This window comes from Perognathus longimembris, chromosome 28 (genome assembly GCF_023159225.1).
Source record: "Perognathus longimembris pacificus isolate PPM17 chromosome 28, ASM2315922v1, whole genome shotgun sequence".
NCBI classification, from domain to species: Eukaryota; Metazoa; Chordata; class Mammalia; order Rodentia; family Heteromyidae; genus Perognathus; species Perognathus longimembris.
Window position 1 is genome coordinate 11,853,970 of NC_063188.1, and position 72,089 is coordinate 11,926,058.

The 72,089-nt window shown below is 40.8% G+C and overlaps 1 protein-coding gene across 1 annotated transcript; it reads left to right on the plus strand.

The window, feature by feature from the left end:
* The first annotated feature begins 15,588 nt into the window (after positions 1 to 15,588).
* On the plus strand, positions 15,589 to 17,127 carry Gpr101 (G protein-coupled receptor 101). The gene has a single exon (XM_048336922.1). It carries the CDS (start codon positions 15,589 to 15,591, stop codon positions 17,125 to 17,127), a length of 1,539 nt encoding a protein of 512 aa, XP_048192879.1.
* The last annotated feature ends 54,962 nt before the right edge of the window (positions 17,128 to 72,089 follow it).

Consider the following 72,089-nt stretch of genomic DNA (forward strand, 5'->3'; position numbering starts at 1 on the left):
TCAAAACTGGGTCAAATTCAGTCACAGTAAGGATAGACTTGACCACCTCTTAGTAACCACTGCCCAGATCTTTCAAATATGAACATTTCTCTTACATTCCCACGTGGCCAAGAAAAGCAAACAAGCTCTTCTACAGAAACACACGGCATCTTCATCCAGAAATTAGATACCAGGATGAAATACTTCTTAAAAACGTTCTCTCTACTCTACCACGTACCCTTTTGTTAGCTACATCCTTCTTAGATCATTAGCTTTCTGTGTCTATTACACTCACAAGTCCTTCACTCTCAAATAGTCACTTTGTCTCTGAACAAACTTCCCTCCAAGATTGACCACTTGTCTTATTCTCCCCTTGACAGTTTTTCTTTTTTTTTCCAATTTTTATTATGAAACTGATGTACAGAGAGGTTACAGTTTCATACGTTAGGCATTGGATACATTTCTTGTACTGTTTGTTACCTTGTCCCTCATACCCCCCTCCCCCCCTCCCCCTTAACCTTTCCCCCCCCCCTGAGGTGTTCAGTTCACTTACACCAAACAGTTTTGCAAGTATTGCTTTTGTAGTTGTTTGTCTTTTTTTACCCTGTGTCACTCAATTTTGGTATTCCCTTTCAATTTCCTAGTTCTAATACCAGTATACACGGTTTCCAATATACTCAGATAAGATTACAGAGATAGTGTATGTACAACCACAGGAAGGTGATACAAGAACATCATCAATAATAGAAGCTACAGATACACATGGGACGTTGAAAGTAGTTACAACTGTGATATAACAATTGCCCTTGAGGGGCTGGGGATATGGCCTAGTGGCAAGAGTGCTTGCCTCGTATACATGAAGACCTGGGTTCAATTCCCCAGCACCACATATACAGAACATGGCCAAAAGTGGCGCTGTGGCTCAAGTGGTAGAGTGCTAGCCTTGAGCAAAAGGAAGCCAGGGCAGTGCTCAGACCCTGAGTGCAAGCCCCAGGACTGGCCAAAAAAAAAAAAAAAAACAATTGCCCTTGACAGTTTTTCATAGATTATAATAGAAAACAATGGAGTTCCTTCCCCACTGGCCAACCAGAGTCATTTCAGACCCATCAGCAACCCTTGCCCTGAGGAAAATACTTTGACATAAGGTGGTGTGAGAAATGTCCCACTCAACACTCATTCCCTCTCCTTTGTATTGATAGTAAGGCTTAGTACAGCTTCTCAGATATAGAATTACTATCCAGAAACAAGTAAGGCTCTATATCAATCTGGTAATTTATTGATAACACACATTATCCATACTGGTCCATAAAGTCAGAGCATAACAAGCTACAAGGGAAAATATGGAGCTCCGTGTAGACTAGAAGCTAAAGCTGTCTTCCAGAGAAGAGTGGCTAACTAGGGTCCCTAGACTCCAGATTCCATGGGTTGCCTTTTTAGATCTATGAAGCCCTTGCCTGGAAGTGAGTTTAGATTTCTGGTGTTCATTTGTGTGTACACATGCATCCATATACACAATTCTCCACACACAGGGTAGTAAGCTTTTCTCAGGAAAGCACCGTGCACTTCCTTCTAGTAAAAAGACCTCTAAACAATATGAACATTAGCTTGGAAAGAACATGAGAGGAATTCAATAATGACACAAGTCTCTAGACAGTCTTTTAAATCTTATTGAAAAATCCATGGTATACTAAGACAATACCAGAGACTGAGAAAAAATATCATTGAGTAACTAAACAGGTGAATGAAAGACATGTACAGTAGGAAATATCTTTTTCTCCAAATGAAACAATGATTCAAGCAAAAGGAACAGACATTCCCCCAAAGGGGAAAGGGAGTGGCAAACTAAAACTCAATGGAGGGGCTGGGGATATGGCCTAGTGGCAAGAGTGCCTGCCTCATATACATGAGGCCCTGGTTTCGATTCCCCAGCACCACATATACAGAAAACGGCCAGAAGTGGCGCTGTGGCTCAAGAGGTAGAGTGCTAGCCTTGAGCAAAAAGAAGCCAGGGACAGTGCTCAGGCCCTGAGTCCAAGCCCCAGGACTGGCCAAAAAAAAAAAAAAAGTCACAAAACTCAATGGAGGCCAAGATAACTGGAGATCTAGGCAATGCATACATGGCTAAACAGAAGACACTCATGAGGTATAGTTTAGGGGAAATTCCAAAGGATACAGACTGTCCTTACCAAGAAGCCCTAGAGCAAAGTCTGGAAGCATTGCCAATATGAATTCTATTCAGAAGGTAGGGTTCTAAAGTCACTGGTTGAAAAACGTTTTCATAACAAAGATTAGTTCAATGACCACTTTACACAACTATTTACACATGAGTCATGGTTAGTCAATAATTGTAAATCAGTAAAAGCACACAAAAAAGGAATATGAGAACAGAAATTCTTGGGATACTGCCTAAGTACTATGGGATCAGGGGTCCCTGATTATATTCTCAGACACATGAAACCATCTCCACAATCAACTGTAGAGTATTATCATGGCTACCAAGACAAATTCTATAACTTTGGTTAACAGTTTTCTGTCTATCTATACCTTCTATTCCCTGGTAACCACTCATCTACTTTCTATGTCTATGAATTTGTTTATTCTGGACATTTTATATACATACAAAATATAATATGCATAGGGACAGAAAACAGAAGGATAAATCTGACCTTCTCTAGCGAGAGCAATTTAGACACTATGGGTTCCTCCTTAAAAACTACGAGAGGGATTCGTCTTTTTTACTTACTCAAAATTAATGCAGAAAGAGAGTCAGCCTAGTAAAACTTTCACGTTTCCAGGCAACACCCAACCCTTCTTGATAGTAACATGTTAAGCTCTTTAGATTAAACTGCAGGAAGATGCTGAGAGGCTGTATGAGTGGGCTGAAAAGTAGCAGGTGAGCTTCAGTGTAGGCAAGTGTAGCATAATGCTCTGAGAAAAAGAATCCCATTAACCACTCAAAATAACACACTGAGCAATCAAGCTTCCTTTGTACGAATCCTTGAGACTCTTGCACCCTACATGAAAGGGTCACTTCTGCTATTAGATCAATTGACTAGAACACAGAAGTCCCCTTTGAGAAATGAGGATATAGACGCAAAGGAACAGAGCCAGGACTAGAACCCAGACTAGATTTCTTTATCCAAGATAGTAGCATGTGTCAAGTGTTAGCCTTTAAGCACCAGTTGAAACAGTGGAGTATCATGGAAGAAGACTAAGTTATACATTCAAATCTCAGCTCCATTTCCAGCTAGGCACAGTTGAACAACGATCTTAAATTTTGCAGATATCAGCTGTCTCAACTATAAGATGACAATCATGGCACACACTATGCAAGGCTGTTATGAGGACAGAATTTTTTTAAGTATTCAACTCAATGATCCAAATAGACATTTCTCCAAGGAAGATGCATCATTGGTAATCAGCATGTGTTTGACACCTTAGTCAGGAGGAAATGCAATTCAAAACCACAATGAGATATCACTTCACATCTCTCTGAGATGGTTATAATAAAAAATGAAAGTGACAAGTGATGGTGAGAAGGTGAGCAGAAAAGACCTCTCACGCATGGTAGGTAGACATGTAAAATGGTGCAGCTGTTATGGAAAACAGTTTGACGCATTATCAGTATGTTTAGCAAAATAATTATATGACCCATAGTTCCACTATTAAGCATATGCTCAAAAGAATTGGAGACAGATATTAAAATCAAAAACAGTACTATTTGTTCAAAACAGTACTATTGAAAGCAGTCAAAAGTTAAAAACCAGGGGCTGGGGATATGGCCTAGTGGCAAGAGTGCTTGCCTCGTATACATGAGGCCCTGGGTTCGATTCCCCAGCACCACATATACAGAAAATGGCCAGAAGTGGCGCTGTGGCTCAAGTGGCAGAGTGCTAGCCTTGAGCAAAAAGAAGCCAGGAACAGTGCTCAGATCCTGAGTCCAAGGCCCAGGACTGGCCAAAAAAAAAAAAAAAGTTAGAAACCACCCAAATGTCCATCAGCTGATGAACTGATCAGCCAAAGGAGATATCACTATGCAATGAAATATTTAGTGTTATAAGCAGATGAAGGGACTGATAGATGTGACATAAGTGAATGTTGAAAACATTCCACTTAGCAAAAGTAGTCGATCACAAAAGACCAGATATTATGGGAGTTCATTACTGTGAAATCTTCAAAATGGGCCACTTCATAGAGAGAGAATGTAGACAAATGGTTTCCAGGAGCTGGAAGGTATGAGCAAATAGAAAACTGCAAAGTAAAGGGTATAGGATTTCCTTGAAGCCATGGAAATATTCCAACGTTGACTTTTGGTGATAGTTGCACATGTTTGTGAAAATACGGGTATCAGTTGCGTTATGTCCTTCAAATGACTGATCGTATGGTATATGAATTATATCCTGATAAAAATTTGACTAAAACAAAGTGTAGTGCAGAGAATGATGCAGCTAAATGCTTAGTATCTGGTTCTTATAGGGAAAAAACGTCCTGATTCATACTGCTTGCTGATTTCCACAGTAAAAATATTCTCATAGCTCTTTTCAAGAAAGCAATTTGTTTTCAGTGAAGGCAAGGTTTGGAAGAGATGTATAATAGCTAACTGCTGTAGAATATTAGCACTGCACAAATACCATGAGCCTAAATATCAACAAGATCACAGAGAGTAGCCAAAGATGAAAAAAATAGAATATGATGTGTTTGACTATTTGTCCCATTGTTTTGAATATAATTTGTTTAACTACAATTTGATACAATTTGATTTTAATGATGGTTTGTTTAAAAAGAAAGAAAGAAAGAAAACTGAAAATTTAACAACCAGCTCTCATAAACCAGTACAGACTGTTTCCAGGCACTGTACTATTGTCCCAGAATGATCCTGAAGACATTTGCACACACATCTTCTGCAAAAGTCCCACCATTTACACTTCCTCTGAACAGAATTTAAAATCTTATAAAGCCATTACAGTTCAGCCTAAACAGGCTACTTCCTCCTCTAGTGCTGATATCTGAGCCTGGTAGAAATATTTTCCTAACTGTAAGAACAAAATTTTATTTCCTGTGGACTCCCTTTGGAGGCATTTGAGTACCATCTCTCCAGCCAACAAACAACACTACCAGCTCAAACAATACACCTGGGCACATTTGAGGAATGGCCTTGTCTGGATTAAGCCACAGGCCTCCGAGGCTCTCTTCTAATCTTAACCATCATCAATCTCAGTGTTTGTACTGTTGCATGAAGTCCAATTTCAAATGTCTTAATGCAGTGACAAACAAAATAAAATTTTTGTGTAAAAATTCTACTATCCTTATAGTTTCACACGAAAATATGAGAAGTTTGAAGAGTTTGATACTCTGAATACCCATTATTGATGCTATGCCAGTTCTGCCCACACAGATCTTACACTCTAGGAAGACCAAAGAATAGGCTGGTTCTACAGAGAATAGGCTGTTCTAATGCTCCTGGTACCTAATACTGAATCTAGGTCTAGCAGTGTCTAGCAGGTCAGACACTTCAGTCTCTGGACACATAGACCCAAAGAAATTAACCCTGGTTTTAGGATGAAGGTGTTTAAGACTCTCCTTCCATCCAAGAGTTGACAGTGAGACAAGTAGCTATGGTGAGTAGTTACACAGAAACAGATTGTGCACATTGTTATGCCTTTTCACATCTATTCAATAAGAAATATTAATAATAGCTACATCATAAAATTGTGACAATTATATGAAACAAAGTATATATAATCCCTTGAACTTCAGTGATACAAAATATTTTTTAAATCCATGATACTGAATCAAAATAGCGTAACATTCAGGATCCAGCTTTAAAGTCAGAGTGAGTCATAAAGTCAAAATCCAAACTTTTATACTCCTGTGTGACTTTAAGTAAGCCACAACTTCTTTCTGAGCCTTTGAGTCCCTGTCTAAGAACAAGGCTAATCATAGCATCTACCTCACAACAGTCGTGAAATGAACTGGAAGAGGGGAAGTGTTACATCAAACTAGGAGATGTTAAACTGCTCTAAGAAAGATAGACTCCCATTTTGCAAGTATTTTGGAAGCGCTCAGATAACATTACCATCACAGAGGAAAGATGGAGCAAGGATGCTGAATACCACATTCTATACATGGAATGATGAGAAACAAGATAGCGGTGCTATGGGGCCCACTGGTCCCCATGAGATTAAAAAATGTAACCCAGTTCTAATACTACATAAAATACCCTAGACATTCAAACCATTGGATCTGAGACAACTTTATTTTAATATAATAAATGTGCATTAAAGTGTAATATCTAAATAGTATAGTTTGATGAGTTTTAACCTAGGCACATCCCTTTCATCGTAATCAAGGTAACAAATATTTGCATCACCTCCAACTGATTCTTCAGGACCTTTTATAATTAATCCTCCTTCCCTCTCTCTTATCAGTTAGCCCAATACAACTACAAATGTGCTTCATGTAACTTTCAGGGAGCTTCCGTTTCCAGAATTTTACACATGGAATCACCCCAAAGATTGATTTCAGTCTTTCTATGTCTCCCCTTAACATACCTATACTTTACTTCTACTTTTGTTCTTCTACTTTCTTTCATCCAACACAATAATTTTGACATTCAAATAGTGTTGTATATATTAATATACATTTTGGCCAAATAATATTCCAATATATGGATCTACCATTCACTTGTTGATGTAGGTTAAGGTTGTTTTCAGTGTTGTGTTGTGGTTTTGTGTTGAGACAGGCTCTTGCTATGTAGGCCAGAGTGGCCTCAAACTTAATGGTCTTCCTGTTTCTGTTCATGAGTGCTAGGATTACAAGCTTGTATCACTGTACTTCCAGTTTTTAAACTATACAAAAAAATATCTTATAGAGTCTCATCTATACTTTTGCTTGGGGAAATGGAAAGGACAGTCCATGTGGTGGGCAAATATTTACTGTCATTTAATCAAACAAATTTCAATATGGTTGTACAGTTTTCCACTCCAAAAGTGGTACCTGCGAGTTATAGTTTGTACAAATACTCACCAAACATATGGCAAGGACTTAAGGATAAACTATAAACATGGAACGTCTTGTGGTTTTCTCCACAAGGCATTTCTTTTTATTTTATTTTTATTATCCTTCGTTGTAAAAGGGGGTTTCAATACAACAAATCAGTTTGTAAATGCAAGGCATCCTGATCTTTGTCATGCCTTCCACATGGCTTTCTACTTGAATTTTCTTTAGATTTTTGGACCTGGGAGTTTATAGCTTTTATTATATTTGGAAATGTTTCAGCCATTGTTTTTTTCCAATAATATTTTGGTATCCATTTCTCCTTCTAGGACTCCAATTGTACATATATTGGGCTACTTGAACTTATCCTCACATCTCATGTATTTCTTTTTTGCTGTTTTGTTTTGGATAGTTTCAATTGCTATTCTCCAAGTTCACTCATCTTTTCTTCTATATAACCTAGCAAAATATGCTAGATGACTAGCATATTTTTATAGCAAACTTTTTTTATTTCTAGAAGTAAGATTTTGGTCCATGTGTCCCCTAAATATGTTCATACACTATTTATACTTTAATGATACTGTAATCTCTTTGTCAACCAATTGTAGCGTATGTGTTTCTTCCTACTTGAGGATATGTAGGTTTCAGTCTTCTATTCTGTAGGCTACAAGGCATTTTTGGACCTGGTGACTTTTATCTTGGTGAGTGTTGGATAGTATTTTCAGTATTGCTGAACTGGAAACATACTGACCCTTTCAACGCTTGACTTAAGCTTTGCTAGTTGGACAAGAGCAAATTTTATACTAAGGCTAATGTCCCTAATACTGAGGCAATCCCCTTCTGAGTATTCAGTCTTATGCCCTGAACATTATGAGGGATTTTTTTCTTTCTGACCTTTGGATAACTGAGCTACTCCCCGCCCTGAATGACCTCTAAATATTCTCCTACATTCTTCTTTCAAGTGGTTCTTTCCCCAACCTTGCATAGGTTTTTAACATGCATGTGCTGCTCAGTATTCACCCGAAGATTTGAGGAGACTATTATACAGATTTCCAGTGCTTTTTTTATGTGAAACTCCCCTCCAATAACTTTCCCTTAAATTCTCAAATCTGTATCTCCAATTTTGGAAGTCTTCCAGTTCCTCCTGGCTTTCTCCTCCACACAAAGTCATAGAAACTCTCTGGGTGGTAAACTGGAACAATCTCATGTATTTCCTTTTCCTTAAATATCATTAGCCAGTACTGTATGATCTCCAAATGTTTGAAAATTAGCATTTCACATAATTTGTCTGCTTTTTGAGCTGTTTAGGGGAGAAGGGGAAATCTAGTTTCTGTCACTTTTTCATGGCTAGAAACAGTCTATCTCTCTCACATTAATTTTTGGATTTTTAACAGTACCAGTAGGAATTCAAGGTCACAGCCTGTCAGAGTCCTTAGAGATTGCATACCATCTTCTTCCCTCCAGGTTCACTTGGAGGTTTTCTCCCTCCAGGTTCACTTGGTGGATTACAGAATCAAGATCAGAAAAAAAAGATGATCCCTAGTCATACAGCGACTAAGGCCACAGAATTAAGACAAAAATCAAGCTTTCAGCTTATTTTAGTTAATTTAATTTTCTACTCATTTTCTTTTCTAAGACAATGTATTTGGGGAAATATAGTTTTAAAACCTGAAGTTTGGGGCTGGGAATATGGCCTAGTGGCAAGAGTACTTGCCTCCTACATATGAAGCTCTCGGTTCGATTCCCCAGCACCACATATATGGAAAACGGCCAGAAGGGGCGCTGTGGCTCAGGTGGCAGAGTGCTAGCCTTGAGCGGGAAGAAGCCAGGGATGGTGGTCAGGCCCTGAGTCCAAGGCCCAGGACTGGCCAAAAAACAAAAAAAAAAACAAAAAAAAACTGAAGTTTGTATACCACCCAATCCTACAGAATGGGCACTATCAGCTTATACCCAAATGATAGCTGATTTTGACTAAGTTTTTCATAACACAGATCCTAGAGGTTGCTCTAAAGTGAATACTACTAGAGTAATTCATAACAAGGAAAATTTTAAAACTCTCACACAGGCAGGTACTCCAGAACAAAACCAAATATTTTCCCCGTTAACAAATATAACTTAGAATTTAGGTTGGCTGATTTAGTCATTTCCCCATGTATTGGAACCATGTTTCCTACAAAAAGAAGCCATTACTATTGCAGCTACAGTTATCATTCCACACATCTAGCCTTTTCTGATCTCTTTTTTGTTTGTTTGTTTGTTTGCCAGTCCCAGGCCTTGGACTCAGGGCCTGAGCACTGTCCAAGGCTTCTTTTTGTTCAAAGCTAGTGCTCTACCACTTGAGCCACAGTGCCACTTCTGGCTTTTTCTGTTTATATGATGTTGAGGAATCAAACCCAGGGCTTCATACATGCTAGGCAAGCCCTCTACCACTAAGCCACATTCCCAACCCCTCTGATATCTTTTCACATGGACTCAAAACTCTAAATAAGCTCCAAGAGCCTTTCTCTTGCTTCTAGGCACCTAAAATAGTCTATAAATGATCCCTGTTCAAAGTCAGAGTAAGTTTTAACTATTGGCGCCAATACTTACTTCCTATGTGACCTTGAATAAGTTACTTAGCCAGTCTATATGAACTTATATTGATTCTAAAGCACTTTTTTATATTTAACACCTTTGAAACCAAGATATATCTTCTTGTTTCTTTGCTTGCTTTGGGGTGGGGGGGGGGGGCAGAGCTAAGGATTCCAGGGCTTTACACATGCAAGGCAAGTACTCTACCACTGAGCTTCATCTCCAGCCCTGAGATGTACCTTGACAGCAGTGGAGTGATAGGTAAAATGTAAGGACTTTTTATCTGAGTCATGGCTTAGATGCAAAGTCTACAATTGTATCTTAACTTTCTGTTTCCTCAAGGACTAAATAGGACCCGAGAAGGCATTATTCAAACTAAAACTTATCTGGGCCCAGGGTGTTCCAGGCTGTCTCTTCTGGTTGTTACATCAACTGAGGCTGCTGGTCTGATAAGGTAAACATGTCTAGCTTACTGAACTAGTTAAACAAATGAGTCTAGCACACCGCTGAACAGTGTTGTGTTTGAGTTCAAGCCCTAGAGCTCTTTATTCTTAGTGGCTTATTGCCCTCCAGTTCTGGCCCATTAATGCCACTAGTCCAATTTTACTTCTGCTGCTACTAAATTTTGAAGCTAGAGAAATGGGCTCTATAGCTTCTTCAGCCATCCATCCTCTCAAACTATTTTATTTCACCCCTCAGAATTCCCCCGGAATCTAATGAAGCTTTCCAGTTGAAGGGTTCTTCTAAGCCAACAAAATCAGTGCTGTCAGGGCAAGAAATCAAATCCACTTTCCCCAATGCCCCCAGTTGGGGAGCTCATACTTATGTAACTTTGAAATTCAAGGACACTAATTCCACTCAAGTCTAGGGGAAAGAGAGGAAAGGAGACAACAGAAAATGAAGCACCCTCAAATATTTCCCAGTAGGGAAACATGGCTTACGTTTTTTTTCTAGTCCTGGTGCTTGAACTCAGGGCCTGAGCACTGTCCCTGGATTCTTTTTGATCAAGGCTAACACGCAGGCTTTTTCTATATATGTGGTGCTGAGAATCGAACCCAGGGCTTCATGTATGCTAGGCCAGCACTCTACCACTAGGGCATATTCCCAGGCCCAGCGTCATCTCCTTTCTTACCTTCTGCTGCACACAAGTCAGGATGGCTTTCTTTCCAGCGGCCGTAGCACCCAGGAATCCAGCTGGATGAGCTGGTCCTTGTGAGGTACATTTGACACAGGTGCAATGGTTCTCCCACTACCTGTTCCCTGCTGGAGTCCAGCAGTTCAGGGTATTTTCAGAACTTGAATAAAAAGGAGGAAAGGTTAGAAACAACTGGACATTGTCTCTGGTCCTCTCCTAACAGTCTGAATGCCTCCCAAATAATCAAGTCTGACGCAACTGTTACTTGACAGTGTGTGCCACCCAGGATTCTGCAGCATGGCCAGTGTGAGGCTTGGAATTAATAACTGTGAGTGATTATCATGGAAACTGTCTCTAGGAAAAATGAAGAGGCTTTTTTTTTTTTTACCATTCAACCTTGGGAAGATAAAATCAGGCCTAGCAGGGGAAAAAAGACAAATGATCTAAGAGCAAATGTAGGACTTTCTGAAATCCAAAGGGCATCCTAGGGCCTGATTATATACTTGCCTCATCTCCCCGACCCAGAGGCAGCAAATGTGAAAGGAGAAATATCTCCATCTACTCCCTCAAGTGAGCACAGCTGTGGTCATCCTATACTACGTTCATGACACACTCCTGTCCCTCCACCCCTGTCCTTCCCTCCTGCTTCTAGGAGACCCTGGAGAACCAGAAACTAACTTAAAAGCCATGAATGATCAGGAATAACCAAATACATGTCATTGCTCAGGTTGAGTGAAAGGAAACACGAGCGTTTATCTAAATGTGTTAACTATATTTGTGTGTTTAAAATTATTCATAATAGAGCTGGGAATATGGCCTAGTGGCAAGAGTGCTTGCCTCGTAAACATGAAGCCCTGGGTTTGATTCCCCAACACCATATCTATAGAAGACGGCCAGAAGTGGCACTGTGGCTCAAGTGACACAGTGCTAGCCATGAACAAAAAGAAGCCAGGGACAGTGCTCAGGCCCTGAGTCCAAGGCTCAGGACTGGCCAAAAAAAATTATTCATAATCATATATCTAAAACCAAACAATTACTCAACAAACATAAAAAGGTCTAGGACAGACCTATCAGAGGATCACAATAGCTCAACAGCTATGTACATATGATTATATAAGATGAGGCTAAGCAAAATGAACTCCAAGAGATGGAAACAGGAGGATTTTATTGTTGTCATTATGTTTAATGTACTAGGTGAATTTCCTTTGGCATACTGCATGTGGTCACTGTATATGATTTTGGTACACTGGATATTGTATATATGCCTACCTGATTTAGGGAAGGGAAAGAAAAACGAGGGAGTATGTAATAAATATGACAAGAAATGTATTGACTAGCTTATTATGTAACAGTGCCCCCTCTGTACATCAGCTTGTCAATAAAATTTAATAAAAAATAAAATTAGTCTAATAATACAGCTGTTCAACCGTCCTCCAGGGATCTTCAGATAAAGCCCAAAGTCCCAAGTTTGGTACTTAAGGCTTTTCTGCATGCCCCTGTGGCCCCCTACCCCACGCTGTATTTGTCTTCGCAACCTAGGTATGCTGCTGTCTCCTGCAGCCCTATGTTTGTCTGTGCACTTCCATAATATGGGACACAGCATCCTTCCTTCCCCCTTCTCTTTCTCGTGCGTAGAAAATGCTTTCTTATCTCGGGGGAATCCAGTGTAAATGATCCCTGATGTGAGACACCTTCCTTGAGGAGGCGGGACTGGGGGAGAATGCTTCATGCTGTGCTGCCACCTCAGGTCTGAAACGCTCTAAACACCCAATATGTATTTGAGAACGCCAGAACGCCTTAGTTGATAGAACAGGTGCAATCGCAATATTCACTTGAACTTGGGCAAGTTGTGCTCCTGTTGCTATAAAATGAAGCTAATAGCAGTACTTATCTTACAAAGTTTGGGTAATGATTCCACTGCGTCTTCTATAAAAACAGCTTGTGTGTGAGAGATAGGGGGCGGGGTGAGAGAGACAGACGGAAGAGAGAGAGAGAGAGAGAGAGAGAGAGAGAGAGAGAGAGAGAGATTCAGACTTACAAACTTCAATTAAACATAACAACATGGCTAGCAGCTTGTCTTACATGAAATGTTCCCAGATCCTGCCGTTCAGGTCTTCCTAGGTGCTAGCGAAATTCATTTAAAAAATCCTTGACTTGGGCTGGGAATGTGGTAGAGTGCTTGCCTAGCATGCATGAAGCCCTGGGTTCGATTTCCTCAGCACCACATACACAGAAAAAGCCAGAAGTGGCTGTGTGATTCCAGGGAAAAAGAAGCCAGGGACAGTGCTCAGGTCCTAAGTCCAAGCCCCAGGACTGGCAAGTAAATAAATAAATAAAGAATCCTAGATTCTTGTCCTGAGCTCAAGCGCAGCTCATACTTGGGGGGGGGGGGGGGGGTTAGAGGTCACAGCCCAATCCTGGACCCTGTGTTTGGAAGAACTGTGTACCTGTGCTGCTCGCACCTAGGTCAGCATGTAGAGCTGGCATGTGTGTGTGTGTGTGTGTGTGCGTGCATACGTGTGTGCACTATCATCAGCTCTGCTGACATCCCCAGTTTGTGAGTTTGGGGAGCCTGTGGTGGGACATAGAGTGAGAGGATCTATGCGGGCTCCATTGAAGCGCACCCTCAGTGACACACTCACACACACACACACACACATCCGTCAGCCCCGCTCCTCTGGGCTGTGTGGCCTCGTGCGTCACGGGCGCGGGCGGGGACCGCGGGGGGGGGGGGGCGCCGCAAGGTGAGGGCTCCGCGCTGCCTTAAGACGCCGCGCGCCCCCGCGGCCGCTCACAGCTCGGAGCGCGGCGCGCAGGCCGGACGTGCGGGGAGCGACTCCGGCTCCCGCTCCCGCCGCGCCCGCCGCAGCTCCCGGCACCCCAAAAGCGAGCCCCGACAGAGCCACCGGCACGACGCGGCCAGCAGCAACAGGTAAGCAGTCCGGCGATGCTCCCGGCGCCGCGGCTCCCCGCGCCAGGCCGGTCCGTGAGCTCCGGAGCCCCAAGGTCCCCTCGGCAGCGCCCCCGGCCCCCTCGGCTTGGCCCCTGTCACTTTCTTTAGTGTGTGCGCCCCCATCCCTTGTCCCCCCCACCCGCGTCTTGTTGTCGAGCTCTCTCGATCTCTCCCATTACCTTTTGCACTCTTTCCTGCCGTCCCTCTCTTACTTGCTCCTTCGCACTCTTCCTCCCGGACTCACTTGCCCTGCGTGTCTCCCCTTCTCTCGGCCCCCCTCTCTCTCTCTCTGTCCCCCTCTCTTTCCCCTCTCTCTCGATTGCTCTAACTACCAGTCCGTGCACCCCTACCTACATTCTCCGCAGCCCCCCCCCACCACGGCCCCCAGCGCCTTAGACTCTGGGGGAGGCTGGGGAAAGGCAGGAGGATGGGGAATTGGGGGTGCAAGGATGAGGGGAGCACGATCAGCATCCTGCCGGCATTTTCCCCAGCCGCCACAGCGCTGCTGGCAAAAAAAAAAAAAAAAAAGACAAGCACAACCTAGGCGTTTATCCCGCAAAGCCGGCCACGGCCGCCATCGGTTTCCATGGCAAAGTAAAGGTGGCAGAGCCAGGGATGCAGAGACAGAGGTGTAAAGAATCCGAGATCCCGGTGGCGGAAAGGCGATGTGACACACCGTCGGAGAAGGTTGGAGAGAGTAAAAAAAAATGCACACACACGCGCGTGCACACACACACACACACTTCAAAACAGGGGAAAAGAGTTGAGTGGCGTCCTGGGGTGGTGACCGTGAGCAATGGAGAAATGAGTGAGTACACACACAGCGCTGGAGAGTCCCACATGGACACAGGGGAGCCCCGCAGGGCACCTCCAGGGAGACAGACGAAGGGCTGACAGGGCCATGCGTGCCACTCTGGGTGTGCACACACATGGAGGGCGAGGGGAGATTGGCAGAGACAACACCCAAGAGCATCCATCCCACGAAGAGGAGCACAGGCGAGACGCGGCCCTCGCATGGAGATTGAAGCCAGGGCACAGGACACTTGGAGAGACATGGAGGTGGGAGACACACATAGGGCCAGCCGTGTAGGACAGGTGTGTTCGGAGCGCACACCCCACGGGATGGAGTGACACTGAGACTAGCTAGGCGGGAAGGAGAATGCTCACTAGCACATAATACACCCTAACACAGAGACAGCGATGAGACTCGATCGCGGGGTCGGGGAGACGTGGGAACAAGGTGCTCTGCACAGCCCCAGCTCCAGAGAAAAAAGTTTCCTGGTGAAAAAGACTCACAGAAACTGTGACACAAAGATGCGAGGCGAGGGAGGGAGACGCGGGAAGGAATGGGACAGCGACACACACGAACACAACTATGTACAAAGTCGTGAGAAACTGGACAGTGACACAAACAAGCACGGAAGACTATCAGAGACACACAGATCCTGCGAGAGACACCCGCCAAGGGCGCGAGCGACAGCGCGGAGCCCCACACCATTCCACCATGGTAAACAGTGGAGAGAGCGCGCGGGCGCGCACGCGCATGCGCCAGCTCCCAAACTCCAAACAGCTAGAAGCCAAGTGACACGCGCTAGACCACCCCGGCCCGCACTAGCAATAGAAACTGGTGGCAGGACATCAGAGGACGCCCCCTCCTCCCAGGACAGGACACACACTCCAAGACTTAGAGAAAGAGCCAGAAAAACTGCCCTGATTGCCGCTGCGATCGCGCCCTGGTGGGGGAGTGCGGGCGGGGACGGGGGGGGGGGGGGGTGCGGGGGGCGGGGATCGGTGGGAAGGGCTTCTGCTCTGCTCTCACCTAGGGACTAACGACCTCCCCCCACGTGTGTCTTTCGTTCCCAGTACACACCCCGTGTGCACGTGGGGGGCCCCTTCCCCTGACCAGTGGCGGTCGCGCGGAGCCTGCACGGACTCACAGTCCCTCGCCGTCGTCATGACCTCCATCTGCCCCAACGCCACGCGCGAGAGCAACAGCAGCCAGCCGTGCGTGCCCCTCTCCAAGATGCCCATCAGCCTGGCTCACGGTATCATTCGCGCGAGCGTGCTGCTTGTCTTTCTAGCTATCTCCTTCGTGGGCAACATAGTGCTGGGGCTGGTGTTGCAGCGCAAGCCACAGTTGCTGCAGGTGACCAACCGCTTCATCTTTAACCTCCTCGTCACCGACCTGCTGCAGATCTCTCTCGTGGCCCCCTGGGTGGTGGCCACATCGATGCCTCTCTTCTGGCCCCTCAATAGCCACTTCTGCACAGCCCTGGTTAGCCTGACCCACCTGTTTGCCTTTGCCAGTGTCAACACCATTGTGGTGGTGTCCATAGATCGCTACCTGTCCATCATTCACCCTCTCTCTTACCCATCCAAGATGACCCACCGCCGGGGTTACATGCTGCTCTATGGCACCTGGATCGTGGCCCTCTTGCAGAGCACACCCCCACTCTATGGCTGGGGCCAGGTTACCTTTGATGAGCGCAATGCCCTCTGCTCCATGATCTGGGGATCCAGCCCCAGCTACACCATTGTCAGCGTGGTATCCTTTCTCGTCGTGCCCCTGATTGTCATGATTGCCTGCTACTCGGTGGTGTTTGGTGCAGCCCGGCGGCAGCATGCCTTGCTGTACAACGTTAAGAGCCCCAGGCTGGGCGCGCGGGTCAAGGACAGTGTGAAGAATGAGAATGAAAGGGGAGGAGAGAAGAAGGATGAGTTCCAGGATGAGAATGAGCTCTGTGGCCAGGGGGCAGGGGAAGGCAACGCGAAGGGGGGCAGCAGCGTGGAGGTGGAAATGGGTGCTGCGGAAGTGAAGGTGGAGAGCATGAAGAGCAAAGTAGAAAGCATGGAAATCAGTGAGGGGACAGTGGAGGGCAAGGACAGCCAGGAAGTGAGTGACGGAAGCGTGGATGGTGGGGAAGGAGCACTGGAAGTGGAGAGCTGCATGAAGGCAGACAAGGGCCCGGTGGAGGTTCATCACTGCAGCATTGACTTGGGGGACATTGACATGGATTTTGATGAGGCGGAGGTCCGTTTCAATGCAGACGATGTCGAAGCCGTGCACATGCCGGAGAGCCTGCCAGCCAGTCGCCGAAACAGCAACAGCGACCTTCCTCTGCCCAGGTGCTACGAGTGCAAAGCTGCCAGAGTGATCTTTCTCATCATTTTCTCCTACGTGCTATCTCTGGGGCCCTACTGCTTTCTAGCGGTCCTGGCCGTGTGGGTGGATATCCAGACCACAGTACCCCAGTGGGTGATTACCGTAATAATCTGGCTCTTTTTCCTGCAGTGCTGCATCCACCCCTATATCTATGGCTACATGCACAAGACCATCAAGAAGGAAATCCAGGATATGCTGACGGGGTTCTTCTGCAAGAACAATCCCCCCAAAGAAGATAGCCACCCTGAACTCCCTGGAAGTGAAGCTGGTACCGAGCGGGGTACTGAAGGAAAGATTGTCCCCTCCCGTGATTCTGCTACTTCCCCTTAAAGTTAATTCGATGCCAACCTTGACCTGTCCACAAGACACAAGAGCAGCTTCTTTTTTCAGTGCATCACCCGCAAGCTCATTAATGCCAATCCATATCATTGCAGGCAAAGGTGTTGCACATACATCTTTTCCCACAAGGTAGATAAATCCATGGAAGAAGCAAGAACTGCCTTCTTATGACATGTGTCCCCTCAAAGCCAGGACTTGAGGATTCTGACTGAAATTGCTTCCCCCCACCCCCCCCCACCCCCCCCCACACAATTATTAGGCTCTAAATTTCTTAAGGTAACAAGGGCTATCCATTTCGGACTTGTACTTGGTATTCTGCCTGTCTCCTCAGAGCTACAAAATAGCACTGAGGAAAACGGAAAGTGGTATCTGTGGACTTAAGGACTATTAACCCCTCAAGTCAGGAGCTCACGGCCCAGGCCTACAGTTTACCTTAAACAGAAAGAAAAGCAATGGACTAAATCATTTAGGAAGGCGAAGAAGCAGAACTTTATGAACTGATCACCGTCTGAGCCAAGATCTACACTGAAGAACCCCACGATCTGGTGCCAAAGACTGTTATGAAAATTAAGACAATATACCGTTCTACCATGCGGTTAGAATACTAACATCATTTGTAGATTCTCTACAGGGATGCAGACAAGTGGGACGGCAAGGAGGAAGCTAGTCTACAGGAAGAAATGAAATAATAGCACACATCCATGGGTTGGGTGGGATTGAATGGTTGGGTTTACAATCCTCAGTTTATGTATGGGCTGGTACTGACTTCGCTTGGTGCAAATGGAAAATTGTCAGTAGACACTAAGATATTTCTGTCTCCTATTTAAATAATACGGAGACAGAAATCATGCCATTAGTTTACAATGTCTCCCCTTGCGACTGAATTAGGATGCTCATAAGAATCTTCTAGATCTTGTATATTGGTTTGTTTTGTGTCAAATAAGCCTTTTGGTCAAATAGTATTTCCAGGCAAAAGAAAAAGAAACTCAAGTAGGAGTGGCCAATATTCTACAAAAATTCACACTGCTGATTAAGAGATTTTTCGAATCTCTAACTCTAAAATCACTTAGGGCAAAGATATGCCTGTGTTTGTCAGAGAGCACAGGCATGTCTGAAGACAAAGTAACAAAGAACCCCTAAATTGCTAAGCCTGTACTTTTGATCCTTCTGAAAACCAAATGAAAGCAACCTGACAGCCACTTGACTACACAGAAACCCACTGTTCACATGAGTTGAGGGAGGAGAAAAGGTATTTGGTGGAAGAAATATTGATCAGATAGTTGTGTTAAACAATGACCATATTCAGAGTTTAGCACCATTGTTCTACAATTGCTATGTCTTTATTAGAACTCCACTTTTCTATATTCAAACTCAAACATTTCTATAAATGCCCAGCTCATTTATACTTTCTTTTATCTCTTCCTCCTCACAGATTCCAACATGAGCTTCTCAAGGGGGAGAGGTAAACAGCTGTGGAAAGGTCTGCATGGAAACCTGGGAATTATCATGCTTAGAATGTAGGGAAGTAAAGGGAGTAAAATCCCATAATGTTGAACCTGTTAAATCAATATGCCAGTGAAAACCTGATTAATTTCAACTCCATTAATTTGGAATTCATGGTATTTCAGACAAGGCATGTGGGGTGAAGTTCAACCTCACACTGTCATTTATTTTTTTACCAAAATTTATAAAGCCAATTAATAGTCATAAATGTATTATGCTGATTTATTGGCAGAGTCTCGTATTGATCTGTCCTTAAAGGATATGTGAGAGAAGAAATGGCTTATCAATCCTCTCGTAGAGGGTGGGGTATTGCCTTGCAGGTCTATAATGGTCAGAGAAACTCAAGGTGGCTATAGTCGGTTCTTGAAGAAGTGCTTATTTACTTGGAGAAGAAATGGGATTTCAAACAGTGTCTTCAACAATGTGTTGAAAGTGAACTTCTTGTTTTATTTTTAAAGCTCAACTCCTTCAAAGTGTATCAAAGAAAATTGCTTGTCAAAATTCCAAATCCGAATGGACGCAGCAGCTGTCCAAGTGTGGTAAGTCCATCTGACAACACGCTGAACATCCTCCAGGGTGCTAGACTCACCTGTTCCTTTTAAAGTTCCCCCTCTCCCTATTTCAGCCACTTTCCATCTTTTTGGCAAATTGGATTCTTCAGCAGTGAAGAGGATTTTTGAATTGGGCCATTGTGATTTGATGACATGTCCTCTTAACGTAACAAGAGGGCCTTTGGTTAGCTTGGAGATAGAAACGGCTTAAAATCGTGTGCTATTTTGAATAAAGCATTATCAAGTTAATGAGAGTCTACTGCACATACTGTTTTGTCATTTGCAAACCTTCCAAAGGCACACACACACACACACACACACACACACACACACACACACACAGAAAGTCATCATTAGCCTTATGTACAATAGCTTTCCCTAAATGTTTTTAAAGGATGTATTCCTTTGCCAAGGCTATTTCATATGTGCAGTAAAAAGTCCCATTAAATTATGGGGGCCAGACCAGACTTTGAAATGATGTGATTTTAAATTTAATGATTTAAAAATAATAGAGCATCTAGTTTGCCAATGAGTCGCAGGTGCTTTGACTAACACACCAATTTCAACAAGCTTGGGAAAGCAAGGAATAAGGAGTAAGCTCTGGGCTTCTGGGGCTTTGGTGACTTTTGTGATGTCAGGGTCTTTCTTTGCTAAGATACAACACACACCAGCTGCTGGCAAGTCCCTCACACTTCCAGCTCCCTGCCTCTCATCTGGGCTGCTGCCTTCACCTGTCTTACTCCCTTTCCCTTTGCTGTGCTGGCCCTTCAGGAATCCCCCGTGCCTGAATCTCTGGGTGCTCAGCCATTCCCTATTAACCCCTTCCAAATCCAGAGTTGACAGATTTCAGAGGAACCTGGGGACTCACGGAAGCAGCAAGCAGAGAAGTGAACCATAAGGGTGAGCATCAAAGGTATTTTCTGTCTCCTTCGCCAACTCCAATCCAATTTAGATAAGATGATATATCAACTTCAAATTCCACAGGTAAGAAAAGGTGCATTTTAGGAATTTAAAAAAAGTTAGCACCTCATTTCTTACCAAAAACAGAGTGAGAGAACTTGATACAACACATTTGGAGAGCACAACCAATCCTGTAGATACTGTCCAACAATTTCAGCAAAAAACCCAACACTTTTATCTCTAAAATTAGAAGGTGCCTAACGTTGCCTTATTTTATATATAATTAGCCAATTAAGCTAGGTAAAGTTACATCAGAAAAGATTTTCATACTACCTGAAGAATAATTTGCATGATTAAATGAAGCTTACTTTCTTAGACTTTGCCCAAAAGCTCTTAAAAGTGTCTGGAACATATCATGTGGAGAAAAAAAAACATTATGCATCACCTGGAAATTTGAACTAAGATGAAACCCTGAGGGGTTGTTGGAATGAAGCAGAAAGTAACAATTTAACCCAACAGACTGAATTTTCCTCTCAGAATTGCCCTCTTTCATATTTTGAAGAAACAAACAAACTCATATTGTCTTTTTTATCTTCATCTTTAATACAAACTTCACACGATGAGATGTTGCAAAGCAAAATGTCTTTTCCTTCGAATACAGACAAAGGATGAAAGAAACAGTTTACTGTTAGCCAGGTGCCAAGAGAAGGAGAGAAACTCTGGTCAGTCATGGCTTTTAACCATCTCCCTCCTTAAGACTCTCTTATTTTGTATGGTGGAGCAGTGCTTTGGGTCCCTCCAAGCTCCTTCAGACTTAGGGAAGAGGTGGCAGCATGATGAGCTAGAAACAGCTGGCCAGACTGAAATCCAAAAGAAGGGAACTATTTGCTACAAAATCTTTCCAATTACAATCCAGTATGCTTATGGCACTCTTTTGCTATAAGCAACAAAACCAGCTAGGGGAAGAAATAGGGAAACTAACATCCACTTAACCTGGCCACTGCCAGGTCACTGGCAAATTCACTCCTCTTTGGTAAGTAAAGTAAGAATCCTCAAGGTAAAGGAAGTTTGCCAATAGGAGTTAGAGATTTCCATCATTACCTCCCAAAGCCTCCATATCTCAGAGTATACACACCAAGGGGAAACCACAGTAACTTGTATTCTCACAGGTGGTTTATGTCTGAAATTAACTACTGTATTTCGTTCTGAAATATAGAAAACACAAGATTGGATTTAGTTCGGTGCTTCAAATTTGAGTGGAATACCCCTCCCCCCTTCATCTGTGTTACAATTTTAGTAGTACAAGTTTGGTATTTTTGTCTTGTTTCAGTGGTGTGTTCCCTTTTGTGATTTTTCTCCTAACTGTACGCTCTAAATGTATATAAAATGTGTTGATATGGTGCTAGATATTAGCTTGTGTTCGTACATTGTGTCATTTTAAAAATGGGTAGTATGTGTAAGTTTAGTTAGTAAACTGCATGCTGACTTCTATATTTGACCCACACCTTGGCCAGTTTGTGAAGTAGAACATAGTATTTGATTTTTTTCAACTTTACCTTTAAAGTGTATACTACCAGATATGTAAAACGGCTCCAAAATGGGTGGCAGGAAGTGGTGCCTTTCATTCCTTAAATCCCTAGTACAATATGAGATGGGCAAGAATTTATGGTGGTAGAAGTGGTCATTAATGTAAATTGATCATCTTGACTGAAGGCCTTGCAGGAAGTTCTCCGCAATGCACCTGACAATGGTATGCCTATTTTCTGGGAACTCGGTTTATTGAGTGCAAAAATGAAAGAGAATCCCTTCCCCACTGAAGAACAAGGACACCTGGACAGGCTGTGGGAGTCTTGTAAACAGGAGAAAAAGGATACTGTACCTTCAAGACTTCTCCAGGACCAGCACTGGACCCTGAAAAGTGACAAGGTATGCATCAGCTGGTGCATACTGTGATCATCCCGACCCTCCTAGAGCAGTACCAAAACCAGAAGAGGGCTGCTCTGGACTTTTCCCCCTTTGGTTGTTTATCTGAGACACAAGATGGAGCAGGACTTCTCTAGGGATCATAGCTAAAATGTCTAAGAGCTCAAATTGTAGATGGTATGTGCAACAGACAAAAAAAAACTGTATTGTATTTTGCGAACATAAATTATTACTAGAGGATATATATGTATCTTCATTAAATCGTTTCTAAAACTGCCTTTAATATCAAATTTTATGTGCTACATTGAGACTGAGAATAGGAGAATGCACTCAGTCACTAAAACAGTTCTCTTTAATACATGTTGAATTTAAAAGTTTCCTTTCCTTAAAAAAAAAAAGGATTTGTAATTTAAAAGTGCCTTCTCAAAGGATTGTCAAGTTACAGTCCTGGGGCCAAGTTCCCATTGGCACAACTTACCTTTAGGTGCACAAAGGGGATGGGCTTTGTGGTTCTCCCCTCAGCAAGAAGATAAATCCCCTGACACCCCGATCAAATTCATCAATGAATACTGCTACATTGGGCAAGTATCAAAGAGATTATGCCCAAGGCCAAGCTTTCATATATTGGATGGCTTTAATCAGACCATTTCTAAAACAGTTATAAGGATTTATTGCTGGACGAGAATAATGGACTCCTGCTTAGAGAATGCAGACAAGATGTTTGTGATTTAACTAAATATTATTAAATAATGTGTGTGTGTTTCTTAAATAGGTGCTGTTAATCTGTTCTTGGTATATTCTTCTTAAATATGCTTAATAAAGCCTAATTTTCTGTGTGTATGTGGCTCCTGTCTCAAGCTCCTTGAGAACACAGTGATGGAAAAAAGAAAAACATATGTTTTCATCCTTTCTTTCTTTTGAATAAATGGAGGAAGAAGGGGAAAAACAACCTGCCATACTACATAATACAATGAAACATATGGGCTCCTGGATTTCACATGCTAATATTCCAGTATTAGGAATATGCAATGGGATCAAGGGATGGTCACTGAAAGAGCTTCTAGGAAGAGGAACATTACCCTAGTCCTCTATGAACAAATGGGTTTCAACATGAGGGGAGGGGTGGACAAAGGGGAAACACGGAGCCAGATCCACAAGGATTTCAAACACCAAACTTTCATTCCAAAGGAAGGGAAGCTTGAGGGTAAGGAGGCCCTTGATTTTAGGAAGCAGCACTAGCCAGCAAACCAGTCAGTCCCACTGTGCTCTGTCCCCTCGTGTCCCTATTTTACTCCAGCCCGGGACACTTCCTCCACACTCACATCACCTAGCCTAGTTCCCCACGTGGACCCACCAGAAGTCATCAGGGTTTAGGAAACAGGAGAGCAAGTGCATGTTTAGTCAAGTCTCACTTTCATAAAGTGTAAGTCCTCTAATGCAGCCATTATACATGAAATCACAGGACACAAAGAAGATAGGCACATTTGGCTGAAACCTAAAAGCCCCTAGCTCTTCCAGTCCAAACACTTGACCTGCTACTAGCTCCTCTTCTGGTACTCTCAGCAGGCATAGTACAAGGAAGTGCATACCTCATGCTTCTGAAGTGGTTGTCATGGGCCCACACGAGGCGGCTTGGGGAGCTATTCAGCCCAATTTCAATCAAAGTAAAGTGCACCTCTCCACTTAAGTTCAAAATCAAGCTAATACTGAGTTATACACTCTTTCAAGATGGCCAGAGATGGTTGCCATGAGACTGGCATGCACCCAGCTTCACCTTAATCTATGAACACCAGAAAGTTCTGCTGCGGAAATACACTTGCCTTTCTAGCAAGCTCTTATTATCAATGCAAATAAATAGGATTAGAAACTCAGGTACCCAACATGGTGGGAAAAGAACTTCCTTAAGCTCAATATCCCATTCCTTAATTTGGAGTATTCAGAGGACTATAGAATGGGTCCACTAAGCCTCACAGGAGCAGTTTCTCAGTCCTAGGCTAAGAAGCTGAATGGGAGACAGAGGCCCTAAGCCCATTTGTCCCGGGCCACAGCCCTGACCTTTCCAATATAGATAAGTGCATACTACTCACTAATGACTTATTTTCTTCTTCAGTGAGACAAGTACTTAACTCCTACTAACCCTCTCATACTCTTGAAAATTTTAACTCTTCTATTCACCTCCCCTTCCCTTGAATGGCAATATGACCCCCTTGACTCCCACACACTGAAACAGGGACTCCTTGGTTGTAGGATGGCTTTGACAATGTTCATGAAGGGTATATGGTAGATATTTGTTCAAACATTTTTCTATTTGTGATCAATATTTATCAGTAATCAAAATGTATCATATGTATGTTTTGCATAATTTCTCCTTCAAAATTATAAGCTTGGAGAGTATTTGTAATGCACATTACTAACACTTTAAGCCGGGGCCATGGCTCAAGTGACACAGCTAGTACTGAGAAATAAAATCCAACATTTTGGGAGTTGTGACATCTGATTGTTATTCCAAGCTAATACTCCAAGAAAATTAATGCCAAGGATTTGTTAGCTACACACAACTTAGTAAAACATAAATATCCTCTGCCTCCAAAAGACAGAAAACAGAATTAGACCACCAACACCCCAGAAAATGTGCAGGTTTAGTTGATGTATGAGACAGCACAATCTGGTAAGCAAAGCATGGTAGCACATTTCTATATGTGCAGAGGCAGTAAAGACAATGACGTCAGTCTGGGCTACACAACAAGACACTGTCTCATTAAAAAAAAAAAAACCAGCAAGCTGGGCACTGGTATAAAATAGACATAATTATACAGTTTATCCTTACACATAAAATTCAGTAAGAAGTCAGGTGCCAGTGGCTCACACCTGTTATCGTAGCTACTCAGGAGGCTGAGATCTGAGGATCACAGTTTAAAACTAGCCTGGGCAGAAAAGTCCGTGAGACTCTTATCTCCAATTAATCACCAGGAAACAGGAAGTGCCGCTGTGGCTCACGTGGTAGAGCACTAGCCTTGAGCTAAAGAGCTCAGGGATAGCGCCCAGGCCCAGAGTTCAAGCCCCACAGCCACCACCACCACCAATAACAAAAATCATAGTAATACTTCTAAGAAGTTTTCTCAAAAATACAAAGTATGCCAGTTTTGAGGTGGGCTGCTGGTTCTCCAAATCACAAAACTTGTCTGTTATCAATTAAAGATCACCAGGCTCAGCCTTGATGGTGGCAGTATCTCTAATCTCAGCATTCAGGGGGTGGAGATAGGAGGATTACAAGTTCAAGGCCAGCGTGGGCTACCTAGCGAGACTGTCAAAAAAAGCAGACTCTCTTTCTGAGCAAACAGGATAGACAACAGGGCCAGCCACAGTCACCTATAAATAAGTGTGAAAATACATCTAATTGAATCATGCAGGTCTCTAACGGTGGGAAGGATAAAAATGAGTCCCTTAAGTTCTCTGCTTCAAAGAGGTCTGGTGCTGGTTACTGATACAACAAACTTCACATAACTTGGTTCAATTTAGAAAATGTACATATCCACTATCATTATGTGCAACCAAGACGGGAATGGTCTATCTACTTGCATACCAGAATATCCATTTTCTAAATCAAATCTTTGTTTTTATACTCTAAAACCATTGTATTTCTTAAAATGTATCCTAAAGAAATGACCCCACGGGTTGGGGATATGGCCTAGTGGTAGAGTGCTTGCCTCCTATACATGAAGCCCTGGGTTTGATTCCTCAGCACCACATATAGAGAAAAAGCCAGAAGTGGTGCTGTGGCTCAAGTGGCAGAGTGCTAGCCTTGAGCAAAAAGAAGACAGGGACAGTGCTCGGTGAGTTCAAGCTCCAGGACTGGCAAAAAAATGACCCCATAAAAGAAAAAAAAATACTTGGGCTGGGGATATAGCCTAGTGGCAAGAGTGCCTGCCTCGGATACACGAGGCCCTAGGTTCGATTCCCCAGCACCACATATACAGAAAACGGCCAGAAGCGGCGCTGTGGCTCAAGTGGCAGAGTGCTAGCCTTGAGCGGGAAGAAGCCAGGGACAGTGCTCAGGCCCTGAGTCCAAGGCCCAGGACTGGCCAAAAAAAAAAAAAAAGAAAGAAAAAAGAAAAAAATACTTAAAGGTGATGATATTATGATTTACAACAGTAATTACAAACAAGCTAGATAGTCTCAACGTTAGATATCTAAAGCCAGTCACTGTTGGCTCACGCCTGTAATCCTAGCTACTCAGGAGGCTGAGGTCTGAGGATTATGGTTCAAGGCCAGCCTGAGCAGGAGTCTGTGGGACTCTTATGTCCAATTAACCCACCAGAAAACCAGAGAGGTGCTGTGGCTCAAGTGGTAGAGCACTAGCCTTGTGCATAAAGAGATCAGGGAAAGTGCCCACACCCTAAGTTAGAGTTCCAGGAGGGGACAAAAAAATTAGGTACTAAGCTGAATAAATTTGCCTATGTGCTCAATAAAATAACAGTCATCAACAATTACTTGTATATATAGACCATACAGAAGCAGTGAACAACCTTTATAAAGTGGTGTTTGGGTTACATCAAAGCGAGACCTTAACTCCCAGTCATCACATTAATATGAACATTGCTTTAGGGGAAAAAAAAAACACGTGGATCCAACAAAGCCCAAGAATGGGGAATTGAGGGTGCCTGATTTGAGCAATTGAAAGCACCTGACAAGTGTCTGCATCCTACCACCCTGTCCTTACATTCCGTTGGTTACTATGTATCTGCTGAATAAGACATTTGATGGCAGCCTTTGACATGCTGTTTTGAGTCAGGCTCTGGAATGAACACCTCTTAGCTCTGGGGTCCTCAGCGCATCCAGACATTGACTGTGTCTGCACTGGGGGTGGAGTTCTCATCAGAGTCTAGCAGAGAGTTGGGCTTCTCTAGCAATCTGACCTGCAGCTCTTATGATCTACATGGACAATTCAGCCTACTTGAGCTGGATCCTGATTGCAGAGGGTGCTGTCAAGAGGAAGCACAATTTGAAACCAAAAAGCTTTGTGCAGCAGCTATTCTTGAAGCGTATGGGTGAAAACTAGGCAAGTTCCCTCAAGTCCAAGCTTTTGGCGGAAGGGATAAGCCCAAACTGTTCCAAGGACTACAAATGAAGTATATCCGTGGCTCTGATCTTGTACTAAAGCTTTTTGACGACCATGGGAACATTGCATCCTCAAATGGAACACTGATAGGGTGGAAATTTTCTGAGTGAAAAGTTGGAGCGCATATAAATCTTGCATAAATTCTTGTCTTATCATATGAAATATTACAGCACCTAAAAAGTTGCTTTGCATGCTTCCATTCATCATCCTTTCATGATGAGGCATTAACATCTAGTTAGAAGTTGAGGTAGCAGCACATCCCATATATGTAAGGAGTGAGCATCAAAAACAATCCACTTTTTCAAAACTTCTGTCCATTTGCATTTGTTGATACCACTAACGAAATGGTTTGTGGTTAAATGCAAAGATAGTTTGATCATTGGTCAAGGTTCATGAAGAGCAGATTTCTAAATTAGGAAGAGTTGATGAAGATGATACAATGCCTATGTGCTCTTTCAAAAATAATGGCACAAGGGCTGGGGATATGGCCTAGTGGCAAGAGTGCTTGCCTCTTATACATGAGGCCCTGGGTTCAATTCCCCACATATAAAAAAATAATAATAATGGCACGAAACTACAGACCAAGTAAGATAAATTGAGCTTCAACAGATTGCCTTCTCCTCAGAACCTCTTTTTTTTTTTTTTTTTTTTGGCCAGTCCTGGGCCTTGGACTCAGGGCCTGAGCACTGTCCCTGGCTTCTTTTTGCTCAAGGCTAGCACTCTGCCACTTGAGCCACAGTGCCACTTCCAGCTTTTTTCTATATATGTGGTGCTGGGGAATCAAACCCAGGGCTTCATGTATACAAGGCGAGCACTTTTACCACTAGGCCATATTCCCAGCCCACCACTTTCCTAACTACCCTACTTGCCCCACTTTAACAGATTTTTTTTTCTTTTCTTTTCTTTTTTTGGCCAGTCATGGGCCATGAACTCAGGGCCTGAGCACTGTCCCTGGCTTCTTTTTGCTCAAGGCTAGCACTCTGCCACTTGAGCCACAGTGCCACTTCCAGCTTTTTTCTATATATGTGGTGCTGGGGAATCAAACCCAGGGCTTCATGTATACAAGGCGAGCACTTTTACCACTAGGCCATATTCCCAGCCCACCACTTTCCTAACTACCCTACTTGCCCCACTTTAACAGATTTTTTTTTCTTTTCTTTTCTTTTTTTGGCCAGTCATGGGCCATGAACTCAGGGCCTGAGCACTGTCCCTGGCTTCTTTTTGCTCAAGGCTAGCACTCTGCCACTTGAGCCACAGCGCCACTTCTGGCCATTTTCTGTATATGTGGTGCTGGGGAATTGAACCCAGGGCTTCATGTATACGAGGCGAACACTCTTGCCACTAGGCCATATCCCCAGCCCATCCTCAGAACCTCTTGTGTTTTGTATTCCACAGCTTTCTTTTTAGTAGAAATAGTATTTAGATTGTAATGCGTATCCTGCAGAAAAACTTTGTAGTTTCATTATTGTGAAGACAGTTTTGAGATCAACAGTAAGAGTGGGTCATACACAAAGATTTGTGTCAAAGAAGACTACAGAGAAAACCTTTAAGGATTTGTGCAAATCAGATATTTGGCAAATTTTTGTGCTTTACTCTTATAGAAAATGTTCATTTAAAAAAAAGATGATGGGTTGGGAATGTAGCTTAGTGGTAGAGTGCTCGCCTTGCATGCATGAAGCCCTGGGTTCCATTCCTCAGCACCACATATATAGAAAAAGCAAGAATTGGAGCTGTGGCTCAAGTGGTAGAGTGCTAGCCTTGAGCGAAAAGAAATCAGGGACAGTTCTTAGGCTGAGTCCAAACCCTAGGACTGGCAAAAAATAAAGAATTTTTTTTAATTCTCTTTAGCAAAAAGCAGCTCAGGGACAGTGCTCAGGCCATGAGTTCAAGCCCCAGGACTGGCAAAAAAAGACACTAGTAATACTAAAATATGAATAAAATGTTCAAAAGTTTTCAAAAAAAACTTGTGGATTAGGGCTGGGGATATGGCCTAGTGGCAAGAGAGCTTGCCCTCCTATACATGAAGCCCTGGGTTTGATTCCCCAGCACCACATATACAGAAAACAGCCAGCAGTGGTGCTGTGGCTCAAGTGGCAGAGTGCTAGCCTTGAGCAAAAAGAAGCCAGGGACAGTGCTCAGGTCCTGAGTTTAAGCCCCAGGACTGGCAAAAAATAAACAAAACCAAAAAAAAAAACTTGTGGATTAGACAGAGAAGAGCACAGACAAGAGAAGATACCATTATAATTTAGGATATAGTTATTATCCTTAATATAGAGTTTCATTGATGTTATTAAGAATAGTTTCCAAGTGGTATTAAGGTCCAATCATTGCAAGAGTGCCAGAGGATACAGTGTCTGCTCAACTCTGGGGGACAAAATTCTTCCTTTCTTTTGAAAATTTTACTAATGATACTCAAACTCAAAAGAGTACTAGCCAGCAGAATTCCCAGAGTTAGACTAAGTCTAAAGCTACCTGCACTGTGAAAAATAAAAGGCCCCAAATAGTTTCCACATCTTTGAGAGTAGAAACCACCGTGTCTTGTTGAACTACAGAACCTAGATCCTTCATTGGTCCATAAATACAAGCTGAACACAAACTGATCTGGAATTGAAGAAGTAATGGAATTATCTCAGAGGGTACCCTGTCCTTAATCCTCTGTGTTCTACAATAATGTGGAAAATGAGAAGGAATGTTCGTGTGTGTGTGTGTGTGTGTGTGTGTGTGTGTGTGTGTGTGTGTGTGGTTGTGTACTGGCCTGGGGCTTGAACTCAGGGCCTGGATGTTGTACTTGAACTTTCTTTTCCTCAAAGTTAGCACTCTACCACTTGAGCCATAACTCCATGTCCAGCTTTTTGGGGGTAGTAGATTAGTGATAAGTGTCTCATAGACTTTTCTGCTTGGGCTGGCTGTGAACCATGAGTTTTAGATCTTTGCGGCCTGAGTAGCTAGGATTTCAGGCATGAACACCAGTGCCTGACTTGTTCCGGCATTAATTTATCCCCAATGGTGATATCATGCTGCTCCACATGCACTAGTCTTCTGTCAATTCAGAGTAGTCCGTCTCAACCTGGAAAAAAAAAAACCATGTGAAGTCAGGCCCTCTCCTTTCAGGGAGAAAAGATGTATATTTCTTCTCATATATAAAAGCTAGAAATAATTTATAACAGATATTGGTTAATATGCATATGTACACAGACTTTAACTACAGTATAGTATATGCAAAGGAGAATGAACACCAAAGAGCTGAAACTTTGGCTGTCACAGTAAGCGAAGGGAAGAGGGACAGACAAATGGAGAGAGGAAGGGTGGGTGAATGTAGTCATGATAGTCAATGTACATAGGTGAAAATGGAGCTAGGAAAATGGCGGGGATGGGTGAGGTTAGGAGAGATGGAGGATAATGTTGAAAGGGGGGACACTGATTAAGATGCACTGTGCTCTAAACTGATAGGATGAAACTCCTTAAAGACAATTTTAAAAATTCTTTTAAAGACTAGTCCATCTGGTCAAATAGAAAGCTATAGAGCAGATCTCAGAGGCATCTCTTGGTTACAGACTGGTACTTCTTTCTTGAAGAAGACATGGTTGCTTGTGCCAGAATGAAATCTAGAGTCAGCACAATATTGGATTCGAATGAGCCATGTCCCCATCCCTTACTGGTGAGTGACTGAAGAAAGCTTTTCTCTGGGCCCCCAGTTTTCTCCTCCATGCAGTATGAATGTGTCCTACACCTCATGACAATTATAGCCATTAAATCAGATAAACCTATACGAATAGCTGGCACCTGGTTAACTCAATAAAAAGCAAGTAGCATTGTATCTCAATTTCCATATTTCCATTTAGTGAATTGCCAAGCCCATAGAAAAAAAATAAATACATACCTGTTGGTTGGCTAATGGTTAGTTTTAATTTATCTTTAACTTTTTGATCGTTCAGCCTTTAGAATTGAACATTTTAATAAGATAGAACTAGCAACAACTTGGAATAATAAAACACAAAGTGCCCATTATAGCTACCATTTTTCTGTTAAGATAATTGGACATTTCCTTCAGTGTACCATATTTCATCTTGCTCAGTGGGAGAACATGGATTCTTTGCTTTAATTTAGTGATAAAATATTACATGGTAGATGCTTTCAAAATATATTGAACTTCATTAGCCTTTTTTAATGAATAAAAATATAGTCCAAGCATAGTCATTTGCTGAGAAAACTAACAGAAAAATGCTCTGCACTTGCCTGATACTTCTGAGTCTAAAACCTCTTCGCATCACGCTGGCTTCAGTCACCGATCAGAGATTAGTAGTTCAGAGTCTCAGATTCTAAATAGAATATCTTAAAATGATCAAAATTTTATTTTGAAAACAGCATTATTTCCTAAGTAAAAGGGACGTTCAAAGATAATGGAATTGAGTAAAGCGGTTCATGCTTGTTCATTGCTAGCTACTTTGAAGGTAGAGATTGGGAGGATCACAGTTCCAGGCCAACCTGAGAAAAACTTTACAGGACCTATCCCAGCCAACCAAATGCTCTGCATGGCGACATGGGCCTACCATCCTAGCTATTTGGGAGACTGAGATGGGGAGGATCACGGTTCTGGGCCAGCATATGCAAAAAGTTTATGAGAGCATGCCCCAAGAGAAAAAAAGTTAAGTGTGGGGTTTTGCAGCTGATATCCCCCCTGCTCACATAAGGATCATTGTCCAGAAAGGCTTGCGCAAAAAGCAAGCCACTATCTTAACAGACAACCTACAGAAAAAGGGCAGGGAGCATACTTCAACTGTTACAATGCCTACCTAAAAAGCATGAGGCCCTCAGTTCAACCTCCAGGAAAACATACACACACACACACACACACACACACACACACACACACACACACACACACACACGTGCGCACACACACACAGTTTAATCTAAATGAGAATTTCTTAACAGTGGCCCTACTGGACATTGGGACACATAATTCTTTGTTATGGAAAATATCTAGTACATAGAAGGATGGTTAGCAGTGCCTCTCACCTCAACTTACCAAGTGCCATTAATGATCTTCCAGTGAGAGCACTTAAAAATATTCCCAGCTAGGTGCCCGTGACTCACTCCTTCTAGCTACTCCAGAAGGGTGAGATCTGTGGACCACAGTTTGAAGCCAGACTGGCCAGAAAAGTCCATGATATCCTTATCTCCAATTAACCACCACAAACTCAGACTTGGAGTTGTAGCTCAAATGAAAGAGTGCTAGCCTTGAGGGGAAAAAAAAAACCTCAGGAAGAGTGCCCAGGGCCTGAGTTCAAACCCTGGAACAGGCAAAAAAAAATCTCTACACATTTCTAAATGCTTCCTAGAAGGCAAAATTATCCTAATTGAAAACCACTGTTCTAGAGTACTAGACCTCAGCTAAATGCAAATACTGAAATTATTGTCACATATATACACCTATATATGTAATTTTTCCTTCATTATGCAACAACAGTGTCAACCAAAGTTCATACTGTTAAAAACATCACTGCTATGGTATGAGACAGTACAGTAGGCTTTAAATAAAGGAACTCTAAATGCCAGTGCCTAGTTACTGTGATCTTACACCAAAATACAAATACATTATCTGTATTATAGTCACCTACATTCACTGCAAATTCATTTACCTTTATCAAATACAAGGTTTATATCCTAATACCCTCTCTTGATTCACTGTGGTTTGTCGTCCTTCTTCCTTTCCTGAGTCCTATTTTGACTTATCACTACACATCTGTAAGTGTGGTACCGAATGAAAATTGAATAGAAGAACACCATCCTCAGTGCACGTTACTTCCCTTGGTGCTAAAAATGAGAGGAAGAAAACAATGGGGTGCCATTTTAGACACACGGTACAAACAAAAAGAAAACTGTTTTTTGTTGTTTTTTTTAAAAATAATACTCAACACCAGCCAAGTCCATAGTGAACTCAATAAACTGCTGATAGCAGAAAACCCTAGATCCCGTGAAGTACATGTTTTGCGCCTCTCATCCCACTTTACAGACTATCTTAAGGAAATAATCCAAAATAGAAAAAAAAAAGTCAAGTTTAAAAATAAAGGAACAGGGGCTTGGGATATAGCCTAGTGGTAGAATGCTTGCCTCGCATGCATGAAGCCCTGAGTTCAATTCCTCAGCACCAACCATATATATAGAAAAAGCCGGAAGTGGCGAAAGCCAGAAGTGGCAAAAGCTGGAAATGGCGCTGTGGCTCAAGTGGCAGAGTGCTAGCCTTGAGCAAAAAGAAGCCAGGGACAGTGCTCAGGCCCTGAGTCCAAGCCCCAGGACTGGCCAAAAAAAATTGAAGGAACAGTTAAGAAATCTCAGTGGATTGAGCAGTCTTAAAATAAGTATGGAGATAGATAGAAGATAAATACATGATAGTCAGGCAAGTATTTAGTATGTAAATAGTGTCTTCTTAGCTGGAAGCTGGCTGTCATGCCTGTACTCCTAGCTACTCAGGTGGCTGAGATCTGAGGATCATCGTAGTTCAAAGCCAGCCCTGGCGGGAAAGTCCATGAGACTCTTATCTCTACTAAACTACCAAGAAGGCTCAAAGTGGAGCTGTGGCTCAAGTGATAGAGCACTGGCCTTGAGGAAAAAAAAGCTCAGGGACCGCACCCAGGCCCTGAGGTCAAGCTCTACAACCAACCAAAGAAAAGTGTCTTCTTACATTCATAGAGCTCACTACTATGAGGTGAGATCCTGGAATTGAACTTGTGCCATGATGTCACGGATGAATTGAAGCACCAAGGGAAATGTGATATCCATAAGGATCAGCTTGGACCTGTCCCTATCCAACCAGCCTGCTGGAAAGCTGGCTTGAAGGTTTTTGATTACAGTCCTACTGTCATTTCTAGGAAATGACCTTTCCCTACATAGTTCCCAGTTCCTGGGAAATTACCCAAACTGTTCCTGCCTAGTTGCTCCTGCCCCTGTTCCCAATGGATCAATAGGCATTTTGCCTCTGCCCATAACTCAAACCAACCAAAAGAGCTTAGGGTGGACTCCAGGGAGCCAAATGGGCTCTTTCAAGGGGCCTCTACTTTGCATCACATTTTCCTTTGTTTGGAAAGCAAAAAGGGTGATCTTGGAATGAATGCACAATTGTTCTAAATATGTATAAAGTGATAAGTGTGAAATTCCTCAGCATTTTCACATGAGTAGATATTCCTCCCTTTAAACATGTCATTTAAAAAATTCACTCAACACTCAGTAGTGAGAAAGTATAATTGGTAGTCAAGAATGATATTTTGTGTACAGCTATATTATTTGTCTAATTATTTAAAGGCCTCTTCCTTAGAAGTGGAATGCCATCAAATAGGTAGGTAATTAAGCCTTGTTTACTGCTGTGAACATCAAAATATAATAACAAAACATAAAAGAGATGTCACTAAAGACTCTGTAAGCAGACAGAGCTTAAGGAACAGTTCTGGAAAAGTGATGTGAAAAATACATTTGATGATTTTACTAACCTGTTACAAGAAACAAATGGCACCCATAATTGACTTAGAAAGGTCTCTGTAAGGACGTACTGTCTATGATTCAGGGGGGGTCTCAAAATGTATCCTCTGTGGAAAAGTGAGGAATTCCTGTGTTTCTAACTGTGAATGACATGAATACAAAAGCTAGTAACTCACTGCAAATGGGATAAAGGAATTCAAGACCAAAGATAGCAAGAGCACAGACTCCATTTATAGATAGCAGATAATATAGACACATCATCTCACAAGCAATTTCAAGAGAAAGGAACAACTACCAATAAAACCACAACTAAAGAAGTATACCCTATACGTTCTCAAGTAATGCATGTAAGGCCATTTATATGCAATTCAAAACCAGGCCAAAATTACCCTATTGTACTACAAGTCAAGGTAGCGGGTGTTATAAGGAAGTGGAGTGGAAAGAGGCCCAACAGTAATTTCAGGGCTGCTGATTGTATCCTGTTGATCCATGAGTGCTAGTTACAAAGATGGCCCTCTTTGCATTACACTTAGTATATATGTGCACCGAAATATGTTTATTTTGGTGAAAGTTTCAAAAGCACAAGGGGCTTATTATTTAGACTAGAATGGTGAGAAACTCTCTGGTCTTCAGCTGTAAGTAGAACTTCTGGTGGTTGAGTGACAGGAGGCCTCCAGCATTACATAAAAACTCATCCATGTTTTCAGGGGAGATAGACAGATCGATAGATAGATAGATAGATAGATAGATAGATAGATAGATAGATAGTCACAGTTCAAAATTCTTGGCTTTGGGGCTGGGGATTTAGCTCAGTGGAAGAGTGCCTGTCTGGGTTTGGGCCTCAGCTCTGGGGGGAAAAAAAGCTATAAAAGACCAAAATTCTTGGCTTTGCTATTAATCTCTATATTCATCTGAAGGTTTGTGTTTTAACAAAATTCCACTGTTATTTTTTTTCTTTGTTAGTTATGGGGCTTGAACCCAGAGCCTAGGCACTGTCCCTGAGCTTCTTTTTGCTCAAGGGTAGAACTTCACCACTTTGAGCCACAGTGCACTTCCAGTTTTCTGGTGATTAATTTAGATAAGAGTCTCACAGAGTTTCCTGCCCAGGCTGGCTTCAAACTGTGATCCTCAGATGTCAGCCTCTTAAGTAGGTAGGATTACAGGTGTGAGCCAGAAGTACCCAGCTCCATTGTTCATTTTTATAAATTTATGGAACTAAGTATGAAATCAGAGAAAATCCCTGAAGTTTCCCAGTCTAATGTATACAATTGATATGACCAGAATTTCAAGTGAGACCAGCAGAAACACTGGTTCAGTGTGCACAGACCGTCTACTATGTCTTCAACTTCATTATTTCTCCAACTGGACGATACTATATTTTTCACTTGCATCAAGCGTTAATGTTTTAATTAATGTTAAAGCTCAGCAATGTTAATATTTAGCATTTAATTATAATATTGTTAATATTAATATGTCAATATAATAATTGTATTATATGGTATGTTGTAATATAACATATATTCTATTAGATATTTACTTTTTAACAATATTTTATAATATATTGTATGTTAGGGGCTGGGGATATAGCCTAGTGGCAAGAGTGCCTGCCTCGGATACACGAGGCCCTAGGTTCGATTCCCCAGCACCACATATACAGAAAACGGCCAGAAGCGGCGCTGTGGCTCAAGTGGCAGAGTGCTAGCCTTGAGCGGGAAGAAGCCAGGGACAGTGCTCAGGCCCTGAGTCCAAGGCCCAGGACTGGCCAAAAAACAAAAAAAAAAAAATATATTGTATGTTAAATTTAAATGTTTAATGTTACATATTAATATTTAATATTATTTCATGTTACATTTTAATATTAAAGTTTAAATAAAACTTAATGTTAAAGTTGCCACCATATTTGAAGCAAAATAATACCCTCAAATGAATAATCCCGGTGGCTCTAGAACTCATCCTTACTGCTTAACATCATTTGCAAGGAAAGTCCAGTACCTAAGCACATAAGGTCCCTCTGGTTCACCAAACTTTGCAATCTTTCATACTCCAAACATAAAAGTGAGCATTATGACTTTGTTCCCTATGCCTTCCACTATTTGTTGAAGGGTGCTTATTCCATCATGGCTACCTCCAAGACTCCATAAAGAAAGTCTGAAATCTACTCAAGTAATTCTACAGTTAGATTTGAAAAAGACAAACAATAGTACTGTGGTCATGGTGTACCAAAAGTACAAAGTGGTGCTTGCAGTACTTGCAATTAGAAGTTTGGGGAAGTAATAAACTGCATACATTTTTTTAAAAAGGTAAACAGGTATAAAAATACAGTTGCTGTTTAAAAAAAAAAAAACTCTGCACCACTCATAATCCTTCAAAAACAAGTCAAAAGTTACTTTTTCCAGTAAAATGCTAACTATAAATGGAACAAAAAGAGAACACAAAATAAACTCCCTAAGAGTATGGATTAAAAGAAAATAATGAGGAAGTTTTAGAAGAAATGTAATCCATAATGCATAGTCTGCTTGAGGTTCCATAATCATTGTAAACTGTTTCTGGGAGCCGTCAGGCCTGGAGTTCTACTGCTGAAATACTACGTCAACTCTGGAAGGCATTTGGGTCAGCTTCAGTATACTGCCTACGGGTGAACTGTGTCTTTTAATGTCTCGGGCCATAAATTTACTGTATGAATTGAAGATAGATTTTGTACTTAATGGGATTTTCTCTCACTAGCTAATAAATTTAAGACCCATGGAGGACATGGCTTGGGTCAATACATGGACTCCTACTGATAATATTAAAGAGACTGTCCAATGGGCCTAGGAAAAGGTAGTGCAAAAAATCAGCTAACATTGCAGGTCTGAGACTTTTATTTTTAATAGGATCTGCTTGCAAGTTCGGCTCTTGGCGTACATTTGGGAATCTGGTATTTTATCATTCCTTGAGTGATAAGATTGGTTTGATAGACCAGCACTGTACTATGTGATGTATGAAGAACACTACCTACCTTGGGGAGTCTGGATTTTTTTTGTAGTTCTTAGGCAGAGGGTGCCTGAGTGACTAGCTCCAATAAAACACTTGGATGTAAGTCTCTAGCAAGTTCCCCTGGGAAGAAACATACGCTTTTTTATGTATGTGTTGGTAATAAGGTTTGAACTCAGAACTCTTGCTTAGCATTTTTGACCTCCCCTCAAGGCCAGCATTCTACCATTTGAGCCATAGCTCCAGTAACAGCTTTTTGCTGTTTAATTGGAAATAAGAGTCTCCCAGACTTTTCTACCTGGGCTGGCTTTGAATTGAGATCTTCAGATCTTAGTCTCCTGAGTAGCTAGGTTTACAGGCATAAGCCACCAAGAGCCAGTCAATGTTAATGATTACTCCATTTTTCAGTGCTAGAGAAAGGAGCACAATCAATATGCTCCCTATTGGAAGGATACAGCCCAGGACAACCTTGCATGAGTTTCCTCCAGGCTCCATCTGTCTCTTTTGCCCATGTTTATCCTGTTGTGTATCCTTTCTCTGTAATAAACTGTAGCCATGAACATAAATACACTTCACCCTACAAGCCAATCTTGAGAATTACTAATGTTTGGGGCTACCAATTCATTTTCTTAAGAAATAAAAAATATTCATGGGGCTGGGAATATGGCCTAGTGGCAGAGTGCTGGCCTTGAGCAAAAAGAAGCCAGAACAGTGCTCAGGCCTTGAGTTCAAGCCCCAGGACTGGCAAAAAAAAAAACCCATGCACATTATATGCTCATTGCTGTATGTTTCATTAATGACTGCTGCAGAGTCTTTGTGATAAAATATAGCAGAATTAACAAGCAACTTAGTGTAATATATACATAATTATACAGTTTATCCTTACACATAAAATTCAATAAAAAGCCAGGTGTCAGTGCCTCACACCTGTAATCCTAGCTACTCAGGAGGCTGAGATCTGAGGATCATGGTTTAAAGCCAGCTAGGGCAGGAAAGTCCGGGAGACTCTTATCTCCAATGAACCACCAGAAAACCGGAAGTGCAGCTGTGGCTCAAGTGGTAGAGCTGTGGCTCAAGTTGTAGAGCACTAGACTTGAGCTGAAGAGCTAATGGACAAGCCTAGAGTTCAAGCCCCAGGACCGACAAAAAAATTAAATTTTAAAAAATCAAGATCAAAATGTATATAGAATCATTAACTATTGAAATAAGATGGATTTATAGGACAGAAGAGAATATTGCACTATGCTACCACCTCAGTAATTCAAAATGTCATCAGGGAGAAAAATGAGGGTGTAGTAAATATAACTATTTACACTAATAAAGGGAAGAGAACAAACCTTTAGCAGCCGTGTAAGCCCTAAAAATATAATATTGGCTAACGTTGCAAAAACTTTAATTGTTAAATAGAACCAGATCTTTTATATGTCTAAATATCAAAATCAGTCCCCTATGTTTCTCTATGTTAACTATTATGCAGTAATTATAGTCACCAGCCAGAGAGAAATGCTCTGCTTAAATTTCCCATCACACTGACATTAACTTAATAGCTGCATCAAAGTCAAAATGTGTCACTAGAAACATATAATATAAAAATCAATCCCAAGTTGTTGAAGCCATGCAGTGACTCATGTATTGCAATTCCTTTCTAAGTACAGACACTTCATATTCCAAATGGAAAGCTTAAGACGCTACGCAAAGCCTAGATTCTGATGTTTTTACCTCAACACACAAATGAATGTAGCACAGCAAAACTGTAGCTTCTAGAGAGCTAATCCGAAGTACTATAAAGCCTAAAAATGGAGGTCAAATACAGAGTATCGCCACTGACGAGACCTAAAAACAAAAAGTGAGAGGTTTAAAACAAACTTCAATAGCAGGCACAGAAGGATCAGCTCAACTATGTACAACACTGCCATACACTTCTAAGTCCTTTTCCTTAAGTCTAAATTTAACTCCTTATTCCAAACTTCTGTCAGTCTCATCAAGTATTAAAATTACTCACTTACCTATGTAGTTTCAGATTTCAGCCATATCGTGCCCAGTCAGAACTGGTGCTGTGACCTACCCATATGTTTTAGGTCATATGATTAAGTTCGCACTTGACACTCATCTCTCCAATTTTTCCTATATACATTAAAAAATATACTTTCCATAAGTAGAAATATCAGCAACTATGTAAGAAAATAACTCAAATCCCACTTTGTTTGGAAGCTCTAGTGACATTCAGCCTCTCCAAATTTGTCTTCTTTTTCTTTTGGTCGGTGGCGGGACTTGAACTCTGGGCCTGGGCACGGTCCCTGAGCTCTTCAGCTCAAGGCTAGTGCTCTATCACTTGAGCCACAGTGCCACTTCTGGTTTTCTGACTGGTTAATTGTAGATAAGAGTCTCATGGCCTCTCCAGCCCAGGCTGGCTTTGAACCACGATCCTCAGGTCTCAGCCTCCTGAGTAGCTAGGATTACAGGTGTGAGCCACGGGCACCTGGCTTCCAAATTCCACAGTACCACACGCTCTTAAATATAGTCTTTTTATGTGCCAGTATTGGGGCTTTTTTGCTCAAGGCTAGAGTTCTGCCACTTAAGCCATTCTTCTATTTCCAGCTTTTTGTTAACTGGAAACTAGAGTCTCCTGGACTTTGCTACCTGGATTAGTTTCAAACCACAATCCTCAAATCTCAGACTCCTAAGTAGCTAGGATTGAAGGCATGAGCCACTGGCAGCTAGCTTTATATATTATCTTAAGCATGCACCTTTAAAAAATCTGTATGTGGATTATATTGGGATCAAACTCTGAAAGAACAACATGATTCCCTTCATTATTATAGAGCTGGTGACTAAGTTGAGGTAATTAACGTATATTTTAAAACCCATCTGGAGAGAAGGAAAAACTGATGAACTCATCAATACCTCATTTCAAAGTGTCATGAAAAATCTATACCTGGGTGTGAGGATAAGGGACAGGGTTAGGAAGAATCACCTCTGTATGTAATAAATATATACAAAATTATTCACAACAACACTGTCATGTAAATGTATATAATTTGCACACATTTTCACAAAAACATGTATTAGTTCATCTAAAGAACCTTTTAGTTTTTATTTTAAAATTACTTTCCCATCAAAAACATCTGGAAAAGATGGCTACTATAATCTATTCTGCAGCATGTTAAATATTTAATTGCTGACAAGGTAACAGATTTTATTGTTTATCTTGCAAACAAAGTCATCTTAGACTAGTTAAAAAGTGAGTCTTTAATATATATGATCAAACCACTTTTCAAGACTTGAAGGTTTTGTTTGAAAGGCTGTTTTGGAACAAAACTATGAGGAAAATACTCTGTGGGATACTGCTTTTTACTTTATAATCTTTTTGTCCATCTCTAAAATTACCTCCATAGTAACACCCTAATTGGTCAGTTCTAAAACCAGAATGCAGCCAAAAGCAGGAAGTCAGGAAAGGGGAAATGGTAGAGCAGTTGCAATCACTGTCACAAAGCTAGAGCACTAAAGCTACTGGACTTTCATCCAACAGCACTATTTCTTATTTACATGTAGTTCCGTCTTGTTATTAGAATTTTGAAAGCACAACGAATAAAAAGTAGCAAACACAAAGGTATATGGACCTGAGAGAAAACAAGGGAAGAGGTGACACTGCTCAAAAACATATATACTCATTACCATTACCTGACATATAACCATACGTCACCTTTACAATAACAATTTTTAATAAAAGGCATATGGAGCAGGCATTCCAATATCAAAACCAACAGCTGAACAGAGGAAGACAGAAAACCATTACTTATAGCTCAGTGTACATGAAGACACAAAGTCAATAGTCTTCAGAATGTTTTTGTGTAAACCTAGATGAAGTTTCCCATGTGCCAATAGGCAAAAGGGAGAAAAAAACCAGAGGTATGTCTTCTCATCGTTAGGGACCTCCCACCCAAGGAGTCCCATATTTCTAGCTCCCAGAAAGATACAGTTAGAAACTTCTCTAAGTCATCTGGGAAGGCTTAATAAGAAGTTATTAATTTATAAGAAGATTTCCATCAGAAAGTCACTTTTTATAGTTGGGCATTAAATCTTAGTTCCCCAGGAAATTTCTCTGGGTCATAATGCTATAGTACAATATATCCAGGATAAATCCTGGATTAAAGACTGTGGGGGAGAAAGAGGTAATGAAGTACTATAATAGCAAAATTTAACCTCCTTGGAATAAAGGAAAGCTAATCCTTTAAAACTAAAACTTTGGATCAGGTTCGGTACCTGTAATCCACCTGCAATCCTAGCTACTCAGGAGGCTGAGATCTAAGGATTGTAGTTCAAAGCCAGCTGAGCAGAAAGGTCCATGAGACTTTTATGTCCAATTAACCACCAAAAACCATAAATAGCACTGTTTCTCAAAATGGTAGAGTGCTAGCATTGAGCTGAAGAACTCGGGGACAGTGCCCAGGCCCTGAGCTCAAGCTCTAGGACCATCTAAAAACAAAACAAAACAAAAAACCCTAAACTAAAATTCTGGGGTATAACAAACAGTACAAGAAATGTATCCAACGCCTAACGTATGAAACTGTAACCTCTCTGTACATCAGTTTGATAATAAAAATTTGAAAAAAAAAGTGTTGCTTGATGAAAGGTGTATGATTAGTATGTTTAAGGCTCTACATTCAAATTATGGTATGATAAAAAATTAAAATTTACAGCTGGGCGCTGGTGGCTCATGCCTATAATCCTAGTTATTCAGTAGGCTGAGATCACAGTTCAAAGCCAGCCCTGGAAAGAAAACCAAAAGTGGAGCTGTGGCTCAAAGTAGTAGAGCACTAGTCTTGAGGAAAAAGAAGCTCAGAGACAGCACCCAGGACCCGGGTTCAAACCCCATGGCTGACCAAAAAAAAAAAAAAAACCTTGCCCTTGTACTATTATGTGCCAATAGAAACTCTTGAACTCCTCCTCTTTAATGTTTTATAAAATATATAACAAATTGTTCTAAATGCTAGTCACCTCCTGTGCTACAGAATTCTAGGACTTCTTCCTAACTTTATATTATGTATTATCTGACCTCATTGATTTCATCATTAAACGTTATATACATGTATTGAATTATTGCCCAATAAGTACCTATAGTTATTATGCTAATTTTTTAAAAAAATTGAGCCAGGTGCCAGTGACTCACACCTATAATTCTAGCTACTTAGGAGGCTGATAGCTGAAGATCATGGTTAGAAGACAATCTGGGCAGGAAAGTTCATGAGACTCATCTCCAATTAACTACCAAAAAAATAATAAATAAAAGCTGAAAGTGGAGATGTGGCTCAAGTAGTAGAGCACTAGCCTAAAGCAAAAAAGTTCAGGAATAGTTCCCAGGCCCTGACTACAAGCCCCATGACTGGTATTAATACAAATCAGCATCAGCATCAGCATCATCTTAACATATTTTATTTAATCTGTGTCAATGTTATTATTTAAAGTTGTGACCCATCTAAAAGTTACTGATTAGATATTTTACTTTTTTTGTATCTTGAATGTAGCAAAGGTATTTCTTATATTTTTTTAAATTTTTACTGTAATTATAAAGGTGATATACAGAAGAGATACAGTTAGGTAAGTCAGGTAAATAGTACATTGCTTAATATTTTTTGACGGTCATGAGGCTTGAACTCTGGGCTTGGACACTGTCTCTGAGCTATTCAGCTCAAAGCTATCACTCTACCACTTGAGCCAAAGCACCACTTCCAGCTTTTTCTGAGTGGTTTATTGGAGATAAGAAATCGCGTGGACTTTTCTGCTCAGGCTGGCTTTGAACTGTGATCCTCAGATCTCAGCCTCCAGAGTAGCTAGGATTACAGGTGTGAGTCATCAGCGCCTGGCCAAGAGTACATTTCTTTTTGGACAATGTTTTACATTATTTTGTGTTGTTCTAAGTATTGAAAATCCAGTGTGTATTTCATATGTATATCAGAGAAGTAGGCATATTTCTGATGCCAAATAGCCATATGCGGCTAGTGTCAACCATACTAGATGGCACACAGCTGGACAACTGATAAGGATATTTATCCTTTCTTATAAATTCTAAGGAGAGTGTGGACAGGATTTGCTAGTGCCTGTTCTAGTAGGAGACAGTATGTCATGTCAAAAAGTTCTGAGAATCTGCGTCAGGATCTGTCTCTTAGAATTTGTCAATAGTTTTTTTAAATGTCTTTTTTTCTTCTGCATTCTATGGAACTCTGCTTTCTCTCTTTTTTTCAGAGATTTTTACTGCAATCTTATACTTGAATCTTAAACATTCTTCTTGCATGGTGGCCTCATTTTGTCTTTTGGGCAATTTGCTTCATTTTTCTTACATGTGGAATAGGCTAACTTTAAATCTGTAAAATGAAAAGCCTCATTTATCAGACTCTATCTTGGCTTTCTTCTTTCTTATTGCTTTTCCAAGTTAGTTGATATCAGCCTTCCCATAAAATACCCTTTCAATTTTGTCCATCAGAGATAAAAGGCAATGGAAATAATCTATACTGTGGGAAATATTTTCACAAATATCTTTGAGAGTGTTACTGTCCTTTACTTAGTTTATATCTGTAATTCCAAAGTGATTATTCTCTGTAGGTTTCAATTTTTAGTGATATATATTGTAAATGTATATAGAGTATATATGCATAATATATACAATAATACGTCAGCCATCATTCAATTGTCAAAAGCAATATTTTAAAGTTCTCCTTTTCCTTGTTTCCAAAGTATATGCCTAAAATTGTCAATGGTATTAATAATCCACACCAAATCACAAGGTTACTTGTCAGATTACCAAAGGAGAAAGCGGCTGATGACCCTTCCATCCAAAGCATTAGATTCATAATGAAGAAGTCAGCAGACAATTCTAAAGGGGAGAACATCATTAGAAAACAATAGACTTTCATGAAAGTGTTATAATCATACTTGGTTGGTATGACCATCAGAACATTCTTTTGGTGGACAGGATATAATGAAATTGCAAGGTTAAGCCCTAGATGAATATTAGAACATAGTGCATAAACTAGCCACTGAGTTTAGACTTATGCTTCATAGTAATTTGTTAGAGGCTTGAATTTATAAATCCTACTTACCTTTGCACTTTCAGAGTCTAATGGAAAACAAATACGGTGTGGAGTGGTATCCCATGGAAAAACCCAACAAACAACACAATCCAGAAATGACACAGAAAAAAATACAGGTTTTGAATCCTAGGCAGAAATGGGCTTGAAGATGCCTAGAACAGCCAGACACTGGTGGCTCATCCCTCTAATCCTAGCTACACAGGAGGCTGAGATCTGAGGACCGTGGTTCAAAGCCAACCCAGGCAAGAAAGTCCATGAGACTCTTATCTCCAATGTACCACCAGAAAACTGGAAGTGGAGCTGTGGCTCAAAGTGGTAGATGGCTAGCCTTGAACAAAAAAACCTCAGGGATACCACCCAGGACCTGAGTTCAAGCCCCACAGCCAACAAAAGAAAAAATAAAAGATGCCTGAAGCCAATCAGGTATTTATTTAAGGAATTTGAAGTTGTCACCTAACATCAACAGCTCGACAGCTAAGGCAACTGCCTACATCAGCAGGCAAGACCAGTGGTCATGACCATCCTTGTTGTAGACAAATTGAATCATAGGTACAGTATGTATAGAAATGGTTAAGTTATGATCATTCCTATATAGGTAGTTATAGGTATGATTATGGATATGTTTTGGAATGCCTAAAGTATGAGGTTGAAAAAAGTAGTAAGAAGTTAAACTATGGAAGATTGTCAGTGTCCCTTTGAGATATTTAGACTTTATTCTGTCAACATCAAGAATTACCTGAATGTTTTTACAATCTAAACTGTGATACAAAGGGCAGTTTTCCAGAAGGCTGAATCTACAGCATTATACAAGACAGTCCTGTGGGAGAAGAGGATAGAGGAAAGGAGCCAGGAGAGAAAGTGGTAAGAAAGAAAGAAAGTGGGAAAGGAAGTGGTAAGAGCACAGGTTGGGATGTAGCTCAGGGGCAAAGCACTTGCCCTAGCAAGTGCAACATCCTGGGTTCGTCCCCCAGTACCAAAAAAGAAAAGACAAAAAATACAGTTAAAAAAAGAAACTCAACCAAAGAAAGTGGTAAGAGCCTAGCCAATGTGGTAATAGTCCAAATATAAAGGGATGAATATAAAAGACATGACTCACTTGTTTTAGCTCTGCTTCCTTCTGAAAACCTCTATGAAATTATAGTAAAGTAGGCAAATGTACACAAATCTATTAACTGAAAATGGTATATTTAGGGGAGAACTCAAATGGTGTAATTCCTTTGAAAGACTAATTCATGGTCCAACAAAATAAACACTAGGAAATGGGTACCAGAAAAGGGTATGGCTAAGGGGAGGGGTAGATGGATGAAGACAGGAAGGGGGATGAATGTAGTTACAAAATTCAATGTATAACCTACAAAATTAAGAATAGTGAGGGAAGGGGTGGGGTTGAGAAGGATGGATGAGAATGTTAAAGGAAATGACACTGACCAACATGCTCTTTATTTATAAACTACATTATTCAATGGTAAATCCTTTATAGAACTATTTAAGATAAATATATATTTTTTTAAAAAAGAATTTTAAAGGGGCATGAATGCACAAGTTGGGCTGATCTAGAAGCAAACATAATAGGAACAGATTTTAGAACTAGATGACAGACAAACAGTAATGGAAGTACAAATGAGAGACATGTATTGCAATTCATCATCAGGGAAAGCTGAAAGGCAACTAAAAGCATATCAGAGGACTAAAAAGCTCAGGAATTTGGTGAAGCCAGTCCTTCTGTCAGTACACATAAACTAGGAGGACTGCTTGAAAGGCAGCCTAAGAAACTGATAGAACTACAAATTCTCTCCTCTACTCAGCAAAACACAATAACTCCCCTTCTGTGACCCCAGCAGAAGACTGGAGCTTATTCTCTTGAGGAAGATCCTTGAAACTCAGAAGAAAACTTTACAAAAGAAAATCCATCATTGGGATCCTCAGAGATTACAAGAGATATTGCAACCATAAAACAAAAAGAGGACATTTTAAGGACTATTGAGAAAGTAAAAGAGCTCTTGGGAATTAAAAATATGACAAGACAAATTAAAGCCTCAATAAAAGGGTTGGGAGAGGGAGCTGATAAAAATGTCTTAGAAAGCAACATAGGAAAGAAGCAACGAAATGGAAAATAAGCAAAAAGAAAAAAATCTTGCATACAGGAAAATCAGATGAGCAACCCAGATATCTGAAAAGAAATAATAGCAAAAAAATAGAGTTCTATATTTACAACTTTTAAGGAAATTCTGTACTTTACTCGAGTTTGAACAACTGACAAGAGAAAAAACAATGATTCTTACTCAGGTATATCTGATTTGTAAAAGAAAGCTTTCCAAGGCTGGGAATATGGTAGTGGCAAGAGTGCTTGCCTCGTATACATGAAGCCCTGGGTTCAATTCCCCAGCACCACATATATAGAAAATGGCCAGAAGTGCTAGCCTTGAGCAAAAAGAAGCAAAGGACAGTGCTCAGGCCCCGAGTCCAAGGCCCAAGACTGGCAAAAAAGAAAAAAGAAAGCTTTCCCCATTCCTCTTTTTTTATTTTTATTGACAAACTGGTGTATAGAGAGGTTACAGTTTCATAGTTAGGCATTGGATACATTTCTTGTACTGTTTGTTACCTTCTCCCTCATTCCCCCCTTCCCTCTCCCCTTTTCCCTTCCCCCACCCCATGAGTTGTTCAGTTCATTTACACCAAACAGTTTTGCAAGTATTGCTTTTGTAGTCATTTGTCTTTTTACCCTGTGTCTCTCGATTTTTGTATTCCCTTTCACTTTCCTAGTTCTAATACCAGTATACACAGTTTCCAATGTACTCAGAAAAGGCACAGAGATAGTGCAGGTACACCACAGGAAGGGGATACAAGATCATCAACAATAGAAGCTATGGTTACACATAGCACGTTGAAAGTAGTTACAACTGTGATATAACAATCGTTTCCATAACATGGAGTTCATTTCACTTAGCATCATCTTATGTGTTCATAAGGTTATAGCTATTGGGCTCTTGTGATCCTCTGCTGTGACTAGCCTAAACCTGTGCTAATTATTCCCTATGAGGGAGACCATAGAGTTCATGTTCCTCTGGGTCTGGCTCACTTCACTTAGTATAATCTTTTCCAAGTCCTTCCATTTCCTTACTAATGGGGCAATGTCATTCTTTCTTATAGAGGCATAAAATTCCACTGTGTATATGTACCACATTTTCCTGATCAATGTCTACTGAGGGGCATCTGGGTTGGTTCCACATTCTAGCTATGACAAATTGTGCTGCGATGAACGTTGTTGTGGCTTTAGTGTGTTCTTGTTTGTGGTCTTTTGGGTAGATGCCCAAAAGTGGGGCTGCTGGGTCATAGGGGAGCTCTATGTTTAGCCTTCTGAGGAATCTCCATACTGCTTTCCAGAGTGGCTGAACCAGTTTACATTCCCACCAACAGTGAAGTAGAGTTCCCATTTGGCCACATCCCCTCCAACATTTGTTATTGTTAGTTTTCTTGATATAGGACATTCTTTTTTTTTTTTTTTTTGCCAGTCCTGGGCCTTGGACTCAGGCCCTGAGCACTGTCCCTGGCTTCTTTTTGCTCAAGGCTAGCACTCTGCCACTTGAGCCACAGCGCCACTTCTGGCCATTTTCTATATATGTGGTGCTGGGGAATCAAACCCAGGGCTTCATGTATAGGAGGCAAGCACTCTTGCCACTAGGCCATATTCCCAGCCCCAATATAGGGCATTCTTACTGGGGTGAGATGGAATCTCAATGTTGTTTTGATTTGCATTTCTTCTATGGCCAGTGATGTAGAGCACTTTTTCATGTCTCTTGGCCATTCTCATTTCCTCATCAGAGAAGTCTCTTTTTAAGTCTTTAGCCCACTTGTTGGGGGGGGTTATTGGTTCTTTGAGGCTTTGTTTTGGAGGAATGTAATTTTTTTAGTTCTGCATATATTGTAGATATAAGGCTTTTGTCCGTTGAATGGCCGGTAAAGATCTTTTCCCAATCTGTGGGCTTTCTGTTTATCTTGTAAGCTATGTCCTTTGCCGTGCAGAAGCTCTGCAGTTTGATGCAGTCCCATTTGTCCATCCTTTCTTTGATTTTTAGCATTTCTGGGTCTTTGTTAAGGAAGTTCCATCCTGTGCCAAGTGTTTCTCCTACTCCCTCTTTTAGTGTTTTCAGGGTATCTGTTTTAATTTCAAGGTCTTTGATCCATTTGGAATTGATTTTGGTGCAGGGTGATATATAAGGATCTAGTTTTAGTTTGTTGCATGTGTTGAGCCAGTTTTTCCAGCACGATTTGTTAAAGAGGCTATCTTTCTTCCAGACTACTTTTTTAAGCTCCTTTATCAAAGATTAAGTAGGCGTAGTTCTGTGGGTTCATTTCTGGGTCTTCAAGTCTGTTCCATTGGTCTTCAGGCCTGTTCCGGTGCCAATACCAAGCTGTTTTTATTACTATAGCTTTATAATACAGCTTGAAGTTGGGTATTGTAATTCCTCCAGCACTGTTCTTTCTGCTTAGGATTGTTTTTGCTATTGGAGGTCTTTTATTATTCCATGTGAATTTCTGGATTGCTTTCTCTATTTCATTAAAAAATGGTGTTGGGATATTAATGGGTATTGCCATTTTGATGATATTAATCCTCCCAATCCAGGAACATGGGAGGTTTTTTCATTTTCTTAGTTCTGCCTTAATTTCATTTTTCATGCTTTTAAAGTTCTCATCATAGAGGTCTTTCACTTCTTTGGTTAAGGTGATTCCTAGGTATTTTATGTTTTTTGAGGCAATTGCAAAAGGTGTTGCTTTCCTGATTTCAGCCTCAGCCTTCGGGTCATTAGCATATAGAAAGGCCATTGATTTTTGAGGGTTTATTTTATATCCTGCAACTTTACCAAAGTTTTGGATCAGCGCTAGTAGCTTGGGAGTAAAGTCTATGGGGTTCTTTTAGGTATAGGATCATGTCATCTGCGAAGAGAGAAAGTTTAACTTCATCTTTTCCTATTTGGATCCCCTTTATATTCTCTTCTTGCCTAATTGCTCTGGCTAGGAATTCTAGTACTATGTTGAAGAGCAGGGGAGAGAGCGGACATCCCTGTCTTGCTCCTGATTTTAAAGGGAATGGCTTTAGCTTTTCACCATTTAGAATTATGTTTGCTGTTGATTTGTCATAAACTGCCTTTATTATATTCAGGAATGTTCCCTGGAATCCCAGTTTTTCCAGGGCTTTTAGCATAAATTTCCCATTCCTCTTTGCTACTCTCAAGCTTCCATCATGAGAGTATTCCTAAACTCTCCGCATGGACTAGAGAGAAGCAAAGTATTAATAGCCACTCCATGATTTCCAAGGGTAAAATTTGCGGTCTACTGTTTAGGGAATCTGATTTCACTCTTCAGCTATAAGTTCTTTCAAGGTCAATTCCAAGATGCTAGGGTTCTCATACCACCTTTCTAGCTGCCATCACTTCTTGATTTTGTATTTAGGAACATTGCTTTGGAAGCTTTCTCTTTTCTCATTATAAGTCATTTGGTCTTTTCTGAACCAAGTTCAGACAATTTTTTTTCATTTTTGTACTTCTGCTTAACCTTTCCCACTTGTGCATCCTGATGTCTTCTGTCTATTGACCTCTTTTTTTTTCAAGTTACATCTACTCTGTTCTTTAAAAGCTTCTACTTTGCTCCAACTCCTTTCAAACAACAACAAAACCGCCACCTTATGCCTTGTAAGGTTATGGCATCTTAATAAGGGAGCCTAGTTTGCCATGATTTAACCGTACTCTTCAAAATGTTTTTAATACTTTTCTGCTCTAATGAATTTGTTTAGCCACAATATTCCCCTGCCAAATTTCTTACTTTTGAGAGATTCATTTCAGCTGTTATCATTCCTTAGCCAGAAAAATTACTTCTCACTTGACAAATCATAACCTCCCTTCTTATACATAAACTCAATTAACCTATCTCAACAATTTCCCTTTTGGAAGTATGCTCTAGAATGTTAATATGTGTTTAACAAATCTGAAACTGTCCTTCAACATCATGATTTTACATTCTAAATATTTCTGCCTATGTCAATCTCTAATTATTTCTAGACCTTTTCATAGAATCTTAAGCAGCAAAACTACAAGAAAACTTAGGAGGTCACCTGGGTTCAAGCTTCTATCTGAAACATTTATTTGTACATTCATCAAACATTTATTGAGTACTTATGTGCTAAGCCCTGATGTTCAAAGCTAAATAAAACAAAAATCATTGCTCTGGAAAGGTGTAATCTGGTTGGAGCAGACATAAACAAATAAATATTAGGACCACGTGGGAAACAGTATAGCAGAATAAAGAATCAAGAGCAATAAGAACCCAGAAGAAAAGAGTAACCAGGACATGTCTTCTTTGTTTTTGTTTTTGGGTCTTTTTTTGCCAGGACTGGGGCTTGAACTCAGAGCCTGGGAACTGTCCCCAAGCTTCCCTTAGCTTCTTTTGCTCAAGGCTAGCACTCTACCACTTGAGCCACAGCGCCACTTCCAGCCTTTTCTGTAGATGTGGTGCTGAGGAATCAAACCCAGGGCTTCCTGCATGCTAGACAAGCACTCTACCATTAAGACATATTCCTAGCCTCAAGACCATGTTTTCCAGCTGACAACAAAAATTTCACATACCATTAGTTGACTTATTTCTCTAAACAGGCATTATGGAACAGGAAATGAGCAATCAGAAATGTGATGAGACTTATCCAAAGTCATTCACCTAGTACTGGTGCCAGAATTCAAACTTTCTTCTTCCAATTGAAAGTCTTTTCTCCAGGCACTGGTGGCTCATGCCTGTACTCCTAGCTACTCAGGAGACTGAGATCTGAGGATCATGGTTCAAACCTAGACAGGAAAGTCTGTGAGACTCTTATCTAAAATTAACCACCAAAAAGACAAAAGTGGGGCTGTGGCTCAAGGGGTATAGTGCCAGCCTTGAGTGAAAAAGCTAGTAAAGAATAGCGCTCAGGCCCTGAGTCCAAGCCCCAGTACTAGCGTGTACACACACACACACACACACACACACACACACACATACACACACCACACCACACACCACACACAACACACATCTCAGTACATGCCCATCAAACTACTCTTCCTAACATTCTTTTTATGTTGTGGTACTCAGGGTTGAACCCAAGACTCGGGTGTACTAGGCAAATATTCAACCATTGAAGCATACCCTTACTTTGTGTCCTCCTTGTCACTGTTGGGGTTATACAGAGGAAAATATCTTGTTTAAAAGCTGTACTCTCTTCATATTCTTTGGTAGAACGTCTATGTTCACTAGTCTTATAGTTTTCCTATCTAAATCCAAATTCATTTATAAGGTGTAAGGCACTGAAATTCCCTTTAGATCTACTAAGTTTTGAGAGATAAGAATTTTAATATCTTATGATTCTAACATAAGACATATATGATTCATGGTTTTGAAATTGTACTAGGTTCTACTAACTGGGAAAACAAATATGTCTTTCATTGTTCAATTATTTACATTATTCAATCATGTAGTTTAACATTGACAGCACTTATTTCATTCTCATGGGTTGTACAACATGGAATGAGAGCAAAGACCTATAACTAATAACTGAAACTAAAGGAATACTGTGCAGCTAAGTGTTGTAATAATGATAACAGATATTGTAAAAGTTGAAGGCATCAAAATAGTAGTGTTTGACCTGGGATTTAAAGAATAACTAGAAATTGGTACAGGGAACTTGAGCACAACAGATTATAAGTAGATGGAATAGCAGAGGAAAGACATAATGAAATAGTAACTAATGACCACAGCTATCTTTTATTTAACACTTATATTTTTTGCCAGTCCTGGGCTTGAACTCAGGGCCTGAGTTTTTGCTCAAGGCTAGCACTCTACTACTTGAGCCATAGCGCCATCTCCAGCTATTCTGTTTATGTGGTGCTGAGGAATCAAACCCAGGGCTTCATGAATGCTAGACAAGCACTCTACCACTAGGCCACATCCTCAGCCCAACACTTACATTCATTATGCTGCTTAATCTGCACAGCAGGAACTGGGAATATGGCCTAGTGGCAAGAGTGCTTGCCTTGTATACATGAGGCCCTGGGTTCGATTCCTCAGCACCACATATACAGAAAATGGCCAGAAGTGGCACTGTGGCTCAAGTGGCACAGTGCTAGCCTTGAGCAAAAAAGAAGCCAGGGACAGTGCTCAGGCCCTGAGTTCACGGCCTAGGACTGGCCAAAAAAAAAAAGTAATCTTCACAGCAATCTTGAGATAAATACCAATATTACAGTACTGCAGATGAGGAAACCTAACCTTAGAGAAATTTTAAAAACTTAACCAGATTCCCATGGTTACTGTATGTTTGAATTTTTGCCTAACATAAAAAAATAATTGCATAATGCAACAATGACAAATCTATGTTGATGGACCTACATTGTTTAACAATGAAATTTGCATGAAAACAATGGCACAAAGGATGGGAGAAGGAAAAGAGCCATGTAGAAGCGTTGAGTTTTATATCATTTTACCTGTTTGTAGTTACTAGAGTTTGAACTCAGATTTGTGCTTATCAGGCAGGCACGCTATCATTAACCCATGTCTCCAGCCCCCTAGTTTGTATATATTTAATGTCTTAACATAGTACTTTAGGGGGCTGGGAATATGGCCTAGTGGCAAGAGTGCTTGCCTCCTACACATGAAGCTCTAGGTTCGATTCCCCAGCACCACATATATATGGAAAACGGCCAGAAGGGGTGCTGTGGCTCAGGTGGCAGAGTGCTAGCCTTGAGCAGGAAGAAGCCAGGGACAGTGCTCAGGCCCTGACTCCAAGGCCCAGGACTGGCCAAAAACAAACATAGTACTTTAGTTCAGATTAATACTGACTTAAACTGTTATAAGTCAAGATGTTGTTATCCACAAACAATCACTAAAAAAAAGCTGAAAAATAGTAAATTAATGACAAGGGAGAAAAGTGTGCTAGAAAATTTATAACAGAAATGGAGGGATAAAGAAACAAAAATGTGGGGCTGGGAATATGGCCTAGAGGCAAGAGTGCTTGTCTTGTATACATGAAGCCCTGGGTTCAATTCCCCAGCACCACATATATAGAAAACAGCCAGAAGTGGCACTGTGGCTCAAGTGGCAGAGTGCTAGCCTTGAGCAAAAAGAAGCCAGGGAGAATGCTCAGGACCTGAGTTCAAGCCCCAGAGCTGGCAAAAAATAAAATTAAATTAAAAATGCAAGGTCTGGCAGTGTGTCCCAATTGGTAGAACACCAGCTGTGAGCACAGAGGCAAAGTGAGACCATGAGGCACTGAATTCAAGGCCCAGTACTGGCACCAAAAATGGCTTGTAATGTGGGTATATCTCACTTTTTCAGAATAATCCCTGGTACAAGGTAAGCTCTATACTAAAGGAAGATACCATTATTGCTATTCATTTTTTATGTATACAGCAGAGTATTTTGTGGTTTTGAAAAGTGATAAGAGAATTTTCAATGATTGCATAAAAGTTTAAGATTAATATGTAACCACACATTTTTAATGAATAAAACTGGAAGAAAATTGTATGCATTATAACAGCATAATGTATGTGCATAGGAAAAAGGACATAAAACACTATGGCAGGTGAACAAGGGTTCTCCTAAAAAGATGGGATTGCAGGTGATTAGGGTTTTCTTGTTTGTACCATTCTGCATCTCTAAGTGCTCTACAAGAACAGTTTGTTCCTATGGGTGCAAAGAAAATAAGTATTAACAGAAAATTCCAAAGCAAATGACAAACTGAATCCACACACCTCTATTCTTGCTTGCTTTCAAAGCCCCCATAAGACTATTTTAAAAGGTATTTCTTTTTAAAATCTACACAAACAGGCAGAAGGGGACAGCGGGTAACAAGGGGAGGAGGAAGGAAACAAGAAACCATGCAGTCAGTGGGAAAGCTGAGGGGGAAAATCAATTTACACCACAGATTCTGCAAAAGGCTGAGAAACTGGCAACAACAGGTATTCAATGGGAAGGAAGGGGTGAGGCAAGGAGTAGCCACAGGGAGAGAATTTGGAGAGAACCAGATGCGTTTATTGCATCCGTCACTTTCAACACAGCAGATGTCCCAAGGTTTCTTATCTAGGTTACAGAATGGCAGACCTAGTTAGGGACCACTAAACATAACTGAGAGAGTTAAGTGGTCATAGGCATACTAAATGTTGCATAGCATAAGGCCCTCTTCCCGCTACATTTCCCAGAATGCTGGTAGACAAGACAGGAGACTAGGACAGAACATCCCTGGGAAGAATGACAAGAGGAAGGATTATTAAACTCTAATATAATGACACGGGGATCTATGAACACGCAGTCATGCCAACCTACAGTGACACTCCACATGTCTATACCTCCTGACATGTTCATTTGGTATTTTCTTCCTAAATGTTCTTTTTTTAGGGGGGAGGGTGTTCTTAACTGTATTTTCTTGGGGTATGTTTTCTTGTTTGGTACTAGGGATTGAACCCAGGATGTTGCACTTGCTAGGCAAGTGCTTTGCCACTGAGCTACATCCTAGCCCTATTCTTACATTTTCAACCATAGACATGCATATAGCCAACAGTTTCCAGACCTGAGGAAAGCACAGTAGATAGAAAGCAAAAGAAAGTCAAATTGGAAGAACTCATACTATCTATGGAGGAAACACTATGCATATCATCGGCATCTTCAGAAAAATACAAGATGGATTACTCTCATGAAACACAGAAAAGACACGTGCACATGTGTGTACATGCACACCTGGGGTGGAATCCAGGACCTCATGCATGATAGGCAGGTGCTCTACCACTGAGCTATACCTCCATCCCCAACAAGGCGTTTCTTCTGTGTGTACCTCTCCTGTGCTTGAAGTCAGGACCCGGGCGCTGTCCTTGAGCTTTTTTGCTCAAGGCTTACAGTCTATCACTTGAGTCACAACTCCATTTCTGCTTTTTTGGTAGTTACTTGGACATAAAAGTCTCATGAGCTTTCCTACCCAGGCTGGCTTTGAACCACAATTCTCAGATTTCAGCCTCCTAAGTAGTTATAGGCATGAATCACCAGTGCCCTGCAACAAGGTACGTTTTGAAAAAAACATTCAGAAAACAAAACAAAACAAAAAAGTCAAGGAAGTTTAAAAAATAGTTAAGAGTAATCATGAAGAAAAAAAATTAACAAAAAATTCCAATTCCTGAAAGTAGAACAAGAAAACAAAGAGCAAAAGGGAAAAAAAAATAAACTGATAAGACAATTAGGAATCTTCACCAAAATATTAGCAAATTGAATATAAAAATACATTAAAATCATGGCCATGTTATTTAGATAAAACATTTTATCTATATTTATACTGCATCCTAGTCTCTGAAGTACCAACTCATGTGATACTAATTTTGAGAGTTTTTATTAAAAATTTATTGAAATTAGTCCTGGGGATACAAGGCCAGTCAGCAAGAAAAAACAAAACAGCCTAAGGAAATGCAATGGTAGAATGCTTGTCTAGCATACTCAAAGCCTTGGGTTCGAGTCCCAATAGCATACATTTAAAAAATTAATTCAGAGGGGCACTGGTGGATCACACCTGTATTCCTAGCCACTCAGGAGGCTGAGATCTGAGGATAGTGATTTGAAACTAGCCTGGGCAAGAAAGTCTGTGAGACTCTTACCTCCAATTAGCCACTAATAAAAACTGGAAATAGAATTGTGGCTCCGGTGGTAGAACACTATCTCGGAGAACCACAACACAGGACAGCGCCCAAGACCAGAGTTCAAGTCCCAGGACCAGCAAGCATGCATGTACGTGCGCACACACACACACACACACACATCAAATCAGTGTAATTTGTACAATATAAAAGGTAAATTTGTAAAAGAAAACACTGATAAACAGGACTCATCCATATTAAAAATGTTTTGCTCTGCAAAACATCCTGCCAAGAGATTTAGACAAGCACAGAGATCAAATATCTAATCCTAAATCTGACAAAGAAATCCTATCAATACTATATAAATAGTTCTTAAAATTCAACATCCACTAAGGTAAAGGAATGTAGCCAAGTGGAAGAATGTTTGGCTGGCATTCACGTGGCTATGGGTTCAATCCCCAGCATCACCACGAAGAGGAAAGGGAAAGGGAAAAACGAGAAAGGGAAGAGTAGAAAGAAAAGACAGAAGAGGAAGGGAGGGAGAGGGGAGAGAAAGGAAATGCAGAGAAAGGAGCGGGGGAAGGGAGAGGACAGGGGAAGTTGGGTGGCGAAGGCCTGTAAACCCAGCACTTGGGAGGTTAAGACAAAAGGATTCAAATTCCTGGGCTACATAGCAAGGCTTTGTCTGGAAAAGAAAAATAATAAAAATAAACTTCTCAAGAAAAGCAAAACATTTGAAAAGACACTTCAAAGATGAGAAATAGATAGTAAACAAAAACACAAAAACATGATCAACATCATCAGTCACTGCACAAATACAAACTCAAAACACAGTGAGATGTCACTACATGCCTATCTGAATGAATGAAATAAAAAGGGAAAACTGACAATACCAAGTGCTCATTAGGATATGGATAAAACAGAGTTCTCATTCACCACTGGCAGGAATGCATTATGTTACATCTTTGAAAAATAAGAAGTTTATGTTCACATAAAAGCCAGCTTTATGAATGTTTACAGCTGTTATAGCACTGTTTATGCATTACTGAAACCTACAATCTAAATGTGTATAATCTAGCGAATACATATTCCCAGCCCTGTGTGCTAAGTTTTTAAGTCTTAAGTAGGCTGAGGATGTAGCTCAATGGTAGAGGGCTTGTCACATGTCCAAGACTCTGGTTTCATCCTCCAAAACTACAAAAAAAAACTTGATGGATTTGGAGAATAGAAAATAAGTTTATGGAGCTGGGGATATGGCCTAGAGGCAAGAGTGCTTGCCTCGTATACATGAAGCCCTGGGTTCGATTCCCCAGCACCACATATACAGAAAATGGCCAGAAGTGGCGCTGTGGCTCAAGTGGCAGAGTGCTAGCCTTGAGCAAAAAGAAGCTCAGGGACAGTGCTCAGGTCCTGAGTCCAAGGCCCAGGACTGGCCAAAATAAATAAATAAATAAATAAGTTTATGAGCAGGAAAAAAAAGAGAGTCTTCAGTTTGTATGTTGGACGTGATGGTACACACCTGGAATCCCAGCTACTTCAGTGGAAAAGGCAAGAAGGATCTCATCCATAGTCAGCCTGATTAAAAAGTGAGAAAACCTTTTTGTTTTTGCCAGTTCTGGGCCTTGAACTCAGGGCCTGAGCACTGTCCCTGGCTTCTTTCTGCTCAAGGCTACCACTCTACCACTTGAGCCACAGTGCCCCTTCTGGCTTTTTCTGTATTTATGTGGTGCTGAAGAATCGAACCCCGGGCTCATATATTCGAAGCAAGCACTCTAGCACTAGGCCATATTATTCCCAGCCCAAAGTGAGAAATTCTAAACTAAAAGGAAAAGAAGTAGGGGTGTGGTAGCTGATATGATAAGAGTATTTGTGAGGTCCTGAGTTCAATCCCCAGTACTACCAAAAGAGGGGAGGCTGGATGAACAGGTTAAATGGATGATACACAAGAGATGAGATGCAACTGAGAAAGGCTATGAAAGACAAAGGAAGGCAATATAATCAAGCATAGAAGTGGTCAAGTTCTAGGTCTTCTTTGAATCATGGATTAAGCATGCTTATCTTTACAAAGCCTTCTCAGGAGCCCCAAACAGGAAATTGCCTTTTTCTCCTATGAAGCTCCACATCATTTGTACATGCTCCTCTTATAACTCCTCACCCTTACCTACCAAAGAGAGCTGTTACTATTTTACATATCTTATCATTCCCTCCTTCTGTTCCAACAATCCACCAGGTTATAAATTATTTGAAGACAGAGTTTCAGGAGAATTTTGTATTTATATCATCCACAGTACCTAGCATTAAATTACATTACAAAATAAAAACAAAACCAAACTCAGAACCCCACAGTAAGGAAGATAAATGAGTAAGAAGGAGCTGTAGATGGTTTATTAACTGCTGTGTGCACATGCTATCCGCTTGTATTACAGTTCAAGAGAATGACTTCTGTACTATGGCACTTTGTTTTCAAATATATTCATTTTCAGATTCATCTGAGTCTTGAATAGGAAGAAACAAAACATAGGAAAGATTATCAAGGACATCTCTTTCTTACATAAATGCATTAAAGCATTCACCTCAGAAATAACCGGCTATTCTAGTTCCTTTGAAAAAAAGAGTTATAGAAAAAGCAAATGGCTCTATTCACAGAGGCAAGGGGAAAAGGTACATAACGTTTATTTTAAATCAGCCCCAAACTGAGGTACATAGACCTGATGGGCAAACCTGTAATGTTCAATCCTCTCAATGAGCTTATCACTTTCCCTGGAGTTTAGGGAAAAACAAGCCACATAGAGATAAAAGATTGTCAGTTTATGGAATATGTCACTGAACTGCATCACTGGTGGCATTATGATTAAAGCATCAGCTCTTATTTTGTCACTGGTCTGTACATAATGGCTAGGTCACTGAATCTGCCCTGTAATCCTTTCACTGTAGGACTCTTCCCCTACTGTAGTACATTTTTAGAACATTAAAACATGAGAATTATGTTTCAAATCAGAATTGAGGTACCACTTAACAATAAGATAGATATAATCTATTACTACTTCCTATAAAACAAAAAAAGACTACCTTGGCTGCAAAAACAAAACAGAATAGCAACAATAATAAAAAAAAATGTCATAGACTGGATTGTAGTTCCCCCAAATTCATGGGTTTTAAAAGTCCTAATTCCCAGTGTGATATTTGGAGAGGGACCTTTGGGACATAATTAGGTTTAGATCAGGTTGTGAGGGTGAGGTTCCCATGAGATTAGTGCCCGTATAAAAGGAGGCAATTAACAGCCATTCTGTCTGTCTTTATTTCTCCTCTTTCCCTACCTCTTCTTCTCTCTCCCCTGTCCCTTCCTCCCTTCCTCTCTAACTTCTCTTTCTGCTTCCCTGCTTTTCTTTCTCTCCTTCTCCTCCCTCTTGTTCTCCTTTTCTCTCTCCCTCTCATTCTATCCCTCTTGCCTTCTACCTTTTTTCTCTCTCCCTCTTTTTCTCTCTCTCCCTCCCTACCTCCCTCTGCCTCATCCTCTGCATCTGTTTCTTCCCCTCTCCCTTTCTCTCTTTCACACAGAGAGAGACAGAGAGAGATAGAGAGGTTAGCCATTTGCAAGTCCAGAACAAAACCCTCCTAGATCATAACCACGAAAGCATCCTGATGAAACTTCCTAGCCTGCAGAACTGTGTGAAAAAGAATGTTTGAAGTCATTCAGTTTATGGAATTTGGTTATAGTCGTCTGACCTAAAAAAGAAAAAAAAAACCAATCAAGGAATGTGGACATAAGATCCTAAGCAATTCAGCTCCTTCCCAGTGAAGTGTTTGGGGAGGACTAGATGGGATGCAGGGGGAATAAGACATTTATACATAACCTGGCCTTGTCACTGATTTCACCTATGACTTTGAACAAGCTGTTCCGGGTCTGGTCAAAAATGCAATACGTGTATAATTTAGGGATTAGATAAGCTGCTATCACAGTGACTGTCCAGCAACAGCCACACTTCCACACAGACCCATGTCTGTACCCTGTAATGATGCTACAGCACTGAGGGGAGACAGGAAGAAGTGATGGCAGAAGGCAGTAAATCATGTGTAAATCATGATACAGAATGCAAGATGTGTAAGTGGCATGTGTGTTGACAAACTCTGCTCCATAACCAAAGAGCAATAGAATCTGACAGCATCATTGCCATGGCTTTGAACTAGAGATTGAGAAAGATGAAAAGATGCCAAGAATGAAGGTACAACAGCCAGGGAATACTGTAGCTACAGAAAATGCTGCTCTCCCAACGCTTTTCTATGCTTTCAGAGGGATCGTTTATGAGCACAAGGTGCTGAATAAGGAGGATTTAATTCTGACAATTCCATACATGTACACAGTGTACTCCCATCAACCTCCCCCCTTCCCCTCTATTGGAACAATTTCAACAGGTTTTGTTTTTCTTGTTTCATACATGCTTATCAAAGACTTAAACCACATTCACCTTCTCCATTGGCCCTCCTACTCCCTCTGGTACCACTCCACAACAGAGCCTCTCTCCCTTTCCTGTTATTAATTTTTTAAGTGAGTATTAACTGTACCAAGGGATTTCATCATGGTATTGCATATGTTATATTTTTTAATGAGAATAACCCCGTTGTTCTCACTTTCCCCGTGTTCCCTCCCCATTACGGTGTGTAATGGTAGTTTTCGAGGATGAAGTCTAAGGGAAAGTATAATTATAAAGATAAAAGAGAAGCTGAGCTACTAACCCGAGATATGACAATGCTGTCAGCAGGAAATATGTCTTCCACTTCACACTGAGAAATGCCGAAGAATTAAAAACAACAAAGAATAGTTACTGCTGCAACTTGATTCAGAGAGAGAGAGAGAGAGAGAGAGAGAGAGAGAGAGAGAGAGAGAGTGTATGTGTGTGTATTAGAGTAACCAGGGCAAACATTACATGTTGATACGTTGGTTCAAATTCTCCCATGAATTGTTTTCAGCTTTTACTTGATAGCCTTTTAATTTCTACATTTACCACACAAACTTGTGGGATAACAAGAGTAGTAATGCTTCAGTGTATACTTTTTAACAGACACATGTCTGACAGGAGCCCCCAAAGGAGTCACAGCAGAAAAGCAAAGGTCATTCCACAATTTCCATTGGTTGAGGAAACAAAAGCAAGGCAAGCCAGTATTTAAAGTGGAGAAAAATAAGAAACCAGTGAACCAGTGATAACAATAGTCTCCAGGGTACACAGGACTTTCTAAGAAATTAAACGCAGCCTCATTAAGACTATTATATGAATCAACACTCTATGAAATTTTCTAATGAAAGTCCCTAAATGATGCTGCATATAAACGCTATTTATAAAGTTACTTCCACGAGAATTTTTTGTGCCAATCCCAGGGCTTGAATTCAAGGCCTGGATACTGTCCCTTAGCTTTTCCACTCAAGGCTAGCACTCTACCACTTGAGCCACAGCTCCACTTCCATCTTTGTGCTGGATAACTGGAGGTAAGAGTCTCACAGACTTTCCTGCCAATGGTGGCTTTGAGTCTCAAACCTCAGATCTCAGTCTCCAGAATCAGTAAATCAGTTTTTCCCACAAAAATTTCCTTCTGGGCTGGAAATGTGGCCTAGTGGTACACTGTTTGCCTGCCATGCATGAAGCCCTGGGTTTGATTCCTCAGTACCACATATATAGAAAAAGCCAGAAGTGTCGCTGTGGCTCAAGTGGTAGAGTGCTAGCCTTGAGCAAAAAGAAGCCAGGGACAGTGCTCAGGCCCTGAGTTCAGGTGCCAGGACTGGCAAAAAAAAAATCCTTCTGTGTTTTTGCATTCAAATGAGAAATACTTTTATTCTTTTAATTATTTATTTGTTTAATACTTTTATTTTATTGTTAATAAATCAAAGTGAGATTTGGTTTCAGAGTAAAATGGCACTGAGGGCTGGGAATGTGGCTTAGTGGTAGAATGCTTGACTAGCATGCATGAAGCCTAGGGTTCGGTTCCTCGGCACCACGTACACAGAAAAAGCCAGAAGTGGCTCTGTGGCTCAAGTGGTAGAGTGCTAGCCTTGAGAAAAAAGAAGCCAGGGGCAGTGCTCAGGCCCTAAGTCAAGCCCCAGGACTGGCAAAAAAAGAAAAACAGAAAAGAAAAATAGCACTGAAAAATGAATTTTTGCCAGTCCTGGGGCTTGAACTCTGGGTCTGGGCACTTACAAATCGAACCCAGGACTTCATACATGCTAGACAAGCAATCTACCACTAAGTCACATTCCCAGCCCATGCAAGGTGAATTTTGAAATCATCATTGACATCTGCAACACCTAATATGCCATTTTCACAGCAGGTTTGTTTACAAAAATCATTTTCTATCAAAAATTAACAAGTTCCATTTTTAGTCTGTAAATGGAAGCAGCTAGGATTCACCAGCCCTTGTGAAACTACTACAGAAGTCAATCCACTGAGAGAACACAGAGAGCAACACTTAAGCTTTCCACAGCATTTCAAAATTCTAGTTTTTTTTTTTTGCTATGAACTCCCTTATCCTACTTAAGAAATGATTTTACTCATGAGCTGATTTTCAAGTGTATTTATTTTGCAAAGTAAGAAATGTGTTGGCAGAAAACAAAGGGGCATGATCTCCCTGATATATGACTGTTAAGAAAGGGAGACGGAGAGACAGTAGAGACCAGGTCTGTGAAACCAAAAACTTCTTGTCAAATGGTATTTCCCACAGGATTGGGGCAGTGACCCTACAGTATGTAACTAAAACCAAACAACTACTCAACATATAAAGGTCAAAAATCGACCTCTCAGTGGAATACAGTGGCTCAAAAGCTATGTATGTACGTTCATATAAGACTACTGTCGACACATTGTCTAATATCGACATTACATTTAAAGCCCTAGGCGAATTTTCTTGGGCTTGGCCACGTGGATACTGTATATGTTCTTTTTTTTTTTTTTTGGCCAGTCCTGGGCCTTGGACTCAGGGCCTGAGCACTGTCCCTGGCTTCTTCCCGCTCAAGGCTAGCACTCCGCCACTTGAGCCACAGCGCCGCTTCTGGCCGTTTTCTGTATATGTGGTGCTGGGGAATCGAACCTAGGGCCTCGTGTATCCGAGGCAGGCACTCTTGCCACTAGGCTATATCCCCAGCCCACTGTATATGTTCTTGGTACATTGTGTATTGTACATATGTCTACCTGACCTAGAGAAGGGAAAGAAAAACAGGGCGTAAGATATCACAAGAAATGTACACACTGGGGCTGGGGATATGGCCTAGTGGCAAGAGTGCCTGCCTCATATACATGAGGCCCTGGGTTCGATTCCCCAGCACCACATATACAGAAAATGGCCAGAAGTGGCGCTGTGGCTCAAGTGGCAGAGTGCTAGCCTTGAGCAAAAAGAAGCCAGGGACAGTGCTCAGGCCCTGAGTTCAAGGCCCAGGACTGGCCAAAAAAAAAAAAAAAAAAAGAAATGTACACACTGCTCTACTATGTAACTGTACCCTTTTTGCACAACACCTTGTCAAAAAAAATTATGCTCAATTAATAAATAAATTAAATTTTAAAAAAAAGAAATGTGTTGGAATCTTCAACACATTATTTAGAACTGAAGAAGCTATAAAAGGTCCTGGATAGAGGAACATACATAAAAACATCTTTAATGTAAGAAAGCAGAAAATTTTGTATTACAAACCACAAATTGCTTTATATGTGAAGATGCCATGTTTAATGGCCCTTTGCCCATATGAGTCACAGTTTAACACATATTAGTAGTTCAGTACAAATGTTTAAGTTATAGGAGCCTCTTCTCATAAAATTAAACAAAACATTACCATCAAAACATATGCCCAGGACCACATCCAGAGATCCCAACCTCAAGTGCAGTTCTGGCGTGTCATTACCTTGTCGCTCAATAAAAATTCTTTTTCCATGAAAAAAAATATATGCCCAGCCAGGCACTGGTGGCTCACACCTGTAATCCTAGCTACTCAGGAGGCTGAGATCTGAGGATCACAGTTCAAAGCCAGCCCTGGAAAGAAAGTCCGTGAGACTCTTATCTCCAATGAATCACCAGAAAACCAGAAGTGGTGCTGGAGCTCAAGTGGTAGAGTGCTAGCCATGAGCTGAAGGGGTCAGGGACAGTGCCTGGGCCCAGAGTTCAAGCCCCACAACCAACAAAAGCAAAAAAAAACAACTATATGCCCAATGCAACAGTGATACTCACTAGACACTATGTTGGAAATGAACTTTACAACTAGGAGGGAAGGGAGCCCGGGGCGAGGAGGGGGGGAAAATGAAGGGGATAATAGTGTTCAAAACCAAATATACTTTGTTACCTTACTTTTATAACTGTAACTCCTCTGAACATCGCCTTTACACTGATTTTAATATATAGGTCCTTTGACTCAGGAAAACTGAGAGCAATAGTCTATCCTTTGGGGACCTGAATACATTCCCATGAAGCAACTTACAACCAAATTCCTGGGCATCTTCTGCCCATGAGAAATTTTTTCATGGTCATCCAAGTTACTGTGAAAGAAAGTTATACGAGCTTTGAAAGTTGGGGCTGGGAATATGGCCTAGTGGCAAGAGTGCTTGCCTCATATACATGAGGACCTGGGTTCAATTCCCCAGCACCACATATACAGAAAATGGCCAGAAGTGGCGCTGTGGCTCAAGTGGTAGAGTGCTAGCCTTGAGTGAAAAGAAGCCAGGGACAGTGCTCAGGCCCTGAGTCCAAGGCCCAGGACTGGCGCAAAGAAAAAGAAAAAGAAAAAAAGCGCTTTGAAAGTTACACAAGATGGAATTTTCCTCTCAAGATAGACTAATGGGAAACTAATGGCTCATAGATTTAGCAGGTCTCTTGAGCCTATGTGATCCTGTCATATGCATGAGTCACTCTGTTACTCTAAGTTTTGCATTGGAGGGACTGTGTTAATTACACGAACATGATTTGTTGGCTTTTCCAGGAAGAAAGCAAAATGACTTAACCTCCACAGGGAACTCAACCAATTTTACAAAAATTTCAAATTCACCAATATGCAAATGGCACAAGACTCAAAGTGGGATAAATGGTATAACCTAAATGAAACTATTTTTACATTATTTGGAATATTTGTCACCTACTTTAAATCCATCAAAAATTTAAATAATAGCATTATTGAGAGTTCAGAAATACATATAAGGTATAACCACAGTCAATACATACAATTTTGTAATAATATTATTTGAGCATTCTACTCACAAACTGAAATGGTAAATTGAAAAACTTTTGTACAACTATTTGATAATAATAAAAATAAATGGCCAGGTAACATGGCTTAGTGGTAGAGTGCTTGCGTAGCATGCATGAAGCCCAGGGTTCAATTCCTCAGCACCACACAAACAGAAAAAGATGTAGAGCTGTGGTTCAAGTGGTAGCGTACTAGCCTTGAGCAAAAGGAATCCAGGGACAGTGCTCAGGCCCTGAGTTCAAGCCCCAGGACCGGCAAAAAAGGGGGGAGGGGGTTCTCAGATTTGTACAACAAAGCTGGCATCAAACTATGATTCTCAGATCTCAGCATCATAAGTAGTTAGGATTACAGGAGTGCGTCACTAATACTCAGCCTTAACATCACATGTTTATCTAATTTTTATTTAGTCATATTCTACCTCATTTCAAAAAGACAAGAAAATAACTTCAAGTTGCTGCTGTACAACAAAATAACATCTTTTGCTACTATTTTTATCTATCCCCAAATCTACCTCATCCTTCGTTTCTTTTTGTCTTTATATATTTTATTTCCATGTTTTACTTCTTAACATACTTGCAACTTTATAGCTCACACGGATAATCCTAGCTACTAAGAAGCTGAGATTGAGGATTATGGTTTAAGACCAGCCTAGGCAGGAAAGTCCGTGAGACTCTTATCTTCAGTTATCTACCAAAAAGCCAGAAGTGGAGCTGTGGCTCAAGTGTAAAGCACTAGCTTTGAGAAAAATTCTCAGTAGCAGCAGACCCTGAGTTCAAGCCCCAGTACTGGCACATAAAAAAATCAAATTTAGGGCTGGGAATGTGGCTTAGTGGTAGAGTGCTTGCCTAGCATGCAAAAAACCTGGGTTTAATTCCTCAGCACCACATAAAAGCCAGAAGTGGCACTGTGGCTCAAGAGGTAGAGTTCTAGCCTTAAGCAAAAAGAAGCCAGGACAGTGCTCAAGCTCTGAGTCCAAGCCCCAGGACTGGCAAACAAAATGAAAAAAAATCAAATTTATAAAAACACATGAAAGTAGACTGAGTAGAGGAAGGGAAAAGCCAGAGAAAGAAGCAGAAAGAGAGAGGATAATGGGGTGAATGTCACTGAAGCACATTATAGACACGTATGAAAATAACATCATGAAATCCATTATTTTGTATAATATATGTTAACAAAAGCCTATGAAAAATTCTCTTTTAATAAATGAATCAACATTGAAAAAACAATTCACATTTGCTGCTCTGAAGCAACTTATTCTTTACGTCATGAAGTTCTTACCTAAAGCATAGAATCTTGGTAGGAGGCCTAAACACTACAATGTAATCTCATTTGGGAACCAACTTGGTATGCTGGTTTTCCTGAAACAAAAATATAACATCATATGACCAAGTTTACCCTGAATTTTTGCTGGTTATTACCTGGAAGACAGAAAAACTCTTCTCTGTGGGCTTTCTCCATTTCTTTTCTACTAACATAATGGAATCATGACATCTGTCCTGATTTTTTTATGCCAGTACTAGAGCTTGAACTCAGAGCTTTCAGCTCTTTCTGGGGTTTCTTGCTCAAGGGCTGATACACTACCACCTTAGTCATGCTTTCAGTCTGGCTTTTTGCTGGTTAATTAGATTTAAGGGTTTCTCAGGGCTCAAAATGTGGCTTACTAGTAGAGTGCTTGTCTAGCATGCATGAAGCCCTGGGTTCGATTCCTCAGTACCACATAAACAGAAAAAGCCGGAAGTGGGGCTGTGGTTTAAGTGGTAGAGTGCTAGCCTTGAGCAAAAGAATTTCAGGGACGAGGGATTGGGGATATGGCCTAGTGGCAAGAGTGCTTGCCTCGTATACATGAGGCCCTGGGTTCAATTCCCCAGCACCACATATACAGAAAATGGCCAGAAGTGGCGCTGTGGCTCAAGTGGCAGAGTGCTAGCCTTGAGCAAAAAGAAGCCAGGGACAGTGCTCAGGCCCTGAATCCAAGCCCCAGGACTGGCCAAAACAAAAACAAAAACAAAAAAAAAAGAATTTCAGGGACGACAATTCAGTTTGATAATAGAAACTTAAAATAAAATAAAAAAAATTTCAGGGACGGTGCCCAGGCCCTGAGTTCAACAAAGCTGGCATCAAACTATGATTCTCAGATCTCAGCATCATAAGTAGTTAGGATTACAGGAGTGCGTCACTAATACTCAGCCTTAACATCACATGTTTATCTAATTTTTATTTAGTCATATTCTACCTCATTTCAAAAAGATAAAATAACTTCAAGTTGCTCCTGTACAACAAAATAACATCTTTTGCTATTTTTATCTAACCCCAAATCTACCTCATTCTCCATTTCTTTTTGTCTTTATATATTGTATTTCCATGTTTTACTTCTTATCATACTTGCAAAAGTACACAAAGAAAACACAATAAGTTCAATGTATCTTTAGAACCTTAAATGCCTAGAAACAACCAAAAATGCCTCTCAGAGGGAGATTAAGTACTCAGTGGTGACATATACTAGCAAACATGTTGTGATCATTACAAATAATGAAGTGCCTCTCAAAGCGATGCCTATGAAATAGCATCCAGTAGAGGAAACAGCGAAGAGTTCTGGATGCTGGTGGCTGTCCTTGTAAATCCTCGCATCTCAGAAAACTCACATCTGGGGATCAAGGTTCAAAGCCACCTAAGCAGACAAATCCAAAAGATTCGTTTTGTTTTGTGCCAGTACTGGCGCCTGAACTCAGAGCTTGGGTGCAGCCCTTACCTTTTTCACTCAAGGCTGGTGATCTACCACTTGAGCCACAGTTCCACTTGGACATAAAAGTCTCTTGTACTTCCCTGCCTGGACTGGCTTTGAACTGTAATCCTCAGATCTCAGTCTCCTGGGTAAAATTACAGGTGTGAACCCAGCAAAAAATGAACTATTGTTAAATCTAGAAGAATTTATCAAACTGATCCATAAAAAGATACTTATTTCATGACATTTGCCTTAGCCAGGTTTTACTGTCCCAATAGTAAAATATGTCTCCATAACCCAGCACTGGTGTCTATAATCCTAGCTACTCAGGAAACTTAACGTCTGGGGATTGCAGTTCAAAGCCAGCCAAGACAGGAAAGCCCATGAGACTCTTATCTGCAATTACTCACAGAAAAAGCTGGAAATAAGAGCTGTGGCTCAAGTGCTAGAGTGCTAGCATTGAGCAAAAGGAGCTCAAGGATAGCACTCAGGGCCCTGAGTTCAAGCCCCAGGATCGGAAAAAATGTGTTTGTCAATATTTGAATTGCATGCTTCACCAGCCTTAAGTGAGTGAACTCCATTAAGTCTTTATAGAAGAGAAATATTTTCAATGTTTACTACCAAGTTTGGGGTTTAAATATAGAGAGCCCAGACAATCTGCAATTGTTCAGCTATCATTTTTGCACCAAACATTGCCACCTGCTGGACATAATAGGTCATAATACACATTGTTGTACCTAAGAAGATGAATTATTTTAAAATCCCAGGACACACTGAAGAACAAAATGGCAAATTCAAGTAATAGCTGAGTGGTAGAACCTATTTATTTGGGGCCTGAACTCAAGACCTGTCCCTTAGCTTTTTTGCTCAAACCTAGCATTCTACCACTTGAGCCATACCTCCACTTCTGCCTTTTTGATAAGAGGAAAGAGGCTCATAGAATTCCCTCCCTAGGCGGCTTCGAACTGGAGTTCTGACATCTCTGCCTCCTTCAGGAACCCACTTTTATTTTTTTCTGAATAATTATTTGTTGTCAAAGTGATGTACAGAGAGGTTACAGTTTCATACGTTAAGCACTGGATACATTTCTTGTACTGTTTGTTACCTCCTCCCTCATTTCCTCCTCCCCCTTTCCCTTTCCCCCATGAGTTGTTCAGTTGGTTTATACCAAGTGGAACCCACTTTTATAGTTTTCTTTAATAGTTTTTTTTTCCCCAGAGAGCTGAGGACCGAACTCGGGGCCTTGAGCTCGCCAGGCAGGTACTCTTCCGCTGAGCCAGATCCCCAGCCCCGGAACTCACTTTTGTTTTTAATTATGGTGTTTACATGTTAAAATCTCAGTATCATTCATAAAATCCTTATACACAGCGAGACCAAAAGAGGATAGTCTTAGGAGAGAAACACAAAGGCTCAATGCCTAAATGCCTCATCATATTTATATAAAATAATATACGTACTGAAATGAACTTCAAGATATGGAGTTTTTCTTTTGATGATTCTGTCTTCTTAACCATATATATAGTGTATTCATGTGTATACCATAGGGATGGTGGGGGAAAGGACATAGAACTTGAGGAAAAAGGGTGAAAAAGTATAGCAGTGGAGCTCACTGGACACTGATGAAAATGAACTATATAACTCAAAGGTGGAGATAGGAGGGCAGGACTGGGAGAAGACACTGTATCAAAGGAAATCTACCTCACTTATGTAATTGTAATTCCTCTGTTCATCAAACAATAAAGTAAATTAATTAAAATATAAAAAATAAAAAGCCTATTAAAAGCGTTTCACTGTTGGTAATACTGGAGACTCAGGAACAAAGGGAGAAAACAAAGACTACACTTCTTAATCTGTACAATAATAACACGCGATAGGTCTTGTTTAATAAAAATTCATGGAAAGACTTAAAAGAATCAAGCTGGTAGGCAGCATGATCTTCCAGCCCAGTGGTTTTCAGCAGGGAGAGCAGCACCCCCTAGAGGGCAAAATGAAAATGTATGATCAGCTACTAGTATTGGAAGACTGAAGGACAGATGTCCTGCTGGGCGCAGGGAAGCACAGACAATGGAGCACTGTGTCCCACACATCTTTCAAATGGCCCAACCAACATTCATCTAGGTGAAAATTTACATATGATGACCTAGCCCTTGAGTCTTAACTCCATTTCATAAAGGATTTTTACATGGTTTTAATATGCAGCACTATTTCCCGTCACCATCCCTGCCTGGAAAACAACTGTCACATAAATCTAAAGAAAAGGGAATTATTTCTGTTTTAGAACTTGAGCAAAATTAATTGACATTTCAGGAAATCATGGTATTGTTTGGAAAAATGTGGTATTTGAGCTACCAATACTCAGTATATTATTTGTCTGTTGTCATATTCATGTATGATAATAATAATACACATAGGTACAAGCATCTAGCAATGACTGAAATACATACTTCAGTTTTAGTGGCATGGTTCAGGTGGCACAGTTTCAGCCTTGAGTGAAGAGAGAGGTGAAGTAAGAATGCACCACATATACAGAAAATGGCCAGAAGTGGCGCTGTGGCTCAAGTGGTAGAGTGCTAGCCTTGAGCAAAAAGAAGCCAGGGACAGTGCTCAGGCCCTGAGTTCAAGCCCCAGGACTGGCCAAAAAAAAAAAAAAGAATGCCTTGTGTTGAGGCCCCAGTACGAGCACCAAAAAAGTGTACATTATTTCATTAGCAGTTACTTTTATTTCTCCTAGATATTATAGTTAGGGTGTTACATTGATATTTGTTGAAATCATGTGTACAAGTATAGTCTTTATTATTACTATTATGATGAAATTGTAAAAGAAGAGTTAGAAGACGTTATTACAACTACAGCCATAATAATCTGTGTACATGTATGACAAAGGAAATGAGAAATGAGTCTGGGAGAAGGGAACAGACATGGTGGACAATGATGGAAGGTATGACTCTAATCAAGAAGCAATGGACACTTAGATGGACATGTTAAATTGTAACCCACTTGGTACAACCCTGTGAAGTTCAGGGAAAAGATTATTAAAAGGGACATTAATCTTACAGAGTTGCACATCTACAAAAAATAACAACAAAGCCCCAGTGCTATGAATGTAGGTAGAGTCCCAATCTGGCTCACAAATAAAGTTTTACATAATTCAAATATATGACTAAGCCAGGCACTAGTGGCTCATGCTTATAACCCTTGGTACTCAGAAAGCTGAGATCTGAAGTTCATGGTTCAAACCCACCCTGGGCAAAAAAGACAGTGACATTCTTATCTCCAATTAACCACCAAAAATGTGGAAGTGGCACTGTTGGTTCAAAGTGTTACAGCATTAACCTTGAGAAAAATAGCACACAGACAGCGCCTAGGCCCTGAATTCAAGCCCCATAACCAACAAAAAAAAAACTTATATAGGGCTAAAATTTATGTTATTTGAACAAAATCATAAAAAGTCTTTGGTAGGATAAGAATAGTAAGCCTTTTAAAATAAAATTATTATTAATAAAAGCACCTTAAACTGGCATTCAAATAATTCATAATAGGCATTCAATATTCGTAATGCACAAATACTCTATAAGAACATAATAGATACTCAATTTAAAGTACATCCAACAAACATTTGTCATAAAAACATAAACAAATGTGTTCACTTAAATGTTAGAGTCATCCTTTATTCTGAACACATTTTAAACCCCAAATTTTAAATTCATCTCAGAACATGTATAATTTTTTCAACTGCATTCCTAAATTACTTAATTAAAAGATAAAATCAAGCTTTAATTAATGTTTGAATGAACACGTTTTGTTCCTTTTATGACAAATATCTATTGAGTGTATTTTCAATTGAAACAGGAATT

Bases quoted from the DNA above. Each gene is read 5' to 3' on its own strand.
- Gpr101 (XM_048336922.1), top strand. From the start codon at position 15,589: ATGACCTCCATCTGCCCCAACGCCACGCGCGAGAGCAACAGCAGCCAG.